This window comes from Urtica dioica, chromosome 3 (genome assembly GCF_054948205.1).
Source record: "Urtica dioica subsp. dioica isolate 48M chromosome 3, U.dioica_male_clone48M_v1_H2, whole genome shotgun sequence".
In the NCBI taxonomy this organism is placed as follows: Eukaryota; Viridiplantae; Streptophyta; class Magnoliopsida; order Rosales; family Urticaceae; genus Urtica; species Urtica dioica.
This window is the reverse complement of record NC_142758.1, coordinates 11,833,057-11,905,145: the sequence shown is the minus strand read 5'-3', so window position 1 is coordinate 11,905,145 and position 72,089 is coordinate 11,833,057. Positions and strand designations below refer to the sequence as shown.

The 72,089-nt window shown below is 40.5% G+C and overlaps 2 protein-coding genes across 2 annotated transcripts; both read left to right on the top strand.

The window, feature by feature from the left end:
* Positions 1-41,221: 41,221 nt before the first annotated feature.
* LOC149402385 (uncharacterized) lies at positions 41,222-42,728 on the top strand. Its single transcript, XM_089608350.1, has 3 exons — positions 41,222-41,516; positions 41,636-42,111; positions 42,528-42,728. Exons 1-3 carry the CDS (start codon positions 41,222-41,224, stop codon positions 42,726-42,728), a joined length of 972 nt encoding a protein of 323 aa, XP_089464476.1.
* A 13,561-nt stretch (positions 42,729-56,289) lies between these two features.
* Positions 56,290-61,191, top strand: LOC149402384 (kelch repeat-containing protein At3g27220-like). The gene is made up of 7 exons (XM_089609575.1): positions 56,290-56,698; positions 57,303-57,491; positions 58,468-58,700; positions 59,595-59,765; positions 59,986-60,091; positions 60,157-60,363; positions 60,715-61,191. Exons 1-7 carry the CDS (start codon positions 56,510-56,512, stop codon positions 60,883-60,885), a joined length of 1,266 nt encoding a protein of 421 aa, XP_089465701.1. The 5' UTR covers positions 56,290-56,509; the 3' UTR covers positions 60,886-61,191.
* Positions 61,192-72,089: the final 10,898 nt, after the last annotated feature.

Sequence of the window (72,089 nt, the reverse complement as noted above, 5' to 3'; positions counted from 1 at the left end):
TGTTTACTCTTGTTTCGGTTGCTTGGCTTATATGCTCTATTATAATTTTTTAATTAACGTAAATCTAGATCTTGTCATATAATCATTGAATTAATTAGCTCATGATTAGCGTAATTAATTACTTTTCCGCATTTATATGGTTATATGGGGGAATGATCCCCGACAAGTGGTATCAGAGCTAGTCGATTTACTTAATTATTTGATTCGTTCATGGGATTAAATTTAATATGGTTTGAATGAATTTATATTTTGATATGAAGTTCATGCAATTCAATATATGATTATGTGAATTGTGATTTGTGGTTGATCATAGAATTTTTTATTCTCGCTTTTTTAGATTTTTTGTACACCCGAAATTCAAAGGGTATAGGATTTTTTGTAAATCTATTATTATTATTATTATTGTTGTAATCCGATGAGCGACGTTCTTGATCACGACGATCAGCGAGAGATGAGACGGACACACAACGAAGAAGCATGACGGACGAAGAAAGCCTCAACGACCACTACCAGAAATTTGGCCTCTAACTACTGCCGAAAGCTGTAGTCATTTTAAATCCACTACAGTTTACTGACTGTCATCTATTGCACTGGAGTCTTATCTCTTTGATTATGACTCCAGTGTTTGGCCGTAGTGTATCTGTTTTATAAGACTGTAGTTAAAATATATAACTACATTGTTTAGATGTAGTCTTACTAGTGGCATCTATAATTACTACAACGTTATGCTGTAGTTATATAGAACTCAATTACATAAGATAAAAAAACTACAGTTTTAACAAGTAGTCTTAATTGAGTCAATTAGACAGACTACGGCGTTTTTGTGGCATCTATTGCATTGGAGTCTTATCTTTTTGCCTATGACTCCAGTGTTTTCTGTTAAAGACTACATTTTTATAATGTAGTTGTTCAAATTTTGAGTCAATAAACACTACAGCTTTAAAGAGTAGTTATAATTAATTGAGTTGGACAGACTACGGCGTTTTTGTGGCATCTATTGCACTGGAGTCTTATCTCTTTGCCTATAACTCCATTCTTTTCTGTTGAAGACTACATTGTTTAGCTGTAGTTTATATTTATGAAATTATATTTTTACAATATAGACTACATCTTATTTTTGTAGAGAATTTTTTTAATAAAAATATATATTTAAATACATTTATAATATATAAATATCCAATAAAACACATAATAATAATATCCAAAAATCTCATATTTCATTCCATCAATAATAAATATCATTTACATAAATATGGCATTACAAGTTTTTGGAATATAAGAAATACACCCAAAATTAGTACTGGAAAGTGAACTCCATAATAAGCATGACCAATCATAACAGTTATACTCTTATATTTTCAAGTAGGACTTGCAGAGCTATCATTCAAACAAAGACCAAGTCATTTACCGGCAGAGGGGCGACAAAGCATAACTTGTACCGATCCGGGGCCCGAACCTTCCAAGCCAATGCCACCACGTTGCTCAGAGCCTCCGACGTTTCTCACAGCGCCTCCGCTTTCCAGAATCGTTGTGAGCTCTGTGGAGCCCACCTATGCCGCGCAACAACCTCATTGCGGAGCCTAGACCCTCACACAAACACAAGACCCAAAACAAAGAAACCAAAACAAGCCTTCACAAAATCCAGTACCAAATGACATTGATTTAACAGACTTGCAATACAAGATTAGTAGATTACTTCTTTTGGGTCTTTAATTAGTGTATCACTATTGGAATTTCGCAAAACACAATCAGCCATATTTAGATTTCCCATCCCATTGAACATCACCAAAATTAGCAGCTCTTATTGATTAAGGACTGATCTTTATTGTAAAACTCTCAAATGTATGACCAAGAGATATTTTAAAACAGACATACCGTTGTTCCAGTTTCAGAACTTAGGTGTGGAGAGTTCAAGTTGTCGCTTGTACGCTGAAGAAAAAAAAAATCTCCTTATTAGTAGGCAGTTGATAAATTAAGACAACAGAAGTGAGACTTTACAAAATATCTTGCCTTGACAGATAAGGAAAGCGCTAATGCAACAGCCCCTCTCAAACCTGACCATATGAGAACAAGAGCCTCTTTCCAGTCCAACCCATAGCCAAAGTATTTCAGAAATGGGAATGAAACTCCAACAACAATTACTCGAGTCACTTGCACATACACGTAGAGAAGGACTAAGTAGGTCCATGAAGCTCCTGAAACAATAAAAATACGAGTGTTTTTATCATTGTATCTATACAGATGGATACTATTTGAAAGATACTTGAATAATTTTAAAGACAGACAAAAAATGGATGTTACACTTTTCTTTTTCTTTTTTTGAAACAATAACTTTATTATATTAAGAGGCAACAGCCTGATTTACACAAAAAGATGAGTTGATAGATGCCTATCCTTAGGATCCAACGTCAATCCATCACTTGAACCCCAGAAAACAAACCACAAACGAAACATCAGCCACTACTATTGGCATAGACCTATTTACACAGGGAACCCAAAAAATGACCCAACATTATGGACAAGATCATATCCCCTTAAAGGTACAGGGATATGATAAACAACAAAAATAGGGTGTTCTTCAAACCCGAATCCCTAATTACATTGATGTTTCACTTGACATCATAGATTTATTCTTCTAAAAATAAACCCAATTTCAAGTGCATAACGATCAGACAAAATTCTTTGGGAAGAAAAAATAATTATATCATTCTTCTTTCTTTTTAATAAGTTACATAAAGTATTAAACACCTGAGTTGTTGACAGATGATACATTCTACAATGTCCTTTTCAACAAACAAGATTAACAAAAGAAACTGCATGACCTCATTTACAAAGGATAGAATATTTATAATAAATAAAAATACAGTTTAGTCTTCTTAACAATAACATAATATATAGAGTACAGAGTCAAAATAAATCATTCATTATTAAAAATACATTTGACAATGTCCAGTTTCAACATAACAGTACCACATCACTAAAAAAACGTGCATTAATTCATCCACACATGATAAAATTGTAAAAGTTTCAAGACATACCATTATGAAAGACATGGTTATCAGTCAGAATTCTTTCAGCTATGACCACTCCACTGCAGAAGAAATACAGAGAAGAAAGTAAATAGACCAACTTTGAAACACAAAACATGAGATATACCATGCGCACAGCATAGTTGCTCTCATCGGTTGAGAACTAGCTACGAGAATAATTTTTTTTTTAGGAGGGGTGCGCCAAGGCCCGAGTGGTACTGCAAAATCTGGGCGACCTGATCCACGTATCAGATATACTAGCTACGAGAATTATATCATCAAGTTATACCAACAACTTTTCCAAAGAAACAACTGAATTGTATAGCAAGCGCATTTAAATTGGAGAACAAGTAAAGTTTAACTACGAATAATTGAATTATTTTTCCGACATCAGACAGATGAAAATGTGCAATGAACTAAGTAAAAATAATAACCTTGGAATAAGTACCTGCTGCTCAAAACCAGGTTGAATTCTTGTGAGTCAGATCTGTCACCTCGCAAAAGAACATTATGAGGCCAAATAGCCACTTTACCCCGCTGCTTATTCTCGGACATATTAGGGTCTAAGATGCTCATCCCTGTTTTACTACAACTGATCTGTCCTATTTTACCACAACAGATTGCCACCACCAATAATAAAAAGTAATAACCATGTTGAAAATTACCAAATAAAAAATGCAAAACAAAATCCACAGTTGAACAAGCAATGACGACTTGAAATCACAATCTCAATATCTATTTATAAATATAATTATAAAATTCGAGGAATCAAAATTCATCAACAAAGTTTTGACTTAAACCTCAGAGATCAAAGCACAGCATTAAGTCATGCTAGCTGATTAAATCTTTACTTATTATTAACTATCAATAAATCAGTTAACATTCAAACATGGAATTGAAGTATTTTTTTCATTCAAGCATTTCATCAAACACGTAGAACACGCACTTTCAGTTCGAAGATACAAGTACCAGAATCGAAGACAAAACTCAACAAAACAGCAATGAGAACTCAACGTCGAACACGTTTTCGTTTCAATTTCTAAAACCCTAAGTCGAGAATACGAAGAGAACTCAACAAAACAACATAATCCTCATAAATCGAGCTACTTCATCCCTTACATTCAATTTTCAATAATATGATGATGACGAACCTGGGGATGGTAAGAGAATCGAGAGGACGGAAGAAGCGTGGTGGTGGTCGAGCAAAAGAAGCGGAGGCACGTGAGAGAGAAGGCCGACAGTTATCGGAGGCACTGAGCGAAATAGATCTACACAAAATCGCTCATTTGGGAAGTCTCTCTACAGGACATTTTGGGAAAAAAAAGCCTCTGGTCTGAGCAAGAAGCTAGTGATATGGAGGCGAAAATCTAAGTCATACTATGGGATTTAGAGATCTGTATATTTCTAGGTTAATATTTGGAGGTGAGGGATACAAATAGAGAAGGAGAGAGGCGCAAACCTGGAAATTCGAGGTCGAAGGTCTTGGTCGGCGGTGGTAGAGAGGTCGCGCACGGATAACGAAGAAGAAAAAGAAGCATCGAGGTCGAAGGTGAAGAAGGTAGAAGCCGTGGTGAAAGTCGTCGTGGATCGGCGGTGGTGGAGGAAGAGCTAAGCGACGGCGAGAGAGAGGCATCGAACTTTTTTTGAAGTCTGTCTCCGAGTAATATTTGAATTTGAGGGGATAGTAAAAGAGTTGTGTACGTGTGAATATTAGTGTATTTCCAATACTTAAGTCTTTTTACTTTATTTTCATATTGGTGGGAATATGAAAATTTCCAATACTTAATCTAATTTGTTAGTGGGAAATTTCCCTCCAACACTCAAATAGTAAAATTTTGTTAATTTTTTATATTTGAAGTATTACAACTCCTTCTTTACCTTTGACTGTAGTGTAAATGTGTCAATATTTTGTGGGAAATTTTCCTCCATTTAAAAATGGTGAAATTTGGATCATTTTTATTTTTTTGAGTATTATCACTACTTTTTTATATAAAAAAATTGGCTACGTAAACCACTTAAACTATAAGAATTGTAAATTAGCCAACCTTTGGTAAATACTTTGTAAATAGCCAACTTGCATACGTGGCAGCCTATTAACTACCTAAAATATATGTTTGGTTGTGTTAAATAAGTCTTTTATTAATCTGTTAATAAGTTTACTTGGCTATTTACAAGAAATTAACCAAAGGTGGGCTATATCTCAATCCACTATATCCGTGTGGCTATATAACTTAATAACCCTTTTTATACTAGCTGTAGAGAAAAATAGACCACTATCTACAGCTTTATATTCGACTGGAGTCTAATATATGCCTGAAAAAAGGTGACTGTAGTCTGTATTCAAAGACTCCATTAAAAGGCTAAACTGGAGTTAAAAAAATAAAAAAAATAAAAACTGTAGTTGTATCCCATATTTCTGGTAGTGGACTACGCCACAAGAAAACTTGGCACAAAATTTTGTGACAAGTCTCGGCCGTCCTCTTCGTGCCGGGCCGCGCCCTCGTGGCGACGGCGGTCCGGTGCAGCCTCTAGTCTAAACTTGACCTAGGTCAAGATTAGAGGATTCGTCCGGGCCTCAGCCCGGAAACCCTAGTGGGCCCACGGGCCCACTCATTAAAAAAAAATTTACCGAAAAAAAAATTAAGTTTTTTAAATGTTTTATTTAATTAATTGTATGGGCTGAGCCCTAATGATTTTTATTTAAAACATTACAAAATAAATTATTATGATATCAATTTATTTTAAATGGGACATTGGAATGGGCCCTTACTTAATTAATTTTTTTTTTTTCGATAAAAAACTTAGAAAAATTAAATAATTTGATATTGATTTATTTTTCTAAATGACATAAGAACGGGCCTAATTGAATCCATGGGTCAATATGATTGGGCTCATCTTGATTTATTTTTAACGAGTCAATTAGGATACGATCAACACAAATCAAACCATGCTTGCTATGCTTGTTTATTTAATTGCTTTGCCATGCTTGTATGCTATAACTTAGATCGTGTATCGTATGTTTATGGTTGTCATGGGCTTTCATTCATTAAAATTGTCTAATTGGATTAGGATAGTTAATTAATGAATGGGTTGAACGGATCGGAGAGCTTTGTCACCAAGCCGATAAGAGGCTAAGCTGAGAGGTACTTAAGAAGACCTAGTGTCTCACCTTCTCTACAGGGGAGCTTTTCCGTGAAGGAATACTATTTGGATAATCAAGACTAGAATTTCACAATTTCCTAATGACTAAGCTATATCGAAACTTATTGTTTTTAAGGGTAGCTTAGAATCACTCGAGCTTTTAATATGATTTAGTAAACACGAGTGTATCACCTAGATTAAAGTTAAGGCTAGGAAATTAAAATACTAAAAGTATATTGAGTCTTAGGCCTCCAACATTGACACAACACCGTGAGGATGAAAGATCCCCTCGTGACCGGCGGTTTTCTAAACATGGTGGTCAGTTCCATTCGGAAGGGCTTTTCTGATTCCAATACCAAGGTTGTGTCTCTGATGATAGGTGGGAGGGTTGATCCCTGCGTGTACTAGTTACGCTAGTGCGTATGGGCTAGATTTCTTTCACTGAAATGCTGGGTCGACTCATGCATGAACCAACCGGTGGTTGCTCATGTGGCCAACGATTCCTATTAAAATGGTAGTTAGTGAGCATAGTTATGAAGGTACATGTACTGTGATTGTTCACTAATCTGAGATGGTTCTCATTTTCACTAGGTGCACTCCGTTACGTCACCAGAATGAAAGGGACTGTGACTATTAGTCGAATTACCTTGGAATATAAAAAAAACTGGGTCTTTTAATATCTTTAGTATTTTTCCCCGTGCTTATGCATTATGTTTTTTATTTCCTAAATTTATATGATGAATGTTTTTTCTTTTCATTAGTAATTTATGTACTTGTATATTATTAATTTCAGCATGACTTCGAATTATGATCTCTTGAAGTATATTATGGATAACAAAATGAAGTCTGGTGAATGCGCAGTTCTCTATATGAGAAACATGTCGGATTGGATGAATCTAGCTGCCTTTCGGGGCACAAAGATTGATGAGGAAACTCGGGTTGAAATCATTCTGAATTCACTCGCCGAGGAATACACCGATTTTGTCATTTACTTTCGTGGTTTTGGCCCGGATTATAAGATGACGAAGTTTCAAAGCGAACTTCTTTCTTGGCGTGATGGTTTGGTAGAGTATGCTTACCATCAGGTGCAACCGAGTTTGGCACCACAGCCTTGTCCACCTTCACCAGAAGATTTACCATTAGAGAATGTTCTTGTAATGGAAAGGCCATCACTTATAGTGATTCCTGATGATGATGACATCAGCCCTGAGTCGTGTGAAGGTAATGTACCGTTCACGCACTTACATGTATTAGAAGCATTATATGCTGGAGATTCTCTCTCGTCCTGGATAATTGATTCGGGGACAACTAATCATGTTTGTACAATCTTACAGGTGTTTGACTCGTGGGAGGAACTGAGGGGAGACGAACTACAGCTTAGAGTGGGGAACAGAGAGTCCGTCATGGCTAAAGCTTTAGGAATAGTTCGACTCCGATTTGGAAATAAATATTTGATATTAGATTCAGTTTATTTTATTCTTGGGTTCTGTAGAAACCTAATTTCAGTTTCTGAATTACTTAAAAAAAATTTATTTATCTGTGAATGAGAAAACTATGAGTGTTTCTTTGGATGGAAGATTAATATGTGATGTCTTATTATATAATGGTTTATATGTATTAACTCCTGAAAACAAATGTTCATTTAATGCTGAAATGTTTAAAGTAGCTAAACCCACATCTAATAAGAAAATTAAACTGTCTAGTGATGAACAAACCTATTTATGGCACTTAAGACTTGGTCATATAAATATAAAGAGGCTAGATAGGCTTTCAAGGCTTGGGCCGTTGAAACACCTTCAAGTGGGAACTCTGCCTATTTGTGAATCCTGTATTGAAGGAAAAATGACCAATTGATCTTTTGCTGGAAAAGGATTAAGAGCCACCGAACCTCTGCAACTTGTTCACTCTAACGTCTGTGGACCAATGAGTGAAGCTGCGAGAGGCGGTTATGAATACTTCGTCACATTTACTGACGACTATTCTAGATATGGTTTCATTTACCTAATGCAACGAAAATCTGAAACTTTTAGTAAGTTCAAAGAATTTCGTGCTTGTGTTGAAAACCAATTGGGTAAGATTATTGAGACCTTTCGATCGGATCGGGGAGGCGAGTTCTTAGACAATGAGTTCACCGATTACTTGCTTGAGCATGGGATTGAGTCGCAATTATCGGCTCCTGGTAACCCTCAACAAAATGGGGTTGCTGGAAGGAGAAATAGAACTTTATTAGACATGGTAAGATCCATGATTAGCTACTCTTCACTTTCAACATCTTTCTGGGGTTATGCATTGAAGACTGCCATGTATATCTTAAATCTAGTTCCTTCAAAATCTGTATCTGAAACACCCAAAGTACTATGGAATGGAGCACCTGAAGGTTTGCATCACTAACGTATTTGGGGTTGTCCCGCTCATGTCTTGAAAAAGAAATCGAGCAAGCTGGAACCAAGAACAAACGTTTGTTTCTTTGTTGGTTATCCAGAAGGGACAAAAGGAGGTATATTTTATGATCCTATTGATAGGAAAACATTCATTTCAACTCATGCTACTTTTCTTGAAGATGATTATGTTAAAAATCATAAGCCTCGAAGTAAAATTATACTCGAGGAAACTGTTAGACCAACCCCAAAGACTAACGTCCAAGGGAATCCATCTCCACCTACAATTTTTGTGAGAGTGGGAGATGAAGAAGAAAACACAAACGTTGGTCCAAGTGCTACACTGCCTCGTCGTAGTGGGAGGGTCTCTAGAGAGCCCGACCGATATCTTGGTTTTGAAGCAAACGTCGTTGCCTTGGATGCGAACGACGACGATCCCGTATCATTTAATGACGCCATGGTCGACTTGGACAAAGAAAAATGGCTAGAAGCCATGAATCTAGAGATAGAGTCTATGCACTCGAACTCAGTCTGGACTCTTGTAGATGCACCCGAACAAATTAGACCGATTGGGTGCAAGTGGATCTATAAGAGGAAGAAAGGAGCTGATGGACAAGTCGAAACCTTTAAGGCTAGATTTGTGGCTAAGGGTTTTACCCAAAGAGAAGGAATCGACTATGACGAAACCTTCTCTCCTGTAGCCATGTTTAAATCCATCAGAATTCTTCTGGCCATTGCTGCTCATTACGATTATGAGATTTGGCAAATGGACGTAAAGACGGCATTCTTGAATGGCTATCTAGAAGAAGAAATCTATATGGCTCAACCAGACGGATTCATAGAAAAGGGTCAAGAGCACAAGGTTTGCAAATTATTGAAGTCCATTTATGGACTCAAGCAAGCGTCTAGATCCTGGAACCAAAGGTTTGATGAGGTGATCAAGACCTATGGTTTCGAACAAAACCTTTTTGAGCCTTGTGTTTACAAGTACTCGAAGAAAGTAATTGTTTTCTTAATCCTTTATGTAGACGATATCCTCCTTATAGGAAGCGATATTAAAGTAATGTCTGACATAAAGGAGTGGCTGGCAAAGCAATTCCAAATGAAGGATTTGGGGAATGCTGCTTTTGTTCTAGGAATCCAAATCATTCGTGATAGGAAGAACAAACTACTAGCTCTGTCTCAAGGTACTTATATAGATAAGGTACTTTCTCGCTTCTCGATGCAAAATGCCCATGGGGTATTATTGCCAATTCGTTTAGGAAAGTTCCTGTCGAAAGAGCAGTGTCCTAAGACACCGCAAGAAGTGGAGGATATGAGTCGAGTTCCATATGCCTCAACAGTTGGGAGTCTGATGTATGCCATGTTGTGTACTAGACCCGACATATGCTATGTAGTGGGAGTTGTTAGTAGATACCAGTCAAACCCTGGTCAAGAACATTGGATAGTTGTTAAGCATATCCTAAAATATCTTAGGAGAACTAGAGACATGATGCTTGTATACACAAGTAATGACTTGGTGATATAAGGATACACTGACTCTGATTTTCAGGCAGACCGTGACATGTTGAAGTCTACGTCTGGATCAGTGTTCACTCTCAATGGAGGAGCGATTGTCTGGAGAAGCATTAAGCAATCTAGTATCGCAGACTCTACTATGGAAGCTGAATATATTGCAGCTTCCGAGGCAGCCAAAGAGGCTGTTTGGCTTAAGAATTTCATAGCCGAACTGGAGGTAGTTCCTAAAATAAACGAGCCTGTGCAACTCCACTGTGATAACACTGGAGCGATCGCAAACTCAAAGGAACCTCGCAGCCATAAGAGAGGAAAGCATATAGAACGAAAATACCACCTTATAAGAGAAATAGTTCGAAGAGGAGATGTGGTAGTCGTGAAGATCTCGACGTTGGACAACATCGCGGATCCAATGACAAAGGGACTATCTAAACATGTGTTCATGAAACACGTAGGAGGAATGGGCCTTAGATACATGCCATACCTTCTCTAGGTCAAAGTGGGAGATTGTTAGGAATTCTTGCCCACGAGAAGATACTTATGTAAATTCTCGTTGAAATTATTAATAAAATAAAGTTTGACATTTATTATCTATTTGAATTGAAAGCGTTATTTCTTATTTAATGAGATTTATTAAACATTCATTATTCCATAGCCTCCGTATTTAACTGAGTCACGTGCTGGGCACCTGAGTTCGGGCGGTGTGCTAAAACATGGTCGATGACTGATACACGCCTGGAAAACTATATCTAAAGTCATATATGTGGAACACATGGGTGAAGGCTGATCACTATGTGGGAGCATTCTACACTTGCGGTAAGTGTACGACCCGGACAGGTCTTGGTGTAGATGTGTCGTTTAAGGACCATTACGATACACTAACCGAGGCCACTATGATGGTCACAGTGAGACTTGATCTAAATCCTGAAGTGATCATGGACACTGGGTTATGTTACTGAGCTCTTTGACTCATTCGCTAAAAGGCTATTCATGCTAATCACAGCTTATGTCTTGGGAGTTTTCTCATAGCATAATTCGAGTGGGAAATGATTTACAGATACGGAATCCAGCCTTCCTGAAAGAAGGTTAATGTTATGTCACCTAAGGGTTGATTCCAGAACCGATAGATTGCGCGCACTTTCGAAGTAAGTAACGTTCGAAAGAATCTTTCGCTGGGGAAGCAACAATGCTTAGGGCTGATATGTATCAAGAGAAGTATAACGGAAAAATTGACTTCTCTTGACACGGGTTGAACCTGGAGGATCTTGATCACGAACTGACTATATCAGTGGACACTCGTCACGATGAGTAAATATAATTCTAGTATAAAGGAGAGTTCAGTCTTGGCTTACAAGGTGGAGTATTTGACCAAGATTAGACGAATCGATGGACAAAAGATAAATGACTATTTCGTCTTTTTCATCGGATTTGTTAAGCTCCTATTACTAGGTCCATAGTCCCCGATTCGGCTCTGATAAAGGCGGATAAGAACTTTCGTATAATAATGTTTATAATTATTAATCTCACTTGTTGTAATTGTGATTGACAGCATTAATTCTGGAAAACGGGTATTCGCAGAATTAAATAAATATTTATGGTAGAATTGTTTATTTATTGTTTGATCAAGTAAATAAACAATTATTAATTATTTGTTTATTGTTGGACCAAGTAAATAAATAATTAATGGGGTTTTAAGCAATTGGGCCTTGCACAAAATATGAAAACCAGATTTGGGAATTTTTGGCACTAGGGTTTGCGCAAATCCCCCCCTTGGCCGTGTGCCTAAAATTCGAAATTTATAATATTGGTATTTACCAATATTTTCTCTTTAGTTGTTTAAATAAAGGAGAGAGAAAAATATAAGATATTGTCGTATATTTTCTCTTTATTTAAAGGAAAGTATTTAGGAGAATATTTAGGAGAATAATATATTCTCCTTTATTATCTCACTAAATAAATTATTCTCTATTTAAATAAAAGAATAATATCCCATAGATATTGATCTGATGGATGAGAGAAAAAGTAGGATTCACTTGTTGAGATCCAAGGGCCTAGATTAAATCCTCTAGTGTGAACACAATAAAAGGAAATAAAATATTCTGGAAGATTCCATGAATATCTCCTTTTACTACTATAAATAGGGGTTCATGAGAAGGCAAAAATAAGCAATTATTTTAAGCAATTTTTGAGAGAAATTTCGTGCAACCTAGCCCTCCCTTGGCCGTGCACTTCTGCTTCTCTTCCACTCGGAAATTCGTTTCCATTCTTAGTAAAATAAGAGAGAGATCTCGAAACACCTAGTTTCGTGATCTAGTGAGAAAAAGACTGTGCCCACTCATCTTTCTTATTCGTCTCGGAGATTACGTTTCGGAAGACTTGAGTAGGATTCATCACATCGAGTCCTTGAAGTAGAGTCCCTTATTTGATCGTGTGGAGGCTTGTACGTTCAACACGAATACGGATTGTGAAAGCTTTCAGTTCGTGAACCGAAAATCAATGTAAGTACTTGTTTACTCTTGTTTCGGTTGCTTGACTTATATGCTCTCTTATAATTTTTTAATTAACGTAAATCTAGATCTTGTCATATAATCATTGAATTAATTAGCTCATGATTAGCGTAATTAATTACTTTTCCACATTTATATGGTTATATGGGGGAATCATCCCCGACAATCGCCACGTCCCGCGCCCGGCCGGGCCCCCTGCCCGTGCGTGCACCCTGTGCCCGGCCGGGCCTCATGTCTGTGCGCGCCCCGCGCCCGACCGGGCATCTAGCCCATGCGCGGCCCGCCCCCTGGCCGAGGATGCCGCTCGTGCGCACGCCGCGCCCGGCCATCAGAAGGCCCCCAAGGGGCCGGCCCATGGCCTCCTCCAACTTTTATAAATACCACCCCCTCTTCACTTTGTGGGGGACCTTGAGGCCTTTTGGGAAAAATCTCTTTTATGGAAAATTCACTCTTCTCTCACCACTCTCTTGTGACATTCCAAGACTTCTCTCCTTATCTCCCAGCTCGGCTCAGAAATCCAAGAATCCCCCTCGACGACAGGGAGCACGTTCCAATTCTGAGACTCGAGTCTTCAGAACGCACAACTTGTTGTCGGTCATTTTCGGAAAACCCGAGACGCCGAGAAGGCACGTCGTTCAGAGGGCCGATGGTCAGGCCGGAGGTCCTGAAGAGCGGCGAGCCTAACATCACAAGTCAATCGGCGAGCCCTCGCGCCAAATCCTCAACTCCTTGAGTCAAGCCTAGACCCTCGAGTTGAGACTTGAGTCAGCTCCTTGAGTCGAGCCTCGCCCCTCGAGTCGAGACTTGATTCAGTCTCCTCGAGTCAAGCCTCGTTCCTCGAGTCGAGCCTTGAGTCAGTCTCCTCGAGTCGAGCATCGAGTCGAGCCTTGAGTCAGCCTCCTCGAGTCGAGCCTTAAGTTAGTCTCCTCAAAATCGAGTCTCGTCCCTCGAGTCGGGGCCGGAGTCGGTCCCCTCGAGACGAGCCTTGAGTCGGATCCCACCCGTCGAATAGGTACATTGGTGTCACAAACCCGGGATGCGAAGCCATAGATGGCTTCATGAGCCCGGTAGAATGACGGTCGCGAAAAGCCCACGAAGACGCAGCCCAGCGCGCGCCGCGCGCCGCACGTGGTGCGTCGCTACTCCTTGTGCGCCTCCACCTGAAGCACTCCCACAAGTCTCTATCCTTCTCAGAGGTTCTGAAGCACTCTCGGGGACTCCCAGACGTCGCTCCCTCTGATCGAACGCCCTCCAGTGCCCAGGCACGCTCCTAGGGTTCTCAACTAGAGTCGTTTAACGCGTCTAACACGCTAGACACGTACGCGATCTCCGAAGTTCTAAGACGTCGCCGAGGACTCCTCCGCGCACCGTTTCCTTCGTCGAGCAGGCTTCACCAGCAAGGCTCCACGCCTCACGCTGCGTCACACACGCCCTGAACTACGTTCTGACCTGATCCCATACACGGGTACGTAGGCAGCCTACACCACAAAGGCACGGTCACTCCTTCTCCTCACCCCTTCCCTCTTCCGAGAGGTGGGCTGATCGGAGAGAACCTAGCTCGAGACTTTCGAGTTCACACTTTTGGCCCGGGTGGGATCACTTGGTCCGGCCTTGGATTGAACCGCCCGAGGTATTCAATCGTTGTTCATTTTCGTACGACAATATTTTGGCGCTAGAAGGAAGGGACTTCCCGACCTATTCAGCCCGAAATCCCTTCTATACATCTTCTTCTTTTTCTCTTGAAAACTCGACTTTCTCGGACTTGAGAAAAGATGAGTAATCAGCCACCCGTACGTTCTGAGGGCGTGAATGACCCCGATAACGTCACTGGGACCAAAAAATACTTCTTGCGCTCCCGAGAGCATGGTGACGAAGAGTCGCTACATTAAGAGAGCTCGACCCGCTCATCATCTCCATCTCCAGATTGCAGGGACAACCGCATCATGGAGTTGGAGGAGAATATCTGCCAACTAAAGGCGAAGAACGCGAGGTACCACAGTCGACTGGCTGCAAAGCGACCTATGCGTGATACAGTGACCCCTAACGGGGATCCTGAGAACCTCAACGAGGAAAGTCGCGACCGCGATCCTGATTACGCGGGTACCGGTGATTCGGAGGATATCGAGACTTCTCTCACGAAGGACGGGGGACTCCCCACCGTGTTTGAAGCCGGTCCTTCGAATCCCCTACCCCGGACAGGCAACGCGCCGGTAGCTTCTCAAGAGGGGAGTTCCCGACGTTCAGCCCTCGACCGACTAGGTCAAAGGGAGAATGTTGCGGAAAGTCAGGTCATGCGGAGAGGGCGCCGTCGCAGACGAAGTCTGCGCCTCCGTACGACCAGCCCTGGTCTTAGGGACCACCTCACTGCTCAACGCAATTGGCGTGGTAATGACCTGAGAGAGCGACTAAGCTCTAGACCCAACATCCCGCTGGCAGCCCCAACTAACGGGAATCGCCGCACAGGTCAAGGGTCTAACGAAAGGCGACAGGTAACTCCTCTCGAACAGGGGGGTTACTCCAACGACCGGTCTCGATGTGGTTACTATGATCCACAATCTTCGGAATGAGGTACGAGATCTCTGAGAATACGGAATAGGCGGAAGCACCTATAGAGTCGTTGAGGAGAATTCCTCGCTTTTCACGACTCAGATATTGGCCGAGGTTTGTACGGAGAATTTCAAACTCCCGAGCCTCGCTCCCTATGATGGAAAAGCAGATCCTGCTTACCACATCCAACACTATGAAACCTGGATGACGATGCAGGGTGTCTCTCCCGGCGCTATGTGCCAAGCTTTTAGTCTTACCCTCGCCGGACCCGGTTTCGAGTGGTTTAAGAACTTAAGGCCGGGAAGCATCCACTCGTTCAAAGACCGGAAGAACATGTTCCTAGCACGGTTCGCCACGTCTATGGTCCAAAAGAAGACCAAGATGTACCTGTGGTCAATCAGGCAAAAGAGTGGCGAGTCTCTTAGGCGATACCTGGCCCGATTCACTGAAGAGTCGAACAAGGTCGACCGCTTTGACGACAGTGACGCAATTACCGCTATCATTGAAGGCTTGCGCACAAGCGACTTCCTCAAGTTGGTCGTCGGCCGTGTCCCTTCTACTATGGCTGAGTTGATGATTCGAGCTAAGACCTTCATAGGAGTCGAAGATTACCTCGACGGCCGCGAGAGCAACAATAAAAGCTCTCGTCTTCGAGAAGAACCTAGCCACAAGCAAGGCGAATCTCATAAAAGAAGAAACAAGGGGAATCAGGTTTCCAATAACCAGCCCCCTGTACCCCAGAAGCCGCGACTTGCGGAAAACTTCAAAGGGTATTCGTCATTCACGCCATTGAACACGGCGCCATAACAGATCCTGGCTCTGGCACATGACAAGTTCACATCCCCGGCTCTAATGAAAAAAGATCCCGCAACTTGCGATCGATCTAGATATTGTGAGTTCCATCAGGAATACGGTCATTTGACCTTGGAATGCTACAACCTTAAAAGGCGAATCGAGGCTTTGATCCAACGGGGTGAGCTGAAAGAGTTCGTGTTACGCATGATTAGCGCTGCGGGCCCCACCACAAACAGACCACAGTTTGGTAAAGGAGGAGGAACAGCCTCTTCTGCCGACCGAACCGCGGCTATTGCCAACGCCAATCCGCAACTCCATGTGGTGACCACCATATTGGGAGGTCCACAAGATGGAGATTCAGCCCGACAACGGAAGAAATTCCTTAGGGCCGTGGCTCAGGAAGACGCTGCTATGCACGTCAACTTAACGTATGAAGAACCTCCGTCCGTGCCTCACGAGACGATGTATTTCACCAATGAAGAGGCCAAGCGAGTTGTGCATCCACACAATGACGCGATTGTGCTCAAAGCTCAAGTGGCCAATAACTTGATGAAAAGGGTTCCCATCGACAACGGTAGTGCTGCCGACATAATTTTCAAGTCCACCCTAGAGCGCATGAAGCTCGGGGGGCTGCGCCCGACTCCGACCCAAACGCCCTTGTTTGGGTTCACTGGAGAAAAGGTTATGACCGAAGGCATCATCGATCTGCCGGTCACCTTCGGGACCCCTGGAGGCATTGAGGCCGTTCACATGGTCCCATTTCTAGTGGTTGATCAGGAGTCGCCCTATAACTTGATCATCGGGCGACCCACGTTGAACCGGCTAAGGGCAATCACTTCCACGTATCACCTACTGGTGAAATTCCCAACCGAAGAGGGAATTGGCATCATGGCCGGAGACCAATCCCAAGCCAGAATATGCTACGTGCAAGGAGTTGATGGTAAATCCGCGGGAAAAATGGTCAACACAATCTTCCAACTGGAAGACGATTACCCATGCGACCTAAGGGACGCAAGGAAGTTCGGAGAACTTGACCCTCGGGATGAAGTCGAAAGACTTAAGGTGGAAACCTATGATGATCTTGTGCCGATCGTCCTGGACGAATCTAAACCTGATCAGGTTGTAAAGGTCGGCATCCGGCCTCCAGTCGCCATCAAAACCCAGCTCACTGCCTTCCTCCGGGAATTCAAGGATGTCTTTGCATGGACTCACGCGGACATGCCCGGAATTGATCCTGAGATAATAGTACACCGATTAAACGACGACCCAAGGGTTACCGAAAAGGTGCAGGCTAGACAGACGTTCAATCCAGAACGATACCTGGCCATAAATGAAGAGGTCGAGAAACTTCTCGCCGCAAACTTCATCCGAGAGGCTAAGTACCCCAAGTGGGTCGCCGACGTCGTAATGGTGAAGAAACCTAATGGGAAGTGGCAAATTTGTATAGATTACAAAGATCTTAACAAAGCCTGCCCTAAGGACTGCTTTCTACTCCCGCGTATCGAACAACTGGTAGACGCCACGGCTGGCCATGAATTTCTCAGCTTCATGGATGCCTATTCGGGCTACAACCAAATTAGAATGCACGAGCCCGATCAAATTAAGACAACCTTTGTCACCGATCGAGGTCTCTACTGTTATAAGGTCATGCCTTTCGGCCTTAAGAACGCGGGAGCAACGTACCAGCGCTTGGTAAATCGGATCTTCGTCGATCAAATCGGCAAGACCATGGAAGTGTACATGGACGACATGCTCTTTAAAAGCCTACTAGCAACTAATCACGTACACGACCTTAGGGAGATGTTTACAATCCTCCGCCGATATAAAATGAAACGCAATCCCAACAAATGCGTGTTCTGGGTTGAGTCCGGGAAATTCCTCGGATACATCATCAACCAACGAGGGATAGAGGCGACTGAAAAAATCGAGGCACTCCTTGAAATGAAGTCTCCAAGACGAGTCAAAGAGGTACAGAGCCTGACCGGTCGGGTTGCTGCTCTGACACGCTTCGTGTCTAAAGCCACCGACAAGTGTCAACCGTTCTTCAAAGCTCTAAAGAAGACGGACGGCTTTGAGTGGACGGACGAATGTGAAAAAGCCTTCCAGGAACTGAAGGCCTACTTTGGGTCCCCACCATTCCTCTCTAAACCAAGAGAGGGCGAGATACTGTACGTGTATCTAGCCGTCTCTGAAAGAGCTGTAAGTGATGTTCTTGTCCGTGAAGAAGACAAGGTCCAATGTCCGGTCTACTACGTGAGTAAAGCCTTACTCGACGCGGAAACGCGCTACACCGAGATAGAGAAACTTTCTCTGGCTCTCGTAACGGCAGCTAAGAAGCTACGTCCGTATTTCCAAGCTCACCCAATCGCGGTGCGAACCGAGCATCCAATCGGTAAAGCTCTTCAAAAGGGAACATCGACTCGCATGGCGATCTGGTCCCAAGAATTGAGCAAGTACGGGATTGAGTTCCACCCAAGAACGGCTATAAAGGGTCAGGCCTTAGCCAACTTCATGGCAGAATTCTCCTATACTCCTAACATAGGAAGAGCGGAAAATGACTTAAATGATGACGCATTAACTCGGAAAAGAAAGGTTGACCCGACGAGTCCCATCTGGGAGTTGTACGTAGACGGAGCATCTAATGCTCGGGGGGCTGGCGCCGGAATAGTCTTGATTAACCCCGACGGGGAAAAGTTACGTTACACCTTCCACTACGGCTTCCAGGCCTCCAACAATGAAGCCAAATATGAGGCGCTCATTGTGGGATAGAGCTACCGCAAAAGCTCGGCTCACAAAACCTGCGAATACACTGCGACTCGTAGCTGATCGTGAACCAGGTTAAAGGAGATTATACTGCCAAGGAACCTAATATGGTTGCGTATCTAGCTCTGACAAACTCCAAACTCGATGCCTTCTCTTGGTTCGAGATTCACCAAATCCCGAGAGAACAAAATTCAGAGGCTGATACACTTGCTCGCCTTGGATCTGGCATCGACGAAGATGGGTTGGGAACCGTACCCATCGAATTTCTCCCCCGGCCATCCGTCTCCCGAGACGAGGTCGGGACCATAGAAGTAGCATCTCAGCCTACTTGGATGGACCCGATTATCGAGTTTCTGCGAAGAGGGGAACTTCCCAAAGACCGCAAAGAAGCCGATAAGTTGGGAGTCTTAGCATCCAAGTACACGCTTCGAGATGATGTACTCTATAAGCGCGGTTACTCAACGCCGTTGCTCTGATGCCTCAATAGCGTCAAGTCGACCAAGGTCCTCCGTGAAATACACGAGGGCATCTGTGAGAACCACGCCGCTGGAACTTCCCTCGCTCTCAAAGCGCTTAAGCAAGGCTATTTCTGGCCTACAATGAAGAGAGATGCTTATGACAGGGCAAGGCACTGCGACAAGTGCCAACGCTTCTCGGAAATCCCGCGACAGCCGCCAACCCCATTAAGCAGCATCGTCGTACCGCGTCCCTTTGCTAAATGGGGCGTGGACATCATTGGCAAGCTCCCTAGAGCACCGAGGCAATACAAGTATGCCATAATCGCCATAGACTACTTCACTAAGTGGGTAGAGGCTGAGCCACTCGCCAGAATAACTGAAGCAAACACGACAAACTTCATCTGGAAAAGCATCATATGCAGGCACGGTATCCCCGCCTTGATTGTGACCGACAATGGCGCACAATTCAATAATGCACGAGTAAGAGATATCTGCGATCAACTAAAGATCAGCAAGACCTTCTCCTCGCCACATCATCCTCAAGCCAATGGCCTGGTCTAAGCGGTCAACAAGACTATCAAGAGCAATATTAAAAAGAAGCTCGAAGACAGAAAAGGCACCTGGGCCGAGGAATTACCATTCGTCCCATGGGCTTACAGGACGACCGCGCGAAACGCCTTCTGCCTCGCATATGGGATCGAGGCCGTGGTTCCGATCGAAATCGAGATCCCCACATTCCGAGTCGATACATTCGACGAAGCAAACAATGACGGAGCCATACGCCTGGAGTTGGATTTGATCGACGAAAACAGGTCAGAAGCATTCAGCCGCCTCGCTGCACAGAAGCGCAAGGTTGAAAGATACTACAACTCCAGGATCAAAAGGCGAACCTTTGTCGTCAGAAGCCTTGTACTCAGACGGGTGTTTCAGAATACACAAGTTCAAGGCGCCGGCGTCCTAGGCCCGAACTGGTAAGGCCCCTATAGAGTCCGCAAAGTCATTCACGACGGGACATACTACATCGAGCACACGGACGGAACCCCGATCCGCCACCCGTGGAATGCGGAACACTTGAGGCAGTACTACCAGTAGCTAGCATTCCCCACGTTTTATCGCTTTTATTTCCCATTTTCCATAAGGCATGCGAGCCAATGTTTTAGGATTTTAATTTTTTCGCAAACGTAATAAAATTCGAGCTTTCCCTTCCAAAATTCGTTTTGTGCAAGTTTTTCGGTTATCAAAAATTAAACTTATAACCCTAAAACTTGGGGGGGCTAGCAACGGTAAGGAAACCCTCAAAAGAACACACTCCACCAAAAAAATTTAAGACGCCTACATGGCGCACGTAAGATGCCTACATGGCGCAACCAAGACGCCTACATGGCGCACCTAATACGCTTACATGGCGCACGGAAGACGCCTACATGGCGCAACCAAGTCGTCCCTCGAGACGCATGTAAGACGCCTACATGGCGCAACCAAGACGCCTACATGGCGCACCTAAGACGCCTACATGGCGCACCTAAGACGCCTACATGGCGCACGTAAGATGCCTACATGGCGCAACCAAGTCGTCCCTCGAGACGCACGTAAGACGCCTACATCGCACAACCTAGACGCCTACATGGCGCACCTAAGACGCCTATATGGCGCACGTAAGACGCCTACATGGCGCAACCAAGTCGTCCCTCGAGACGCACGTAAGACGTCTACATGGCGCAACCAAGACACCTACATGGCGCACCTAAGACGCCTACATGGCGCACGTAAGATGCCTACATGGCGCAACCAAGTCGTCTCTCGAGACGCACCTAAGACGCCTACATGGCGCACCTAAGATGCCTACATGGCGCACCTAAGACGCCTACATGGCGCATTTAAGACGCCTACATGGAGCATCTAAGACACCTACATGGCGCACTTAAGACGCCTACATGGCGCAACCTAAGACGTCTACATGGCGCAATCAAGACACCTACCCGGCACACATAAGGTGCCTACGTAGCATGGCTGACTCGCAGTTGAAAAAACTTACAGAACGCAAACCATCCAAGCGGCTGGCGCGTTTGAAGTGAGATCTTACTGAGATAAAAGAACTGGCAAGACCATTGACGCAAACACTCGCCTATCAAAGCATGCCATGACAAAAAATGAATGAGCAAACACGTTCATAAAGAGATATAATGTTTCATCAAAGAAAGGGCAACCGCCCCGAAAATCCTAGAAAGCAAGCGCTAAAACAAGTGCGTTGAAAGGAAAAACCTAAAAGAAAGCATGCGCTAAACACTTGCGCAAAAAAATAATAATAAAGAAAATATATCACTCGGCGAGATCATCGCCAATAGGAACGGCCCCGTCGAGTGGCGGGAACAGCGAGTCGAAGAAGTGGAAAGTGACCCCCCGAGAAGCATTCTCGGTAGCTGTGGCGTCCCGACACTCCACCGTCGCCGCATGTCTCGCCTCTTCGACCCCGATGTCAAAATCGTCTTGAAGGTCGGATGCAAGCTGTTCCACTGCAGCTTTCTCCGCGGTGACCCGAGCCACTTCCTCCGCCAAGGAGTCGCGCTCACGCTCCGCTCGAACACGGGCAGCCTCGCTCGATGAAAGTTGGCCCTGAACAATACCCATTTCTTCTGTACGCGACTCCAACTGGCGTCGAAGGTCTCGCACCTCACTCCGGAAGACCTCCGTTGATCGAGTCGACACTTCGAGGGCTTGACGTTCCGTCGTTAGCTCCTCAGCCATTTTTGCCACGGCCGACTGAGCACGGTCACACTTGCCGCCGGTAATCCCTAACTCCACTCGGGCCTCTTGAAGCTACTCGCGGAGACTCGCAAACTCTGCCTTTGAGTGAGAGCCTCGCTCGGCACAGGCCAGCTGAGACTTCGCTTGAGCAAGCTCCACTTGTGCAAGGCCAATCCGTCGAATAAGGTCATGAAGGATCTTCTCACCCCGGGTCGCTCGAGCAAGCACCTGAGAAGGCGGAAAGACAAGTCAGCAAAAAACAAGGCCCCAGCAGAGCAAAGTAAGAGGGTAAAAGCGACAAAAACTTACTCTCTGTGCGTCAGAGACGCCATAACGAAAGAACTCCACGTCGCTGCTGGCCACGACGCTCTTCCACATCTTCATCGAAGATTGAGCGAGGCCCAGGGAACATTCCCCTCTAACCTCCACGGCCTCCACTTCGACCATCGAATTTACACGCTTCGAGTCCGAAGACGTGTCTGGAAGAGCCGAGGAAGAGGGTTGCTTCAAAGAAGCACGAGGGTCGCTCTCCATCGGATAGCCGGTATCGGGCTTCTCCCGACCGTTCCGTGCCGAGATCTGAGAACGGATTTCCGCCAACGAATTCGGGTCTCGAGAGGCCTTCGCTACGCGCGCCCGAGCCCTCGCCCTAGCCGAGGAGGCTACAAAAGCAACAAAGTCAAAACCCTAGACTAAAAGCAAAAAACAGAAAGAGCAAAAGTTGAAATACGTGGAAGACCGCTGCTCGAGGGAGATGACACAACGCTGGGGGCGCTCTCCGCTCGCTGACTGTCGTCACAGCCGGGAGGAAAAGGCGGGAACCACCCGGTAGAAACCATCAGCTCAGGTGAACGCAATCACTCAACAGCCTTCCGAGCCTCCGACATTCCCCGGATCTCCTTCACGAAGTCGAGATCATCGGCCCCCACGTCGGTAGAAAACTCGGTCAAGGGACCGAACCAAAGTGGCGTGTCGCGAAAGGCCTCCGCCGAAACCCACACCCACGGCCTTCGATTGTACTTCTCCGAGTCCGTGATCAGCTTAGTATTCCGGCGATCGCGGGCCATGAAGAAATTGGGTTGCCCGGGCGCAGGGAAGACCGCGATGAGATTGCGAAAGTCGCTCACGGTCATCACCCGCTCGGTCTAGCAATGCCACTCCATGTGACACATTGCCACGATGAGGTAAAATGCCGGACTCATCTGATAAGCATGCATCCCTAATCGTGCGAGGAGCGGCTGGATGATGGGTTGGAACGGCAACCGCAACCCGCAGTTGAGGCTCGCGACCGAAACTGCGGCAAATCCACGATGAGGACGGAAAGGACGGTCACCCTGTAAGGGACGGAGAAGCGCCACGGACGACGGAATGGCAAATGCCTCCCTGAGACCGATGAATGTCCGGTAGGTGAGCGAGCTCGAAGCATCGACCCCCGAACAATCGAAGCCCTCGGGAGCAGCAAAGCCTTCCTCGGGATACCACTCCATCCTAGCAAGCGACCTCCCCGACACTATCGCCTCCACATCAGGGGTCTCGGGCTTAGCACCCCCTGGCTCCACGGAAGGGCCTCTGCCCTCCAGCACGGCCGCGGCAGTCGCTGGCGATCCCTCGGGACGCTCCGATGTGAGGCCCTCAGCCCCCGGACATGTCTCTGAATCACCTTCGGGATCTTCAGACTCGGGACCAAATTCCTCCACGCAGTCAATCTCGTCGAGGACCGACTGTAGCGGAGTCATTGCATCCGCGCCCGCGACGTCTCCCGGTGTGCCATGAGAATCCAAGTTGGACTTTGGCGCGTCGGGATGGGACTTGTCGCGTACCCCCTCGCCAACCAAGTTGATAACAAGGCGAGGAGCAGGTTCCCCGGACACGGGGTGATCGACGCCTCCATCTGTGCCACGCCCAGTCGGCACACACTCCTCCTGAGGCTGAGGAACGGGCACGGTCGCGCCCGGCTCGCCTCCTTTGAGCCACTGTTCCACTCCACATGGTCAACCTCTACATGTTCAGAGTCCTGAAACAAGAGAGAGAAATCAATCTCGGGATCCTCGGTTGAGAAAAGGGAAGGAATATCCATAATGCAAGCGGTAGAAAAGAAAAAAGTGTAGAGAAAGAGAGAAAAAATAAAGTGGAAGAATGAGAGAGAGGGGGGTCTTATTTATAGACTCCTAGGGGGGTAGGAGTCCAAATCCTACTCCCACAAGGAGAGAAAACGGAGGAAAACCTCCAAAAAAGTAGGATTCACCCGCGCGAGCGCACCAGCCCCGCGCCGCGCGGGTCGCGTCGCGCGGTTATACACAAAAAAAGGAAAGGGAGAACTTTCCTTGGGTGACGGGATTTTGAAGGATATTTTCCTCAAACACCCAATCGAAAAGACAAAAAGTTCATCGCCATGGACCTCCCGAGCGACGAACTTGGGGGGCTAATGTTGTCGGTCATTCTCGGAAAACCCGAGACGCTGAGAAGGCACGTCGTTCAGAGGGCCGATGGTCAGGCCGGAGGTCCTGAAGAGCGGCGAGCCTACCATCACGAGTCAATCGGCGAGCCCTCGCACAAAATCCTCAACTACTTGAGTCGAGCCTAGCCCCTCGAGGTTAGAATTGAGTCAGCTCCTTGAGTCGAGCCTCGCCCCTCGAGTCGAGACTTGATTCATGTTGGAATTGATCTAGGGTTTAAGAAAATAATTAACGCTTCGGGAAGCAACGAAATTTTAAAAATTTTCTTTTACAAGTAAAAACGGTTTTTACTAACCTAGACAAGTGCAAGTACATGTAATTAAAAACTAATATGAGCTAAGAAGTTTACTAACCTTTCTTGAAGCTTGAACTTTGAAGAAGCTTTTGGAAAGTTTGCAACGCTCGTCTCCCCTCGCAGCACGTCTCTCTTCCATTCCTCGGCACCTCGAGCAACCACGAAAGTTTCTATCACTAAATCACTCGAAATAAAGGAATTAGTGAGTGGGCACTTTTAAACACTACGACTTAAGAACGAGTCTTGGGAGACATATTGCCTATAAAAGTTGAAAAAAGTTTATGATTAGTCTTTGGTTTAGGATTTAAGTTTGTTTAAGACTTTATAAAATCCAAAGGTGTTATAAACCAAACGATAATTTACTCCTTCGAGGGAAGGCCGCAAAAAATCTCCATTTATAAGTAAATGACACATCATTAATGCTTAGCCAAGATGTCAATCCTAGATCATCATGTTCAGAGCAGTGTTAGTGCATAAAGGCACAAGGTACATACTCGATCTTTTCCTATTTTCTATTTCGGGAAAGTGCATGAGGGAAGTGTGAACTTCAACTCACTCGAACACTTGAAAGTTTGAGATTACACATCTTTTTATTTTCCGGCTTGTCTACAAGGAGACCTCCCACTCAAATTTTTCAAGAGCATATAGATTTTGAACATATGTGATATAGATATAGTTTTGAAAATATTTTGAAAATTTATTTGATTTGGATGACAAAATATTTTCAAGTTTGAAAGTGAAAACGGTTTTTCATAATTCAAACTAGTTTTGTAAAAATTCAATTTCAATTAAACTTTCAAAAATCAAAACATTTTAATCTTACACATCATGTTTATAATCTTATTAAAAACATTTTTGATCAAGAAAATTTTCTCATTAGAGTTCTATAACTCATGGTAGTGGGGCTGAAAATCCGGAATTCTAAAAAACTGGAGTTTCGGAACAGCCGCGCGCCTCGGAGTAAAATCGCCATAACTGGCGGCTCCGATGTACTTTTGACCTGAAACCGGTGGCATTGGATGGAGGACAGACAGAGCTTTAATTTGATTCAAGAATCGTCAAATTTCGATTTCTGAACAGAGAGTAATGCCACCTTTAATGTGGGTTTACTCCAGCTCAAAGAAAAAGAAATAATTAAAGCTGGGTCCTTTTTAGGTGCGAAAAAGAATCGAGTGTAACGGAACGTTTTATGAAGGTTGTTAAAGCTTTTATTTGTGTTTTATTAGCAAGGTACTAACAAGGCATAAAAGAAATAACAACAAGCATAAAACGATTCAAGTAAAAATAAGAAACTAGTAAAACAAGAAATCTAGTCATAAAATTTTACTCGAAATTTCTCAAACCTTTAAAACACGTTTTTCAATATAAAAAATTAAAAACTTTTAGAACTGATTCTAATGTGTTTTAAAAACATCCCAAACTTATAGAAAATCAACATGGTTTTTAATTTAAAGGCAAGAGCAATAAATTAAAAAAAAATCTAAGATAACAATTCTAACTTGTCACAAAATTAGTAAACTTTTGAAAACGATTTTCAAGCTCATAATTTTAAAAACATGTACATGCTAATCTTTGACCATGGCTCTGATACCATTTGTTGGAATTGATCTAGGGTTTAAGAAAATAATTAACGCTTCGGGAAGCGGCGGAATTTTAAAAATTTTCTTTTACAAGTAAAAACGGTTTTTACTAACCTAGACAAGTGCAAGTACATGTAATTAAAAACTAATATGAGCTAAGAAGTTTACTAACCTTTCTTGAAGCTTGAACTTTGAAGAAGCTTTTGGAAAGTTTGCAACGCTCGTCTCCCCTCGCAGCACGTCTCTCTTCCTTTCCTCGGCACCTCGAGCAACCACGAAATTTTCTATCACTAAATCACTCGAAATAAAGGAATTAGTGAGTGGGCACTTTTAAACACTACGACTTAAGAACGAGTCTTGAAGTCGCAGAGCTAAACACTAGGTCGAGTGAGGACCTAGGTGCCAAAACAAGAAAAATCGAAAATAAACTAGAAAGAGAGAGAGAGAGAGGAGTTCGGCCAAGTTCTAGAGAGAGAGTCTCTCAAATCTCTTAAACTTGGATGAATGAAATGTGAGGAAATGAGGCTCCTATTTATAGGAGAGGTCTCACCTTCAATAAGGTAGTTTCCTCTTCTATAGAATTTCACATATTCATGAGCCAATTTACTCTTTTCCCTCTTGAGACACTCGGCCAAACAAGGGCTTCTAGAAGCCTTGATTTGTTTCCAATTTTGTTCATGGCTTGCCTTTTTCTCAACTTGGCCGATTCCCTTATGCATCCTTATGCAAATTTGTTTCCTCTTTTTCTTTTGGCAAGTATCTAAATACATTTATGCACAAAATAAACTCTCCTATTTCTCTATAGGGTAGGCGCCCAACATGTATCTAGAAGGAGCTTCTAGAAGCTTCTTCATTTATTCATGAGAACATGAAAAAGGCCCATTAAGAATTTTCAATAAAACTCTTATGAAATGAAATTAATTCACGAGGCCCAATGATCAAGTCATGGCCGAGTGATATTAAGTCATCAAATGAACTTGTCAAAAAATTTATTGACATTCATTTCATCCTTTGTTTCAAAAGACAAAAATACCCTTTTGACTATTTTCGTTCTCGTTTTGACTTAGCTTCCAGTTTAACTATTCCTATCGATGTGATTCGTGACAGTGACCTCATGGACCCAAATGAACAAAGCTTGAGCTAAACACTTGGACTCAAAAGTTCACAAACCTTTTCCAAGTTTAGCTTAATGCCAACTGACTCCACTAAAGAGTTGACACTGAAAATCTCTCGGTTCAAATGAATTTATTTTCTACTCAAGAATTCGACCTAATTATGATGAGCGGATCCACTGAATATTATCTATGTTTACCCTTCATGAATGTCATCAGCTAGTCGGGATTTACTAAATTACCATTTTACCCTTCTAGCTGTTATTTCCTCAACTCCTTTGTCGCTTGTGAATAAGTTAGAAACAATGTATTAACGAGGAGCTAACAAGTCACATTGTTTCATCCAAAAGAGTCAGGACTCAATTTGGACACTGGCCAGTTCATTGATTCACACTCCAAGGAACAAAGCATGAGGTGACATACATTGCATTTCAGCAATCTTGTACATGAATTCCATATCTATGAGAACTTCACAAAGTTACTCATGACATTCTCACAACTTAGTACTTCACCAATAGGCCTTGTTCGGAATCACATAGTGAGTCCGAACTCTGACTTTCTCAAATGAGAATACTAAGCTGTGAAATGGCATGTCTCATTTCAGGATTAAGGTAAGCATGATGCAATTCATACATAGTGACTTCGAGACATAAGAGGTTAAATGGTTTGTTCTTATCTTGTCTCTAAAAGTGCACTGGTCAATTCAGTACCTTCGAAAGATACCTAGAAGAAGTATAGAGTCTCCAACTCTCAATGCCTCATAACCAGACATCATAGATTCTTCTAACAATCGTACTGAGGTCAATAGTCCTTTGACCCTAAGATTGCAAATATATCGTTTTAAGCAAACTACGAAGAGTTTGTTCATGCAAATCTACATTTGTCTCTTCGTAAGTTGTTAAGTTTGTTTATGGACTAAAAGACTAAGGTTTTATCATAAAGCTTCAAACAAAGAAAGAATGAATGAACGTTTCAACTTTATTAATGAATGAATAGGCAATTACAAGCAAGAGTCTTCATGAGACTTTATTACATCAAATGTACAAAATAAAGATTACAACTCTTCTTGTGGGCACCATTGACAACAAACCCCCACTTGACTCAAAGAAGATGTGTGTAGTCTTTCATGCCTAATCCCTCACGATGTTGGTCGAAGACCTTGTTTGCTAGGGCCTTGGTGAACGGATCTGCGAGGTTGTCCACCGTTGAGATCTTCTTCACTTCCACGTCTTCGCGCTGCACGATCTCTCGAATCAAATGGTATTTCCTCTCAATATGCTTAGAGCGCTTATGGCTTCTAGGTTCCATTGAGTTAGCGACAGCTCCACTATTATCACAATAAAGGGTCATGGGCTCGTCGACGTTTGGAACAACTTCCAAATACTTAAGGAATTTTCTAAGCCATACAGCCTCTTTGGATGCTTCACAAGCAGCCACATATTCTGCTTCCATTGTGGAGTCGGCAATGCAAGATTGCTTAATACTTCTCCACACAACAGCTCCACCATTAAGGATGAACACAGATCCCGAAGTGGATTTCCTGGAATCCTTATCCGCTTGAAAATCGGAGTCGGTATATCATGTCATAGTCAGGTCAGTACCTGAGTATGTAAGCATCAAGTTCCTAGTTCTTCGAAGATACTTAAGAACATGCTTAACAGCAATCCAGTGCTTGGGTCCAGGGTTCGATTGGAAACGGCTAACTACGCCAACGGCGAAACATATATCAGGTCTAGTGCAAAGCATAGCATACATGAGGCTTCCTACGGCAGAGGCGTAAGGAATTTTTCTCATGTCTTCAATCTCTTGTGCAGTCTTGGGAGACTGGTCCTTAGAGAGTGAAACTCCATGCCTAAAGGGTGTTTGGCCCTTCTTGGAGTCTTGCATCGAGAAGCGATCCATTATCTTATCAATATAAGATGCTTGAGAAAGCGACAGGGTCCGGTTTTTCCTATCTCGAAAGATTTGGATCCCCAAAATGTACGCGGCTTCTCCTAGATCCTTCATATCGAATTGCTTTGCCAACCAGATCTTAACCTCAGATAACTTACCCACGTCATTACCAATGAGTAGTATATCATCGACATATAGTACCAGAAACACAACTTTACCTTCGTGTATTAACTTGTAAACACAAGGCTCATCTATTGACTGTTAAAAGCCAAAGCTCTTTACAGTTTCATCGAATCTAATATTGCATGACCTAGATGCTTGCTTTAATCCATAAATGGACTTAAGCAACTCAAAAACCTTGGTATCTTCACCTTCTTCCATGAAACCGTCTGGTTGAGCCATGTAAATGCGCTCGTCAAGATTGCCATTCAGGAAGGCTGTCTTGACATCCATTTGCCAGATCTCATAGTCGAGAGCTGCAACTATGGATAGGTGTATGCGGATGGATTTAAGCATCGCGACTGGCGAGAAGGTTTCTTCATAGTCAATCCCTTCTTGTTGGGTATAACCCTTCGCCACAAGTCGTGCTTTGAACGTCTCGACGTTCCCATCAGGACCCATTTTCTTCTTGTATATCCATTCACACCCTACGGGTTTAATCCCTTCGGGAAGGTCTACAAGTTTCCAGACTTTGTTGACATACATCGAGTGCATTTCAACTTTCATGGCGTCAAGCCAAAGGTTTGATTCAGAACAAGCCATCGCTTGGCTATAGGAAACAGGATCATCCATGTCAGAGACGGCTACAAGAGAGTCTCCATAAGACATGTACCTGTCAGGCTTTTGAGTAGCCCTCCCACTACATCTAAGTACTACTTGACGAGATTCTGATGAGTTAGGTTGTGTTTCAGTTGGGGTAAGAACAGTTCTTACAGATGAGGTAGAAGCTTCCTCACCCAACTTTTCTTCAAGCACAATTTTGCTTCTAGGTTTTGCATCCTTCATAAAGTCCTCCTCAAGGAAACTAGCATTCATGCTAACGAAAGTCTTATCGTCCTCGGGACTATAGAAGATGAAACCCTTGGTTTCCATTGGATATCCCACAAACAAGCACAATTCTGACCAACTAGCCAACTTGCTAGTCTTTTGCCTCAGCACGTGTGCAGGGCAACCCCAAATTCGGATGCGGCCAAGATTCACTTTACGGCCAGTCCATCGTTCATAAGGAGTACCAGGAACCGTTTTGGACGGAACTTGGTTCAGAATATAGGCGGCTGTTTCAAGGGCATGTCCCCAAAAGGAAAGAGGGAGTGATGAGTAACTCATCATTGATCTAACCATCTCCATAAGAGTTCGGTTTCTTCTCTCTGACACTCCGTTTTGTTGAGGTGTGCCAGGTGCGGTAAGCTGAGAAGCGATTCCTTCTTCTTTAAGAAAGTCATCGAACTCTCCGGACATATACTCACCACCTCGATTAGATCGAAGTGTTTTGATCATTTTGCCAGTTTGCTTTTCCACTAAAGCCCTAAAGACCTTAAATACGTTAAAGGTCTCGGATTTGTGTTTGAGCAAATAGACAAAACCATATCGCGAGTAATCATCGGTGAAGGTAACGAAGTATTCGTATCCCCTACGTGCATGTTGGCTGAGCGGACCACATACATCAGAATGTATCAGTTCCAGCAACTCAGTGGCTCTTCGACCCTTATCGGAGAAAGGTCGCTTAGTCATTTTTCCTTCTATGCAGGATTCACAAGTAGGTAGTGAACCTATTGCAGAGGCTTGGAGTGGACCATCCCTCACAAGACTCTTAATCCTATCTAGACTGATATGACCAAGTCTTAAGTGCCATAGATGTGTTGATTTTGTTAGATCGGAGGATTCAGAAAGTTTGATCCTCTTTGGCTCCCTAATTAGATCATTATCTATTTCGGTGTCTAAAAGAGAAGGTTGAGTGGGATAGATGTAGAAAAGAGAAGTCTTCATACATGCATCAGTGACAAAAGAATTATCAGGAAACGAAATACGAATTCCATTCTTAATGAACTTTAAACAATAATCTTGCTCAAGAAGACGAGCAACGGATATTAAGTTCTTCCCAAGGTTGGAACAAAATAAAAATTATTCAAGTTTAAAGTGCGGTCTTCAAAAGACAGCGTCACAGATCCCACAGCCTTCGCAGACACCAAGCTCCCATCACCCCATTTGAAACAGAACTCGCCTTCCTCTAAGCTTTTGTTTTCTTGAAACCATTCAAGGAACAACAAATATGGTTAGTAGCAGCGGAGTCAAGAATCCACGTTGATACATTATCAGCTACTAAGCATGCTTTGGTAACTAGTACAATACTATGTTCCTTTGCTTTGAGATAGGCGGGACAGTTCCTTTTATCGGCCTTGTAAGGTCCCTTCTCAGTTCTAGAGGCGGAGGCTTTGTGCTCAGTAGCATGTGCCTCTCCTTGATTCCTCTTTCTCTTAGTGAGACCTACAGCAGTGTGAAGTTCCTTCATAAGCTTGGTAACAGTGTACTCTAGCTTGTTTATGGAGTAGTTCATCTTGGAGGAATCAAGAGATGCGGGGAGAGTTTCTAAGATCATATCTATGACACTCTTCTCATCAATCTCAGATGCTAGGATTTCCATTTTATTTAGAAAACTAATGATCAATATCATAAAGTCTCCAACAGGAGTCCTAGCCTTCATGTGACAGTTCATAAACTGTCGGACTGCTTGTTCCCTTGTTTGACGCCCTTGCCCTCCAAACATCTCAAGGAGATTGTAGAGCATTTCAGCGGCAGTCTCGATGTTACGATGTTGCTCTTTCAGCATATTGTTCATAGATGCCAAGATATAGCACCTCACAATCTCATCGGATCGAAGCCAGGCCGCTAAGGCGTCATTGTCCTCTTGAGTCGAATCATCATTCGTCAGAGGAGGACACGGGGTGGTGAGTACCCATTTGTGCTTGTTAATGGCAAGGATGATGTCGAGGTTAAGTTTCGAGTCTATGTAGTTTTTGTTTTCGAGTTTGTTCGGGGAAAGGATGAAAGAGAGAGAGTTGGGAGACATATTGCCTATAAAAGTTGAAACAAGTTTATGATTAGTCTTTGTTTTAGGATTTAAGTTTGTTTAAGACTTTATAAAATCCAAAGGTGTTATAAACCAAACGATAATTTACTCCTTCGAGGGAAGGCCGCAAAAAATCTCCATTTATAAGTAAATGACACATCATTAATGCTTAGCCAAGATGTCAATCCTAGATCATCATGTTCAGAGCAGTGGTAGTGCATAAAGGCACAAGGTACATACTCGATCTTTTCCTATTTTCTATTTCGGGAAAGTGCATGAGGGAAGTGTGAACTTCAACTCACTCGAACACTTGAAAGTTTGAGATTACACATCTTTTTATTTTCCGGCTTGTCTACAAGGAGACCTCTCACTCAAATTTTTCAAGAGCATATAGATTTTGAACATATGTGATATAGATATAGTTTTGAAAACATTTTGAAAATTTATTTGATTTGGATGACAAAATATTTTCAAGTTTGAAAGTGAAAACGGTTTTTCAGAATTCAAACTAGTTTTGTAAAAATTCAATTTCAATTAAACTTTCAAAAATCAAAACATTTTAATCTTACACATCATGTTTATAATCTTATTAAAAACATTTTTGATCAAGAAAATTTTCTCATTAGAGTTCTATAACTCATGGTAGTGGGGCTGAAAATCCGGAATTCTAAAAAACTGGAGTTTCGGAACAGCCGCGCGCCTTGGAGTAAAATCGCCATAACTGGCGGCTCCGATGTATTTTTGACCTGAAACCGGTGGCATTGGACAGAGGACAGACAGAGCTTTAATTTGATTCAAGAATTGTCAACTTTCGATTTCTGAGCAGAGAGTGATGCCACTTTTAATGTGGGTTTACTCCAGCTCGAAGAAAAAGAAATAATTAAAGCTTGGTCCTTTTTAGGTGCGAAAAAGAATCGAGTGTAACGGAACGTTTTATGAAGGTTGTTAAAGCTTTTATTTGTGTTTTATTAGCAAGGTAATAACAAGGCATAAAAGAAATAACAACAAGCATAAAATGATTCAAGTAAAAATAAGAAACTAGTAAAACAAGAAATCTAGTAACAAAATTTTACTCGAAATTTCTCAAACCTTTAAAACACGTTTTTCAATATAAAAAATTAAAACCTTTTAAAACTGATTCTAATGTGTTTTAAAAACATCCCAAACTTATAGAAAATCAACATGGTTTTTAATTTAAAGGCAAGAGCAATAAATTAAAAAAAAATCTAAGATAACAATTCTAACTTGTCACAAAATTAGTAAACTTTTGAAAACGATTTTCAAGCTCATAATTTTAAAAACATGTACATGCTAATCTTTGACCATGGCTCTGATACCATTTGTTGGAATTGATCTAGGGTTTAAGAAAATAATTAACGCTTCGGGAAGCGGCGGAATTTTAAAAATTTTCTTTTACAAGTAAAAACGGTTTTTACTAACCTAGACAAGTGCAAGTACATGTAATTAAAAACTAATATGGGCTAAGAAGTTTACTAACCTTTCTTGAAGCTTGAACTTTGAAGAAGCTTTTGGAAAGTTTGCAACGCTCGTCTCCCCTCGCAGCACGTCTCTCTTCCTTTCCTCGGCACCTCGAGCAACCACGAAAGTTTCTATCACTAAATCACTCGAAATAAAGGAATTAGTGAGTGGGCACTTTTAAACACTACGACTTAAGAACGAGTCTTGAAGTCGCAGAGCTAAACACTAGGTCGAGTGAGGACCTAGGTGCCAAAACAAGAAAAATCGAAAATAAACTAGAAAGAGAGAGAGAGAGAGGAGTTCGGCCAAGTTCTAGAGAGAGAGTCTCTCAAATCTCTTAAACTTGGATGAATGAAATGTGAGGAAATGAGGCTCCTATTTATAGGAGAGGTCTCACCTTCAATAAGGTAGTTTCCTCTTCTATAGAATTTCACATATTCATGAGCCAATTTCCTCTTTTCCCTCTTGAGACACTCGGCCAAACAAGGGCTTCTAGAAGCCTTGATTTGTTTCCAATTTTGTTCATGGCTTGCCTTTTTCTCAACTTGGCCGATTCCCTTATGCATCCTTATGCAAATTTGTTTCCTCTTTTTCTTTTGGCAAGTATCTAAATACATTTATGCCCAAAATAAACTCTCCTATTTCTCTATAGGGTAGGCGCCCAACATGTCTCTAGAAGGAGCTTCTAGAAGCTTCTTCATTTATTCATGAGAACATGAAAAAGGCCCATTAAGAATTTTCAATAAAACTCTTATGAAATGAAATTAATTCACGAGGCCCAATGATCAAGTCATGGCCGAGTGATATTAAGTCATCAAATGAACTTGTCAAAAAATTTATTGACATTCATTTCATCCTTTGTCTCAAAAGACAAAAATACCCTTTTGACTATTTTCGTTCTCGTTTTGACTTAGCTTCCAGTTTAACTATTCCTATCGATGTGATTCGTGACAGTGACCTCATGGACCCAAATGAACAAAGCTTGAGCTAAACACTTGGACTCAAAAGTTCACAAACTTTTTCCAAGTTTAGCTTAATGCCAACTGACTCCACTAAAGAGTTGACACTGAAAATCTCTCGGTTCAAATGAATTTATTTTCTACTCAAGAATTCGACCTAATTATGATGAGCGGATCCACTGAATATTATCTATGTTTACCCTTCATGAATGTCATCAGCTATTCGGGATTTACTAAATTACCATTTTACCCTTCTAGCTGTTATTTCCTCAACTCCTTTGTCGCTTGTGAATAACTTAGAAACAATGTATTGACGAGGAGCTAACAAGTCACATTGTTTCATCCAAAAGAGTCAGGACTCAATTTGGACACTGGCCAGTTCATTTATTCACACTCCAAGGAACAAAGCATGAGGTGACATACATTGCATTTCAGCAATCTTGTACATGAATTCCATATCTATGAGAACTTCACAAAGTTACTCATGACATTCTCACAACTTAGTACTTCACCAATAGGCCCTGTTCGGAATCACATAGTGAGTCCGAACTCTGACTTTCTCAAATGAGAATACTAAGCTGTGAAATGGCATGTCTCATTTCAGGATTAAGGTAAGCATGATGCAATTCATACATAGTGACTTCGAGACATAAGAGGTTAAATGGTTTGTTCTTATCTTGTCTCTAGAAGTGCACTGGTCAATTCAGTACCTTCGAAAGATACCTAGAAGAAGTATAGAGTCTCCAACTCTCAATGCCTCATAACCAGACATCATAGATTCTTCTAACAATCGTACTGAGGTCAATAGTCCTTTGACCCTAAGATTGCGAATATATCGTTTTAAGCAAACTACGAAGACTTTGTTCATGCAAATCTACATTTGTCTCTTCGTGTTGTTAAGTTTGTTTATGGACTAAAAGACTAAGGTTTTATCATAAAGCTTCAAACAAAGAAAGAATGAATGAATGTTTCAACTTTATTAATGAATGAATAGGCAATTACAAGCAAGAGTCTTCATGAGACTTTATTACATCAAATGTACAAAATAAAGATTACAACTCTTCTTGTGGGCACCATTGACAACAATTCAGTCTCCTCGTGTCGAGCCTCGCTCCTCGAGTCGATCCTTGAGACAGTCTCCTCGAGTCGAGCCTCGCTCCTCGAGTCGAGCCTTGAGTCAGTCTCCTCGAGTCGAGCGTCGAGTCGAGCCTTGAGTCAGCCTCCTCGAGTCGAGCCTTAAGTCTGTCTCCTCAAAATCGAGTCTCATCCCTCGAGTCGGAGCCGGAGTCGGTCCCCTCGAGACGAGCCTCGAGTCGGATTCCACCCGTCGAATAGGTACATTCGTGTCACAAACCCGGGATGCGAAGCCAGAGATGGCTTGACGAGGTCGTTAGAATGACAGTCGCAAAAAGCCCACGAAGACACAGCCCAGCGCGCGCCGCGCCCAAGCAGGGTCACGCCGCGCGCAGTGGTCGCTACTCCTTGTGCGCCTCCACTTTAAGAGATGCGCGCCCCTAGTCCCACATGGACGATGAAGGACCTTCTCAAGGCCCTCAAACACCTATAAAAACCCCCTCTCAGTGAGGGGGAAGCCATCCCATCTTCTCCGATCGATACGCTCGAATTCTCGCTCTCCTCTGCTTCTTTTGATGCCAACTTTGGCCTGAAGCAGTCCCACAAGTCTATATTGTTCTCAGAGGTTCTGAAGCACTCTCGGGGACTCTTGGACGTCGCTCCCTCTGATCGAACGCCCTCCAGTGCCCAGGCACGCTCCTAGGGTTCTCAACTAGAGTCCCTTAACGCGTCTAACACGCTAGACGCTTAAGCGATCTCCGAAGTTCTGAGACGTCGCCGAGGACTCCTCCATGCACCGTTTCCTTCGTCGAGCACGCTTCACCAGCAAGGCTCCACGGCTCACGCTGCGTCACACACGCCCTGAACTATGTTATGACCTGATCCCATATACGGGTACGTAGGTAGCCTACACCACAAAGGCACAGTCACTCCTCGTCCTCACCCCTTCCCTCTTCCGAGAGGTGGGCTGATCAGAGAGAACCTAGCTCGAGACTTTTGAGTTCACACTTTTGTTATCAATGGTGCCCACAAGAAGAGTTGTAATCCTTATATTGTACATTTGATGTAATAAAGTCTCATGAAGACTCTTGCTTGTAATTGCTTATTCATTAATAAAAAGTTGAAACGTTCATTCATTCTTCCTTGTCTGTTTGAAGCTTTATGATAAAACCTTAGTCTTTAGTCCATAAACAAACTAAACAACTTACAAAGAGACAAATGTAGATTTGCATGAACAAACTCTTCGTAGTTTGCTTAAAACGATATATTCGCAATCTAAGGGTCAAAGGACTATTGATCTCAGTATGATTGTTAGAAGATTCTATGATGTCTGGTTATGAGGCATTGAGAGTTGGGGACTCTATAGTTCTTCTAGGTATCTTCCGAAGGTACTGAATTGACCAGTGCACTGCTAGAGACAAAATAAGAACAAACCATTTAACCTCTTATGCCTCGAAGTCACTACGTATGAATTGCATCGTGCTTACCTTAATCTTGAAATGAGACATGCCATTTCACAACTTACGTATTCTCATTTGAGAAAGTCAGAGTTTGGACTCACTATGTGATTCCGAACAGGGCCTATTGGTGAAGTACTAAGTTGTGAGAATGTCATGAGTAACTTTGTGAAGTTCTCATAGATATGGAATTCATGTACAAGATTGCTGAAATGAAATGTATATCACCTCATGCTTTGTTCCTCGGAGTGTGAATAAATCAACTGGCCAGTGTCCAAATTGAGTTTTGACTCTTTTGGATGAAACAATGTGACTTGTTAGCTCCTCGTCAATACATTGTTTCTAACTTATTCACAAGCGACAAAGGAGTTGAGGAAATAACAGCTAGAAGGGTAAAATGGTAATTTTGTAAATCTCGACTAGCTGATGATATTCATGAAGGGTAAACACTGATAATATTCTGTGGATCCACTCATTACAATTAGGTTGAATTCGTGAGTAGAAAATAAATTCATTTTTTCAGTGGCAACTCTTTAGTGGAGTCAGTTGACATTAAGCTAAACTTGGAAAAGGTTTATGAACTTTTGAGTCCAAGTGTTTAGCTCAAGCTTTGTTCATTTGTATCCATGAGGTCACTGTCACGAATCACATCGAGTAGGAATATTTAAACTGGAAGCTAAGTCAAAACAGGAACGAAAATAGGCAAAAGGGTATTTTTGTGTTTTGAGACATAGGATGAAATGAATGTCAATAATTTTTTGACAAGGTTATTTGATGACTCAATAACACTCGGCCATGACTTGATCATTGGGCCTTGTGGATTAATTTCATTTCATAAGAATTTTATTGAAAATTCTTAATGGGCCTTTTTCATGATGTCATGAACAAATGGAAAAGCTTCTAGAAGGCCTTTCTAGAATTGTTTTAGGCGCCCAACATACCCAAAGAAAGAGAGAATATTTTGTGCATAAATGTATCAAGATACTTGCCAAACGAAAAAGAGGAAACAAATTTCCCCTAAGAGGAATCAAGGTGGGCGCCCAAGTAGAGTTAAGGCAAGGAAATGAACAAAAAAGAAAACAAATCCAAGCCTTCTAGAAGGCAGCCTTGGCCGAGTGAATCAAAGGGGAAATGGGAAATATTTGCTCATGAATATGTGATATTCTATAGAAGAGAAAACTACCTTATTGAAGGTGAGACCTCACCTATAAATAGGAGCCCCATTCTTCACATTTAATTCATCCAAGTTTTAGAGATTTGAGAGCTTCTCTCTCTAGCTTGGCCGCCCCTCTCCTCTCTCTCTCTCTCTAGTCAATTTCGTTTTATTGTTTTGGCACCTAGGTCCTCATTTGACCTACTGTTTAGCTCTGCGACTTCAAGACTCGTTCTTAAGTCGTAGTGTTTAAAAGTGCCCACTCACTAATTCCTTTTCTCTCGAGTGATTTAGTGATAGAAACTTTTGTGGTTGCTCGAGTTGCCGAGGAAGGAAGAGAGACGTGCTGCGAGGGGAGACGAACGTTGCAACCTTTTTCCAAAAGCTTCTCAACGTTCAAGCGTCTACAAAGGTTAGTAAACTTCTACGCTCATATTAGTTTTTATTTACATGTGCTTGCTCTTTGTCTAGGTTAGTAAAAACTGTTTTACTTGAAAAAGAAAATTTTTAAAATTCCGCCGCTTAACAAAGCGTTAAACTTTTTCTTAAACCCTAGATCAATTCCAACAACTTTTGGCCCGGGTGCGATCACTTGGTCCGGCCTTGGATCGAACCGCCCGAGGTATTCAATCGTTGTTCATTCTCGTGCGACAACATAAGCTGCGCCCAAGCTTATTGAACCTTGAATTAGAACTCTGAGCCACGAGTCAAGCGACCTCTCTAAAGTCTTCACTAGAAGCTACGAGCCAAGTCTTTCTCTAAAGCCTTAGGTTCCCAACCTTCGAGTCCAAGATAGCCATAACCCCTACATTGAACTACGTTCTGACCTGATCCCAGACCACGGGTACGAAGGAAGACAACATTTGGCACAGTCACACCCTCTAATACACACCTCAGGGTCTGTATGGTGCAAATCGGGCTTCGAGTTCACATTTTGGCTCGGGCGCGATCAAAATTGGTCCGGCCATGGATCGAACCGCCCGTAGTTTTAAATCATTATTCATTTTGGTACGACAACATCTATGATGTCTGGTTATGGGACATTGAGAGTTTGAGTCTCTATAGTTCTTCTAGGTATCTTCTGAAGGTACTGAATTGACCAGTGCACTTCTAGATTCACTATGAGATATAGACAGGACCTATTGGTGAATTACTAAATTATGAAGATGTCATGAGTAACTTTGTGAAGATCTCATAGATATGGAATTCATGTACAAGATTGCTGAAATGCAATGTATATCACCTCATGTTTTGTTCCTTGGAATATGAATAAATGAACTGGCTAGTGTCCAAATTGAGTCATGACTTTTGGATGAATCAATGTGACTTGTTAGCTCCTCGTCAATACATTGTTTATAACTTATTCACAAGCGACAAAGAAATTGAGGAAATAATAGCTAGAAGAGTAAAATGGTAATTTTGTAAATCCCATCTAGTTGATGATATTCATGAAGGGTAAACGTAGATAATATTCAGTGGATCCACTCATCACAATTAAGTTGAATTCTTGAGTAGAAAATAAATTCATTTGAACCGAGAGATTCTCAGTGTCAACTCTTTAGTGGAGTCAGTTGACATTACGCGAAACTTGGAAAAGGTTTGTGAAATTTTGAGTCCAAGGATGTTAGCTCAAGCTATTTTCATTTGGATCCATGAGGTCACTGTCACAAGTCATTTCAAGTAGGATTAGTTAAACAAGAAGATAAGTCAAAACAAGAACTAGACAAGTTTTACGAAAATTGTCGAAAGGGTATTTTTGTCCTTTTGGACATAGGATGGTATGAATGTCAATAAATAAGTTTTTTGACATTGTCATATGATGACAAATAAAAAATGTCACACGGCCATGTTGAGAATATTGAGCCTTGAGGATTGAATTTCATTTCGTGGAATTTTACTTGAAAATTCTTAATGGGCTTTTCTTATGTTGTCATGAACAAATGAAGAAACATCTAGAAGGTCCTTCTAGAAGTCCAAAACCATCGAATCTAAGCAAGGGAAGAGAGTTTATTTTGTGCATTGGTGTATACTTGCCAAAAGAAAAAGAGGAAACAAATTTCCTCTACATGGAAAGCGAGTGGGCGGCCAACTAAGGAGCAAACAAATGAGGAAACAAATCCAAGGGCTTCTAGAAGCCATCTTGGATGTGTGACATAAGGCAAGGGGAAGAAAATATCTGCTCATGAATATGTAATATTCTATAGAAAAGAGGAAACTACCTTTTGAAGGTAATCCTCCTCCTATAAATACCCCACCTCATTCATAACTCACAACACACAAGTTTGATATTGAGAGCCTCTCTCTCTTCCTTGTGGCCGCCCCCTCTCTCTCACTAGAATTCCTTTTTCGTTTTTGTTTTGGCCCCTAGGTCCACATTTGACCTAGCGTTTTGTTTTAGCTCTTCGAATCTAAGACTTGTTCTTGAGTCGTCGTGTTTAAAAGTGCCCACACACTAAATCCTTCTTCTCTCGAGTTATTCATGTGATAGAAACTTTCGTGGTTACTCGAATTCCCGAAGAATGAAGAAAGGCGAGCTATGTGGGAAGACGAGTGATTCAACCTCCACAAGCTTCTCAACGATCTAGGTACGTAAAGGTTAGTAAACGAGTAATTGCTCTACAATAGTTTTACTTTAAAATAACATGTGCCTTCTCTTTGTCTAGGTTTGTAAAAAATCGTTTTACTTGTTTAAAGAAATTTTTAAATTACGCCGTTTGAAAATGCTTTAAACTTTTCTTAATCCTAGATCTATTCCAACACATTCATGAAAATATTTCAGCAAACAAAGTGAAGTCGCCTCACTTCCGACACATAATAAATGAAGTCGTGGTTGTTGATAAGCCTTTTGAATTTGAAGTGGCTATTGGATTTGAGAAGTATTGGAGTATCAAACTATACTTGTGTTTTCAAACTTTACACGTCTAGGTATCTCGCTTTCGACACCGTACATAATTATAATACGTACTTGAAAGACGAGGTCGCGTCTATGAAGACGTACATCGACCAGCAAAGGGAAACATGGAAGCAATATGGATGCACCATAATATCGGACGGTTGGATGGGACCAACGTGTTTAAGCATCATAAATGTTATGGTGTATTTGGCTAGTAAGAGTGTGTTTTTGAAGTCGATTGATGCGTCAGACGAGATAAAGAATTATAGTACATTTATAAGATTCTGTCTGCGGTGGTTAAAGAAGTCGGAGAACATAATGTTGTTCAAATTGTCACAGATAATGGTCCGACTTACAAGAAAGATGGACTGAGACTCACTAGGCACTGCCATCTTTATTGGACTTCGTGCCATGCGCATTGTATTGACTCGATGCTCGAGGATGTAGGTAAACGAGCAACTGTCGCCGAAGTTGTTAAGAATCATGGAGAAGTGGCAAAATTCATCTACGACCTCGGGATAGTCCTCTCGAAGATGAGAGAAAAGGGTCAAGGGGAGCTAATATGTCCATGTCTAACAAGATTCGCCACAAACTACTTACCCTTAACAAGTCTGCAAAGCAATCGATCTGGGTTGAAGAAGATGTTCACTTTGGATTGGTGGGACCGATCTTCCTTTCGTCAAAATGCAGCTTGGCAATTTGTGGAATCTAAAGTGTTTGAGCCTATGTACTCAGCTTTACGTCTCGTTGATACAGATGTACTTTCGACTATGGGCTTGCTTTATCATGTCTTCGAGTTGATGAAAAAGAAGTTGGTAAGCATTCCGAACAAGCAGTGGGTGGTGAATATTGCGGTTAAGGGATGGACGAGACAACTTTCCCATCCGTTACACCATGCAGTAAAAGTCATTTCACTTATTCGTTGCGAACGTCTAATTTCTAATCGGTGTCTTTGATTGTTTTACTTGTAGCTTACTACATAAATCCAAAGTTTCAATATAATTCAGAGATCGTCATACAACCCGAGCATCTTACGGGGGTTACATAAGTGTTTGAGATTTTGTTTCCGAATGATGAATGCGACATCACTGGAAACGAACTTCTGGCATTCCGTAATGCGAAAGGCGTGTTCGACAGCAAAACCGCAGTAGCAGAAAGAACAAAGATGGCTTTCAATAACAACTACATATTTGAATCAAAGTAGTAATATTTCATAACTTAATATTTACAGAGTTCGATCATTTTTGTAAGAGAATGGTGGGCTACCTTCGGAATCAAAACCCCCACTTTGAGAAAGTTGGCAATGAGAATCTTGTTTCAAACCGCATCCTTATCAGCGTGCGAGAGAAATTGGAGCATGTTCGCACTTGTCCACACTAAACAACAAAACCGACCGACGCACAAGAGATTGGAGGAACTTGCTTTTTTGTAGCTACAACATGAAGCTGCAACTACAAGACAACGAAAGCGACGTCCCTACAAGAAAAATCCTTTGGATATGATCCAAAGATCAATGGAGGTAATGGGCGACAACGTGGACGATGATGAACTCCTTCTATGGATCCGACAAGTTCACCTCGACGATCAAGACCAAAACCCTGACCCACGCGTCGCCTCACAGGCTCGGAAGGAAGGTATTGATGTGGACACTATATTGAGTGAAGACATTAGTCAGACTTTGCATGGATCATCAGACGATGGAGTGGTCCTAATTGACGATGATGGAGGTGATGGTGACTTTGGCAGGTATCCTGCTAGTCAAGATGTTGGTGGTGGTAGTGGTGGAGGTCAATCTTACGATCCGTGGAGTATGGAGCAAGGTTATCAAGCTACACAAGATTCAGATCACAGGGCACGATGTCAAAGATATGATAGGTTAGTGTATTCAAATTTAATTATTTCGGAGTTCTCAAACAATGTACGTATGCTTAATATGGAAAGTTTTATATTATGTGTTTCATAGATTGGGAGACTACTTTGACTTTGAGATCGGATCGTTTTACGGCAGTGGAACACAGAGAGCGCTAACGCACTACATGTTTTCTGGTAGTGATTACGGCGGTGACTTTCAGCAAAGATATCGAACGTACATGTCCTCTGGTAGTGACTACGATTTTGATCACTTGATGTCTCAGTTCGACACTACGTCATTCACTACGTCAGACATCCAGAGTGACGGTTCATATAGTTGTCTTTCTTACCGTTACCCTAATCCAATAGGAGTACCACAACCACAACTTAAGCCGCAAGGAAGTGGGTGTCATACCTTTGTTGGAATCGATCTAGGGTTTAAGAAAATAATTAACGCTTCGGGAAGCGGCGGAATTTTAAAAAATTTTCTTTTACAAGTAAAATCGGTTTTTACTAACCTAGACAAGTGCAAGTACATGTAATTAAAAAACTATTATGAGCTAAGAAGCTAACTAACCTTTCTTGAAGCTTGATCTTTGAGAAGCTCTTAGAAAGTTGCAACGCTCGTCTCCCCTCGCAGCACGTCCCTCTTTCTTTCCTCGGCACCTCGAGCAACCACGAAAGTTTCTATCACTAAATCACTCGAGAGAAAAGGAATTAGTGAGTGGGCACTTTTAAACACGACGACTCGAGAACAAGTCTCAAAGTCGAAGAGCTAAAACCACTAGGTCAAATGAGGACCTAGGTGCCAAAACAAAAGCAAAAATAACTAGAGAGAGAGAGAGAGAGGATTTCGGCCAAGTTCTAGAGAGAGAGTCTATCAATCTCTTAAACCTGGGATGAATGAAATGCGAGGAATGAGGCTCCTATTTATAGGAGGAGGATTACCTTCAAAAGGTAGTTTCCTCTTTTCCTATTGCCTTGCACGTCCAACATGCCTCATGAAGGCTTAGGATTTGTTTCCTCATTTGATTTCCTCTTAGTTGGCCGAAAATGCACTTTCCTTCTTAAGGAAATCTGTTTCCTCTTTTTCTTTTGGCAAGTATCTTCATACATCAATGCACAAAATAAACTCTCTTTCCCACTATGGCATGAACGAAATTCAACCTTATTTTCCTTGGGTTGGACGAAATTTGAGCTTCTAGAAGGAGCTTCTAGATGTTTCTTCATTTGTTCATGACAACATAAGAAAAGCCCATTAAGAATTTTCAAGTAAAATTCTAAGAAATGAAATTAATCCTCAAGGCCCAATAAACTATTAATGGCTGAGTGTTTTAAGTTTCATTTGTCATCAAATGACCTTGTCAAAAAAAAATTTATTGACATTCATTTCGTCCTATGTCCAAAAGGACAAAAATACCCTTTTGACAATTTTCGAAAAAAACTCGTCTCGTTTTTTTTTTTGCTTAGCTTCTAGTTTAACTATTCCTACTCGATGTGATTCGTGACAGTGACCACATGGACCCAAATGAACAAAGCTTGAGCTAAACACTTGGACTCAAAAGTTCACAAACCTTTTCCAAGTTTAGTTTAATGCCAACTGACTCCACTAAAGAGTTGACACTGAAAATCTCTCGGTTCAAATGAATTTATTTTCTACTCAAGAATTCGACCAAATTATGATGAGCGGATCCACTGAATATTATCTATGCTACCCTTCATGAATGTCATCAGCTAGTCGGGATTTACTAAATTACCATTTTACCCTTCTAGCTGTTATTTCCTCAACTCCTTTGTCGCTTGTGAATAAGTTAGAAACAATGTATATGACGAGGAGCTAACAAGTCACATTGTTTCATCCAAAAGAGTCAGGACTCAATTTGGACACTGGCCAGTTCATTTATTCACACTCCAAGGAACAAAGCATGAGGTGACATACATTGCATTTCAGCAATCTTGTACATGAATTCCATATCTATGAGAACTTCACAAAGTTACTCATGACATTCTCACAACTTAGTACTTCACCAATAGGCCCTGTTCGGAATCACATAGTGAGTCCGAACTTTGACTTTCTCAAATGAGAATACTAAGGTGTGAAATGGCATGTCTCATTTCAGGATTAAGGTAAGCATGATGCAATTCATACATAGTGACTTCGAGACATAAGAGGTTAAATGGTTTGTTCTTATCTTGTCTCTAGAAGTGCACTGGTCAATTCAGTACCTTCGGAAGATACCTAGAAGAACTATAGAGTCTCCAACTCTCAATGCCTCATAACCAGACATCATAGATTCTTCTAACAATCGTACTGAGGTCAATAGTCCTTTGACCCTAAGATTGCGAATATATCGTTTTAAGCAAACTACGAAGAGTTTGTTCATGCAAATCTACATTTGTCTCTTCATAAGTTGTTAAGTTTGTTTATGGACTAAAAGACTAAGGTTTTATCATAAAGCTTCAAACAAAGAAAGAATGATTGAACGTTTCAACTTTATATTAATGAATAAGCAATTACAAGCAAGAGTCTTCGTAAGACTATATGACATCAAATGTACATAAATAGACACTACTACTCTTCTTGTGGGCACCATTGACAACAAACTCCCACTTGACTCAAAGAAGATGTGAGTAGTCCTTCATGCCTAATCCCTCACGATGTTGGTCGAAGACCTTGTTCGCTAGGGCCTTGGTGAATGGATCTGCGAGGTTGTCCACCGTTGAGATCTTCTTCACTTCCACGTCTCCGCGCTGCACGATCTCTCGAATCAAATGGTATTTCCTCTCAATATGCTTAGAGCGCTTATGGCTTCTAGGTTCCTTTGAGTTAGCGACAGCCCCATTATTATCACAATAAAGGGTCATGGGCTCGTCGACGTTTGGAACAACTTACAAATACTTAAGGAACTTTCTAAGCCATACAGCCTCTTTGGATGCTTCACAAGCAGCCACATATTCTGCTTCCATTGTGGAGTCAGCAATGCAAGATTGCTTAATACTTCTCCACACAACAGCTCCACCATTAAGGATGAACACAGATCCCGAAGTGGATTTCCTGGAATCCTTATCCGCTTGAAAATCGGAGTCGGTATATCCCGTCATAGTCAGGTCAGTACCTGAGTATGTAAGCATCAAGTTCCTAGTTCTTCAAAGATACTTAAGAACATGCTTAACAGCAATCCAGTGCTCGGGTCCAGGGTTGGATTGGAAACGGCTAACTACGCCAACGGCGAAACATATATCAGGTCTAGTGCAAAGCATAGCATACATGAGGCTTCCTACGGCAGAGGCGTAAGGAATCTTCCTCATGTCTTCAATCTCTTGTGCAGTCTTGGGAGTCTGGTCCTTAGAGAGTGAAACTCCATGCCTAAAGGATGTTTGACCCCTCTTGCAGTCTTGCATCGAGAAGCGATCCATCACCTTATCAATATAAGATGCTTGAGAGAGCGACAAGGTCCGGTTTTTCCTATCTCGAAAGATTTGGATTCCCAGAATGTATTCGGCTTTTCCTAGATCCTTCATATCGAATTGCTTTGCCAGCCAGACCTTAACCTCAGATAACTTACCCACGTCATTACCAATGAGTAGTATATCATCGACATATAGTACTAGAAACACAACTTTGCCTTCGTGTATTAACTTGTAAACACAAGGCTCATCTATTGACTGTTCAAAGCCGAAGCTCTTTACAGTTTTATCGAATCTAATATTCCATGACCTAGATGCTTGCTTTAGTCCATAAATGGATTTAAGCAACTCACAAACCTTGGTCTCTTGACCTTTATCCACGAAACCGTCTGGTTGAGCCATGTAAATGCGCTCGTCAAGATTGCCATTCAGAAAGGCTGTCTTGACATCCATTTGCCAGATCTCATAGTCGAGAACTGCAGCTATGGATAGGAGTATGCGGATGGATTTAAGCATCGAGACTGGTGAGAAGGTTTCTTCATAGTCAATCCCTTCTTGTTGGGTATAACCCTTCGCCACAAGTCGTGCTTTGAACGTCTCGACGTTCCCATCAGGACCCCTTTTCTTCTTGTATATCCACTTACACCCTACGAGTTTAATCCCTTCAGGAAGGTCTACAAGTTTCCAGACTTTGTTGACATACATCGAGTGCATTTCAACTTTCATGGCGTCAAGCCAAAGGTTTGATTCAGAACAAGCCATCGCTTGGCTATAGGAAACAGGGTCATCAATGTCGGAGACGGCTACAAGAGAGTCTCCATAAGACATGTACCTGTCAGGCTTTTGAGTAGCCCTCCCACTACGTCTAAGTACTACTTGACGAGATTCTGATGAGTTAGGTTGTGTTTCAGTTGGGGTAAGAACAGTTCTTACAGATGAGGTAGAAGCTTCCTCACCCAACTTTTCTTCAAGCACAATTTTGCTTCTAGATTTTGCATCTTTCATAAAGTCCTCCTCGAGGAAACGAGCATTCGTGCTAACGAAAGTCTTATCGTCCTCGGGACTATAGAAAGTAAAACCTTTGGTTTCCTTCGGATATCCTACAAACAGGCACAATTCTGACCTACTAGCCAACTTGCTAGTCTTTTGCTTCAGCACGTGTGCAGGGCAACCCCAAATTCGGATGCGGCCAACATTCACTTCACGGCCAGTCCATCGTTCATAAGGAGTACCAGGAACCGTTTTAGACGGAACTTGGTTCAGAATGTAAGCGGCTGTTTTGAGGGCATATCCCCAAAAGGAAGGAGGGAGTGATGAGTAACTCATCATTGATCTAACCATCTCCATTAGAGCTCGGTTCCTTCTCTCTGACACTCCGTTTTTTTGAGGTGTGCCAGGTGCGGTAAGCTGAGAAGCGATACCTTCTTCTTTAAGAAAGTCATCGAACTCTCCAGACATATACTCACCACCTCGATCGGATCGAAGGGTTTTGATCACTTTGCCAGTTTGCTTTTCCACTAAAGCCCTAAAGACCTTAAATACGTTTAAGGTCTCGGATTTGTGTTTAAGCAAATAGACAAACCCATATCGCGAGTAATCATCGGTGAAGGTAACGAAGTATTCGTATCCTCCACGTGCCTGTTGGCTGAGCGGACCACATACATCAGAATGTATTAGTTCCAGCAACTCAGTGGCTCTTCGACCCTTATCGGAGAAAGGTCGCTTAGTCATTTTTCCTTCTATGCAGGATTCACAAGTAGGTAGTGAACCTATTGCAGAGTCTTGGAGTGGACCGTCCCTCACAAGTCTCTTAATCCTATCTAGACTGATATGACCAAGTCTTAAGTGCCATAGGTATGTTGATTTTGTTAGATCGGAGGATTCAGAAAGTTTGATCCTCTTTGGCTCCCTAATTAGATCATTATCTATTTCGGTGTCTAAAAGGGAAGGTTGAGTGGGATAGATGTAGAAAAGAGCATTCTTCATACATGCATCAGTGACAAAAGAATTATCAGGAAACGAAATACGAATTCCATTCTTAATGAACTTTAAACAATAATCTTGCTCAAGAAGACGAGCAACGGATATTAAGTTCTTCCCAAAGGTAGGAACAAAATAAACATTATTCAAGTTTAAAGTGCGGTCTTCAAAAGACATCGTCACGGATCCCACAGCCTTTGCAGACACCAGGCTCCCATCACCCCATTTGAAACAGAACTCGCCTTCCTCTAAGCTTTTGGTTTTCTTGAAACCATTCAAGGAACAACAAATATGGTTAGTAGCAGCGGAGTCAAGAATCCACGTTGATACATTATCAGCTACTAAGCATGCTTCGGTAACTAGTACAATACTATGTTCCTTTGCTTTGAGATTGGCAGGACAGTTCTTTTTATCGGCCTTGTAAGGTCTCTTCACAGTTCCAGAGGCGGAGGCTTTTTGCTCAGTAGCATGTGCCTCTCCTTGATTCCTCTTTCTCTTAGTGAAACCTACAGCAGTGTGAAGTTCCTCCATAAGCTTGGTAACAGTGTACTCTAGCTTGTTAATGGAGTAGTTTATCTTGAAGGTATCAAGAGATGCGGGGAGAGTTTCTAAGATCACATCTATGACATTCTTCCCATCAATCTCAGATCCTAGGATTTCCATTTTACTCAGATGACTAATGATCAATATCATAAAGTCTCCAACAGGAGTCCTAGCCTTCATGCGACAGTTCATAAATTGTCGGACTGCTTTTTTTGCCTTGCTTGACGCCCTTGCCCTCTCAATCATCTCAAGGAGATTGTAGAGCATTTCGGCGGCAGTCTCGATGTCACGATGTTGCTCTTTCAGCATATTGTTCATAGATGCCAAGATATAGCACCTCACAATCTCATCGGATCGAAGCCAGGCCGCTAAGGCGTCATTGTCCTCTTGAGTTGAATCATCATTCGTCAGAGGAGGACACGGGGTGGTGAGTACCCATTTGTGCTTGTTAACGGTAGGTATTATGTCGAGGTTACGTTTCGAGTCTATGTAGTTTTCGTTTTCGAGTTTGTTCGAGGAAAGAAAGATTGAGAGATGGTTGAGAGACATATTGCCTATAAAAGTTGAAACAAGTTTATGATTAGTCTTTGGTTTAGGATTTAAGTTTGTTTAAGACTTTATAAAATCCAAAGGTGTTATAAACCAAACGATAATTTACTCCTTCGAGGGAAGGCCGCAAAAAATCTCCATTTATAAGTAAATGACACATCATTAATGCTTAGCCAAGATGTCAATACATCAACATTGACTAGCCACCTTGTAAACTGGTTTGATCACTCACATCCTTTCGCAGGGCCTCGAGGGAGGATTACTAGGGGTTGAGTCTAAGTGTGTAACCAACCACTTAGTCCAAGAGATCGACTTTGAAAAACAATCCACCGAGGGGAGGCCTTGCCATCATCGTCTCACTCTCGGACGTAGCTCATTGAGCAATGATCAGAGCAAAGCGCCCTTGAGTACTCTCATTTAAGAGAGGGCCACGAGGGTGACTCTTAGTCCGGCGACACTTGCACTTTTCATTAGTGTTGGGGATCGTGGGTTACAAACAACGAATATAACCCTCCCACTTAGTTTTTGGAGTTGGTTCATCGACTCTTATAAGTTCGGAAACAGATTTCCTAGTTAGAGAGCGACAGAGCGGACAACTAGAAGAGAATCCTAGATCGACATGTTCAGAGTAGTATTAGTGCATAAAGGCACAACGTACATACTTGATCTTTTCCTATTTTCTATTTCGGGAAAGTGCATGAGGGAAGTGTGAACTTCAACTCACTCGAACACTTGAAAGTTTGAGATTACACATCTTTTTATTTTTCGGCTTGTCTACAAGGAGACCTCCCACTCAAATTTTCAAGAGCATATAGATTTTGAACATATGTGATATAGATATAGTTTTGAAAACATTTTGAAAATTTATTTGATTTGGATGACAAAATATTTTCAAGTTTGAAAGTGAAAACGGTTTTTCAAAATTCAAACTAGTTTTGTAAAAATTCAATTTCAATTAAACTTTCAAAAATCAAAAACATTTTAATCTTACACATCATGTTTATAATCATATGAAAAACATTTTTGCTCAAGAAAATTTTCTCATTAGAGTTCTATAACTCATGGTAGTGGGGTTTGAAAATCCGGATTTCTAAAAAAACTGGAGTTTCAGACAGCCGCGCACCTCGGAGTAAAATCGCCATATCTGGCGGCTCCGATGTCCTTTTGAGCCGAAACCGGTGGCATTGGACAGAGGACATGCAGAGCTTTAATTTGAGTCAAGAATAATTAAATTTAGATTTCTGAGCAGAGAGTTATGCCACTTTTAATGCGGGTTTAATCCAGCTCGAAGAAAAAGAAATAAATTAAAGCTTGGTCCTTTTTAGGTGCGAAAAAGAATCAAGTGTAACGGAACGTTTTAAGATGTTGTTTAAAGCTTTTATTTGTGTTTTATTAGCAGGGTAATAACATAGAATAAAAGAAATAACAACATGCATAAAATGATTCAAGTAAAAATAAGAAACTAGCAAGACAATATAACTAGTCACAAAATTTTACTCGAAATTTCTCAAACCTTTAAAACACGTTTTTCAATATAAAAAATTAAAAACTTTTAGAACTGATTCTAATGTGTTTTAAAAACATCCCAAACTCATAGAAAATCAACATGCTTTTTAATTTAAAGACAAGAGCATTAAATTTAAAAAAAATCTAAGATTACAATTCTAACTTGTCATAAAATTAGTAAACTTTCGAAAACGATTTTCAAGCTCATAATTTTAAATACATGTACTTGCTAATCTTTGACCATAGCTCTGATACCATTTGTTGGAATCAATATAGGGTTTAAGAAAATAATTAACGCTTCGGGAAGCGGCGGAATTTTAAAAAATTTTCTTTTACAAGTAAAAACGGTTTTTACTAACCTAGACAAGTGCAAGTACATGTAATTAAAAAACTATTATGAGCTAAGAAGCTTACTAACCTTTCTTGAAGCTTGATCTTTGAGAAGCTCTTAGAAAGTTGCAACGCTCGTCTCCCCTCGCAGCACGTCCCTCTTTCTTTCCTCGGCACCTCGAGCAACCACGAAAGTTTCTATCACTAAATCACTCGAGAGAAAAGGAATTAGTGAGTGGGCACTTTTAAACACGACGACTCGAGAACAAGTCTCAAAGTCGAAGAGCTAAAACCACTAGGTCAAATGAGTACCTAGGTGCCAAAACAAAAGCAAAAATAACTAGAGAGAGAGAGAGAGAGGATTTCGGCCAAGTTCTAGAGAGAGAGTCTATCAATCTCTTAAAGTTGGGATGAATGAAATGCGAGGAATGAGGCTCCTATTTATAGGAGGAGGATTACCTTCAAAAGGTAGTTTCCTCTTTTCCTATTGCCTTGCACGTCCAACATGCCTCATGAAGGCTTAGGATTTGTTTCCTCATTTGATTTCCTCTTAGTTGGCCGAAAATGCACTTTCCTTCTTAAGGAAATCTGTTTCCTCTTTTTCTTTTGGCAAGTATCTTCATACATCAATGCACAAAATAAACTCTCTTTCCCACTATGGCATGAACGAAATTCAGCCTTATTTTCCTTGGGTTGGACGAAATTTGAGCTTCTAGAAGGAGCTTCTAGATGTTTCTTCATTTGTTCATGACAACATAAGAAAAGCCCATTAAGAATTTTCAAGTAAAATTCTATGAAATGAAATTAATCCTCAAGGCCCAATAAACTATTAATGGCTGAGTGTTTTAAGTTTCATTTGTCATCAAATGACTTTGTCAAAAAAAAATTTATTGACATTCATTTCGTCCTATGTCCAAAAGGACAAAAATACCCTTTTGACAATTTTCGAAAAAACTCGTCTCGTTTTTGTTTTGGCTTAGCTTCTAGTTTAACTATTCCTACTCGATGTGATTCGTGACAGTGACCTCATGGACCCAAATGAACAAAGGTTGAGCTAAACACTTGGACTCAAAAGTTCACAAACCTTTTCCAAGTTTAGCTTAATGCCAACTGACTCCACTAAAGAGTTGACACTGAAAATCTCTCGGTTCAAATGAATTTATTTTCTACTCAAGAATTCGACCAAATTATGATGAGCGGATCCACTGAATATTATCTATGCTACCCTTCATGAATGTCATCAGATAGTCGGGATTTACTAAATTACCATTTTACCCTTCTAGCTGTTATTTCCTCAACTCCTTTGTCGCTTGTGAATAAGTTAGAAACAATGTATATGACGAGGAGCTAACAAGTCACATTGTTTCATCCAAAAGAGTCAGGACTCAATTTGGACACTGGCCAGTTCATTTATTCACACTCTAAGGAACAAAGCATGAGGTGACATACATTGCATTTCAGCAATCTTGTACATGAATTCCATATCTATGAGAACTTCACAAAGTTACTCATGACATTCTCACAACTTAGTACTTCACCAATAGGCCCTGTTCGGAATCACATAGTGAGTCCGAACTTTGACTTTCTCAAATGAGAATACTAAGGTGTGAAATGGCATGTCTCATTTCAGGATTAAGGTAAGCATGATGCAATTCATACATAGTGACTTCGAGACATAAGAGGTTAAATGGTTTGTTCTTATCTTGTCTCTAGAAGTGCACTGGTCAATTCAGTACCTTCGGAAGATACCTAGAAGAACTATAGAGTCTCCAACTCTCAATGCCTCATAACCAGACATCATAGATTCTTCTAACAATCGTACTGAGGTCAATAGTCCTTTGACCCTAAGATTGCGAATATATCGTTTTAAGCAAACTACGAAGAGTTTGTTCATGCAAATCTACATTTGTCTCTTCATAAGTTGTTAAGTTTGTTTATGGACTAAAAGACTAAGGTTTTATCATAAAGCTTCAAACAAAGAAAGAATGATTGAACGTTTCAACTTTATATTAATGAATAAGCAATTACAAGCAAGAGTCTTTGTAAGACTATATGACATCAAATGTACATAAATAGACACTACTACTCTTCTTGTGGGCACCATTGACAACAACCTTCAGTGTACGCGTAGATCGGTTCGGTGTCGAGCGCATTATAGCATGTGTACCACGATGTGCACTAATAAGTGATGTCGTGGGGTAAGATCAAGCCGACTACGACATGCATGTTCAAAACTTCCAACAATCGTACAGGGGGGCATTTAATGTGGTGCTAATATTACGACTTTCAAGAAAATCAACCGAGTTTCATCCAACCGGACGTCCGTCTAGATTTTATTGATATATTTCATTTTATATTGTAACTATATGTTTGTAGAGCCTATTTGTTTCATGAACGATTTGGTGGTATGTCATTTAGTATGGAACATTTATGCTAGATATGTTTGATTTCAAGTGTTTTAAATTTAGACTATATTTACAAATTTATATGTATTCGTTTATTTTGCAACATTATTTCTGTTCGGTTTTCCTTAAAAAACGGCATTTCATTTGCCCTTTTTCACATTTTTTCCATTCGATTTTCCGTCGGCATGTCGGTTTTCCGTAAATTAGAATGCTCGAAAAGGCAACGAAAACGGCATTTAAATCCTTGCTCTTATCTTCTCTCTCTCTCTCTCTCTCTCTCTCTCTCTCTCTCTCTCTATCTCTCTCTCTCTCTTTGAGAATCACCGTCAATACCTCGACGTAGGTCCGGGATAATCCTTTGTTCCTCACATATACTAGCAAGTGCATCAAAGATGCAGTTGTCGTTTCGTCCGAGAGAACACAATTACCGCGAGCAAACATAGTAATGATGAGGAACGCATTTTTGCTATGCTACTAATACTTGCTTCGGCATTCCTCTCTCTCTCTCTCTCCCCCCGCGAATTCCTTTCATGATCGCTTCATGCGATTTTCCTTTTCTTTCTCTGTGCGTTTTTTTTCTTCTCATGCTTGGTTCGTTGTTTCACGCGGCTAAGTGATAAGGAGAAGAAAGACTTTGTTCTCCAAAGGATAAGGGTGAATACATGTTTCAAAATTTGTAATTTAATCCTTCTTAATTTGCAAATTAATCCTTCCTTGTTTCTATCTCTACAGATTTCCTCCACAAACAACTTTTATTTTCTCAAACTTTTTCAAATGAGTGCTTATTTTATTCCTTTCCCAAGATATGGAAAACATGACCAAAAAATTGATTAAATAATTTTCCCTTAATATTTATTTTATGTATAATTTATTTAAGTTCGTTGGAATATATTTTCACATTCGCCGTCCTTCGCAAATTCTCGAAAATAGTCCAAAACCGGATCGACCTTAAATGTCCTTAAATTCCATTATCGGTTTATTTTCATCCCTTTGAGAAACTTCTTTTACAACATTTGACTTAAAAATTCGAGATATTACAGAAATTCACTATACCAATAAGTAGTTAATAGCACAACAATGGACTTATATGAACAAACCATGTCTCAATGTCATTTTTCTATTACTACTCATGAATTCTAATTCAGGATCCCTTGAATCTAAGATCCCCTCAATTTCACTCGCAAACACTCTCTAATGTTTGATATTTTTCGATGTCAACGCTCGTGAAACCTTCAATCACAAAATCACAAAATCCAATAACTCTCTAACACTAAGATGTCTGGAAAAGTGCTTAAAGAATTACACCACACACATCAAACAATTAGTTTTTCAATCCGCCGATTGTGCACGTCTAAGAACCCTAAAAGTATTTTAGTAGTCAACACCTATAAAAATCGATACAAGATTTTCGTATCCATACATGCGAAGAGAACCAATGTAGGAAGTCTTCCGCGAATCATTCTGGCAATACAAGAAACTTACCGAAAATACAGATTTGTACACAATGATCAAGATATCTCAATATATCCTGGAGAATGTTATCCGACATCTTACCAAACTAACTTTCGGTAAAAAATAAGCCAACAAAACAATTAACAACAAAGTTCATTAAGGGTATTATAGTCTTTCCACAAGTAATTTAGTAATAGATTTGTCAAAATTTTAAATTTTGGTTTTTTTTTAGTAATTGTCAAATAAATTGTATTATTATTGCCAAAATCCATAAACTTAAATGTAAGAAAATTAGCCAAAATTATTTAAAATCGTTATTTTGGTTATCTTTTTTAAGCGTTCACGTAAACTAATAAATAAAGGGTCAAGCGGCTATATAGCCAAATAGAACTTAAGCTTTTGCAAAATAGCCATAGTTTGTCAACTATATGCAAACTAGCCAAAGTAAGATTAATCTATGCTGGATTAAATTTAATCCCAATGAACTATAAAGACAGAATATAAGTTTTATGAAGGCTGGATTATAATTAATCAAGGCAGGATTTAAAGTCGTAGTACTTTCAATTGGCTATTTTGCTATACCTAATGAAACTATGGCTATTTTGCAAAAGTCATAATTTGAATTGGCTATTTCATACCATTTTTCATTGCCAAATAGAACTTAAGTTTTTGCAAAATAGCCATAGTTTGTCAACTATATGCAAACTAGCTAAAGTAAGATTAATCTAAGCTGTATTAAATTTAATCCCAACGAACTATAAAGACAGAATATAAGTTTTATGAAGGCTGAATTAAAATTAATCGATGTAAGATTAAAAGTTGTAGTATTTTTAATTGACTATTTTGCTATAACTAATGAAACTATGACTATTTTGCAAAAGTTACCGTTTGAATTGACTATTTCAATGGTTTCTTAGAATCCTCCTAAATTTTCCAACTCATTTCGCGCGACAGTCTAAAAAGGAAAGTCGGTGACAGCCTTGTCCTCCACAATTTCACATCTCTAATCATTTCATCTCCACACTCCTATTCCATAAAAAAAAAAAAAAAAAAAAAAAAAAAAAAAAGAAGAAGAAGAAGAACACAGTGCGATCGTGTGAACGTCAAAACAATATTTACTCTCGTGCGTTTGCATATATATACACACAGGGAATAAATAGCTCTTGAAAAACAAACAAATAGATGAGAGATGGTCAGGGCGGTCTCAGTAAGGCACAGAGTAGCGAGTCTCTTGGCGACTCTGTGCTTTAGCCTCCTGGGTATCGCCATCGTCGCCGATTTCTTCTGGGCTTCGTCCCCGAACTTCGTGTCTCCGTACCTTTCCACGTGGGATCAACCAGAGGATACACCCCACACCACCTTGGTTTTGCCCACATATGTGAGAAATTTTTTTATTTGGATCGATTTCGGTTGTTTGATGTGGATTCTTAACTGAGGTTTCTTTGCTTGCTATGGAAGTGCTTTGATTCGTTTCAATTTCTGAATTTGGTAGGACATTGGTGGGACATGGCTTGGGGATTTTGTTATAGCTGAAAACGATTAGGGATTTTTTTTTTATTTTTTTTATTTTTTTTTATTTTTTATTTTTTCCGGATCTTGAGTTTATTTGGGCAATTTTTTCATTTGATTTCCCAAGAGTATCTATGCACCATTTCCATATTTTTTTTTTCTATTTTATTTAGAATAGCAAATCATGAATTGATTGGGATCTACTGGTTTTGAGTCCAGGTTTCGTCTGGCTATTGTGACGGTTTTTACTCATTAGAATGTAGCTCACATAGTTTTGGTTCAAGAAAAGTATAGGAATTAAGATTCCACCTACTTAGATGATTGAATTAATTTTCAGAAACCAATAGACCATCCTTATGCTTAATGTAGCTGTGTTGCTAGGATCTTTTGGAGTGGAAAATCGATTGTTGAGCTCTTATTTCATCCCTATGATACTTAAACGGCGACTAATGCCCAATTGATGTTGGCAATAGGAGAGACCTCCGAGCGTGAAGAACGGGAGTGTTTCTGGGAGAATTCTGTCGGCAACATTTGCCGATCTTCCAGCACATGAGTTGGAATGGGAGCAGATGGCTTCTGCTCCAGTTCCTCGTCTCGACGGGGCTGCCATTCAAATAAAAGATCTTCTCTTTGTGTTCGCTGGATACGGCACCATCGACCTTGTAAGAACCTTGCTCCCGTACTTTTATCATCAGGTGTCTATGATATGCAATCCAAGCATACGCATGATTGTCTAAAAAAAAATATTCACAAAGTGATTCAAGGGTCATTGTAATCGTTGATTTGCTTTTATTCTCCACAAAATCATGATTGCAAAAAGGCGAAGTACATCGTCATTCGATTCCAATGGATTCAAGAACGAGAAAAAGAACGACTGCCTAGTTTTAGCATTTCTATTTTAGTACCGATAAATGTTTTTTTTTTAGTTGAGAAATGTTTTTAAAATTATACGACTTCTAGCTAGAACATCAACGTAGACCTAAATGGTCATATTGAATTGGATCCAGAGTCTTAATAATGCGTAAAACCTGCATTTTTTTTTACGATCTTCGATATAGAAGAAAGAGTTCAGGAAATACTAAATGGGGAGATAATATATGCGTACTTTATGGAAATGCAACTGAAGTAAATGAGGCTGCAATTCGGTACATTGAATGTTTCCCCACTTCCAGAATATTACATGTGGCTATTTAGATCCATGAGAATATTATATGGGTCCAGTAGATATATAGCCATATTTACCTGTATGGTTTGCTATTTAACCAACTTTTAGTAATTATTTGGTAAATAGTCAACCTTTGTGTAATCATTTGTAAATAGTTGTAAGTAACAGTTGTAAGTATAGTGTAAATAGTTTTAACTAGTGGTAACTGCAATAAATGTTGACTATTTACCAGAGGTTGGCTAAATAGCAATTTAAAAGTGTAAATATGGCTAGTTTGCTAATTATTTGATATTAATATCCGCACAAAGCAATTGAAACTATGGTGGTTTAAGTGACAAAACAATTGATTTTGGGTTAAATCCCCCTACTATTAACTAGGGCAAGCATGTTTTCCATAATATATGTTATTATTATTTGGTGTGTGAAATTTGTAAACTACTCTTCTCCATTTTCTTTTGGTTCGTAATGAATAGGTTCATTCTCACGTGGACGTCTACAATTTTAGCGACAAGACATGGGGAGGAAGATTTGATATGCCTAAAGAAATGGCACATTCACATCTGGGGATGGTCACAGACGGAGCAAGATATATTTACGTTGTGACTGGACAATATGGGCCTCAGTGCAGAGGGCCCACTGTCCATACGTTTGTGCTCGACACCAAGACTAGGACGTGGCAGGACATGCCTCCCTTACCTGTTCCAAGGTATCTGTTTTCTTTTTTTCCTAGCATTCACAAATTTGATTTCTGCGAAGATAGCGCCACAAATTCTATATATTGTTCTTTATGTCGTTCAATTCTAGAAATTCAACATTCAGTATGTTCTATGATAAACTATTGTATTGCTAAAATTACGTACTAAATTATGAAGTGTTTTATTTATCTTAATAGAACCATACCCTGATGATTATTCTTAGCTCCATCCAGTTTTGATTGGGAAGGATGATGGGCAGTAATTTGAAACTTACGATCCGTGTTTCTGTTAGACCCGGATGTGTAAACTAGTGTTTTATTCATTCAATTACTTTTGTATTTATTTATTTAATGCTGTTGTAGTATAAATGTCATTAGGGCTGCTCGTTAGAGTTAGTAGAACGGTAGAGATTTGTTTCAATAGTATCAGTTTTGTTTATTATTTTATTTGCGAAGTTTGGGATTGAACGGAAATAAACCCAAATTAGAAATCTATTTTTTCAATTGCTTGGTAAGTGTCCTCATGAGTATTCCTTCTATTTTTTTTTTTTTTTTTTTTTTTCTTTTTTGTCAGAATGGAGACTACTATGTGAATTAGACATGCTATTTTTTTTTTACTTTGGAATGCACAATAGAATGTGTGTATTAGTCAGCACTCTGAGTGAGACTGAATAAGTAAATCAGTCGGACTTCTTGAATTCCTTGCCCCTGTCAGAATAATGGATGCATTTTGTTAAGAGATTAGTATATCTTTAATGGTTCGTTATTTGAGTTTCAAAGAAGGATTTAGCAATGGTATTTACATACATATCTTATAATCATTCGGTTCTCGTCACGAGAACGCATAACACATTTCTGGTTTTTATTTTTATTTTAAAATTAACGTAAATGGTCTACGGTTTTCAGGTACGCACCTGCAACACAGCTATGGAGGGGTAGACTCCATGTGATGGGAGGTAGCAAGGAGAACCGACACACTCCCGCATTAGATCATTGGAGTCTTTCTGTCAAGGACGGTAAAGCCTTGGAAACCGAATGGCGTACGGAAATCCCGATCCCCCGTGGAGGACCTCATAGGTAGGTTTGCGCTCCATGTTGAAACACAAGCTATGCTCCTACTTAGTACTTAAATCAAGAGATTTTGTTGTCGTATTTATGTGTATTGAGTTCTATTTCTTTATAATACACTTTATCTTGAGTTGGTAATTCAGTTAAAGCCTTCGAAAGTAGATTTGTCAAGTAAATCTCACTCTTTTACTTTTTTACTTTTTTCCTTTTTTTATTGATTTCTTAATAGGGCTTGTATTGTGTTCGAGGACCGACTCTATGTAATTGGTGGTCAGGAAGGTGACTTTATGGCAAAACCCGGCTCGCCCATCTTCAAATGTTCACGGAGGAATGAGGTAATGCAGCTATGAATTTTATGCGTCAATATTGTTAGTGTTTTTGACGTTTTTGGGTGTTTCAGGTTGTATATGGCGACGTGTACATGCTGGATGATGAGATGAAGTGGAAAGTTCTACCTCCAATGCCGAAACCAGATTCCCATATTGAGTTTGCTTGGGTCATCGTTAACAATTCTTTTCTCATCATCGGAGGCACAACCGACAAGCACCCCAATACCAAAAGAATGATTTTGAACCGAGAAATATTCCAGTTCAACTTGAATAAAATGGTTAGTTCCAACTCTCCCTATTATTGTCATCCAAAAGTTTCATCCCAGAGGTTTATCGTAATCTATTTAATTTAATTTAATTTAAAAAGTGGTACACATGAGACTCTTGAATTCAAGTTCGAAATCCATTTCTGTACATGCTCATTTCATCCATATAGCCTCTACAGCTCGTTAAAATCTAATGTGATGTAGTTAATGACGGCGTTTGAAAAGCCTACGATCAAATTATTTTGCCATTTATAAGAAAGTGATATCGAGTTTACTTATTTACGGAATTTGATTATTTGTTTCTCCTCATTCATTTTTGTTGTAGCGATTCGTTTTATTAATCATTATTATTATTTTTTGCAGGAGTGGTCTGTGATTGGAAAATTACCGTTCCGGGTGAAAACAACGCTAGTTAGCTATTGGGAAGGATGGTTATATTTTACATCTGGGCAACGAGACAGGGGACTGGACGATCCAACGCCGAAGAAAGTCATCGGAGAATTGTGGAGAACCAAGCTAAAATTGAACCATTGATTTACCCACTTGTCTTCTAAACCGCGGCCAAAGTAGAACATGTATTGTATTGTATCATTCTTTTTCTTTACAGATAGTTCAAGTAATCGGTGTTAGAAAGAAGCACATAATCGCAGTGGAATTCGTTGCATGTAATCATCTAGCAACGCTGTCATTTTTTCCATAAGCGCTGTCATCGTCGCCATTCTATTTTGCAGAATATTAGGTAACAACATATTAGAGGGTTACAGTCTGTTCTCACAAGTTGTCAATATTTGTTCGAAAATGACATGTTTAAGTTGCAATATACTTGGAGTTTATTGTTTTCTTCTTCTATTTAGTATAGAGTTGATATGAAACTTCTATGTTTGAGATCTCTCATTGATACAAAATAGTAAGAAAGTGCCAAGGAAAATGAACATCGTACCTTTTTGTTTTCTGTTTTACCAGATGTGAAAATGGTTATTTTATGGATTCAGTAATTATTATTTGTCGTGGTTGATGATACGTCAAAGCACTTGTCTCTATAAGACGTAAAGAAAAACGAAAGGTTCAGAAAACATAAATTAATAAATGAAGTGCTGATTCATTTCTCAGTCACTTTTTTTTTTCCCCAACCCCGTGCCCAGTGGTGTAAAGTGTAAATAAACACAGCTGCTTGAGCTACTCAAAGGCTCCACTCGTTAAATTTCGTTCCCGCTCGGCTCGTCATATAAAAAAAGTTTATATGGTTACTAGGGCTTGACATGCCATGAATTCTCTTGAAAGAGAGGGTGCCTTGGGGAACGCGGATAGAGGTGGTACATTTCTTTTGATAAAATAGGCCAACCTAGCTTGAGCTATGACCGCATGCATTGAAGAATGTGCGATAAAGCTTGTTAAATAACATGATATTAACTTTTGATTGCATTTAGTGTCACTAAAGAATAAGATTGAGCTTTTCTCAAGATCAAGTTATAAACTTCTCTCTCTCTCTCTCTCTCTCTCTCTCTTTTCCTTCCAATTATAAACTAATTCTGTATGAGTTTTAGACGGAACACCGAGACTCAACTATAAAAAGGTTCGACAGGGCTGTAAATGAACACTAAAAAAATCCCTGAATACTCGAGTTTGAAGACTTATACAAGTTTAACCGTACTTATTAAAAGTGTCAAGCTCTTCAATTTTAAACGAAGAATGGTAAAGTTTGGGCTCAGCTTTTCAGTTTCTAACCAAAGCTTAAGGTCAACTTTTCATTTTCTACCAAAGATTGAGCTCAACTTTTTAGTTTCTACTTGGTGTTTTAATAATGAGCTGAGCCTAGAGTATTCTAATAATGAGCTAAGGCCGAAATAAATTAATTAACTATTTAAATTAATTTAATTTACGACGACTTGATGAGTTATTTTCTGAAGTAAATTAAACTAACTTAACCAGTTAATTAATTAACTTTGGTCTGATTGACTATTTTCTTAATAAAATGAAATTTTGGCTATTTTTTAAGTGCAAGGTGGGCTATCGGGCTACTGACCTAATTTCCTCATGTTTAAAATTATGGCAAGAGTTGATAAACAAGGCATGGTACGTTATTTGGCATCGGAATGCACGTTTCTTATTTTGCAGTAGTTTCTTATAGTTTGCAATTATTTTTTACGCATCTTGTCATTTTTAGTCCTTAAAATTCATACCATATATGATATATCAATACATTATGTTGATATAAAAAAAATAGATACAACAATTGTCTTGACAATTATACAACAAATGCCGAAAAGGCTATCGACTATGTTAAGTATAAAGATCAGACTATTCTTTTACTAGACGAATCTCAATACAAGAAGCAATTGTTAAGGGATTCAATACAAGTGAAAATACAATGAAGAGCTCTTTTTATTTTTTATTTTTTATTTTTATTTTTTATCAAATCTGTGTGTAAAAGTGTCCATCCCTTTCTTATCCGGGTCTTCTGTTTTTTATAGAGGGGGTTCAATTTGAACGTGGGTTGACAGACCTACGTTTGTGATAACCATTCGGTATGTTATAAGTAACTACTATCGTAACCGCTTGACGGTTACTTAGCTGGTTATTGAATCTTACGTGGCCAACATAAGTTTGATTTTAGTATTCTTTTATTACTGAGGACCTCTTAGTGTTTTATGATTATGCTGGTCGGTATTCGAAACTCCACTTATGTTCTTGTTCGTTTCTCAGTATATGACACCTCGAACTATATCCTATTCGGTGTTTCGTGGCTGTTCGGTGTTATGAAATTCCGATCATAACACTGCCCTCCAGTTTCTTAGTATTTGTAAATGGTGAGATACTTTATGTGCTCGGTATCTTCATACAATGCCAAACGTTCGAGGTTATGTCACGAGTATTATAACAAAGAAACCATTTGATATTAACCTCATGGTTAGACTTCACGTGTGACGCGTGTCATTCTTTGTTCCATGTGTCGATTCGATGAGATTTGTTATTATTGCGAAGTGACTTTGTCAGTGTCTCATCGTATTTGTGTTGACGATTCGTTTTCAGACCGTTGGATTAAGAAGTATTTTCTAAATCGTTGTGTTAAGTCAATCTCGACTGTTGTTGGTACGTCTCGGACCGACACGGGCAAAACCGTTGTAGCAACCCGCACGACCATCATTCGGCCGACCATGGACTCACTCAGCCAGGGGCTCACCTGGCCATCCATTCCAGCTGGCCGTGGGGTTCACTCGGCCGTCCATTCCAGCCGGCCATGGGGGTTCACTCGGCCGTCCATTCCAGTCGGTCATGGAGCTCACTGTTGGAATTGATCTAGGGTTAAGAAAAAATTTAACGCTTCTAGCAAGTGGCGGAATTTTTTTTTTCTTTAAATGAGTAAAAACGATTTTTACTAACCTAGACAAAGAACAAGCACATAAATCACTCGAGGTAAGATGGAATTAAGTGTGTGGGCACTTTTAAACACAATGACTCAAGAACGAGTCTTAGAGTCGAAGAGCTAAAATAAACACTATGTCAAATGTGGACCTAGGTGACAAAACAAAAACGAAAAGAGTTAGAGAGAGAGAGAGAGAGAGAGAGAGAGAGAGAGAGAGAGAGAGAGAGAGAGAGAGAGAGAAGTGGGCGGCCAAAAATTTATAGAGAGTGAAGCTCTCAATCTCTAAAATTTTGGGATGAGAAACAATGAGAATGAGGGCTCTATTTATAGGAGAAGGATTACCTTCAAAAATGTAGTTTCCTCTTCTATTGTATATCACATATTCATGAGCAAATATTTTTCCCTCCCTTCCTTATGTTACACGGACATGATGCCCTTTAGAAGGCCATGGATTTGTTTCCTTATTTGTCTTGCTTCTCTCTTTAGTCGAAATCCCCTTGCTTCTAGAAGCAAATTTGTCTCCTCATTTTTCTTTTGGCAAGTATCTTCATACATTAATGTATAATAAGCTCTCTTTCTCTATATGATGGTACAAGAAATAGGCCTTCTAGAACATGCTTCTAGATGTTTCTTTATTTGTTCATGACAACATAAGAAAAGCCCATTAAGAATTTTCAAGTAAAATTCCATGAAATGAAATTAATCCTCAAAGCCCAAAATCATCATTATGGCCGAGTGACTCAACTTCATTATCATCATATGACAATAACCAAAAACTTATTTATTGACATTCATACCATCCCATGTCCAAAAAGACAAAATTCCCCTATAGACAATTTTCGTAAAACTTGTCTAGTTCTTGTTTTGACTTAGCTTCTAGTTTAACTAATCCTACGCGAAATAACTTGTGACAGTGACCTCATGGATCCAAATGAACAGAGCTTGAGCTAACATACTTGGACTCAAAAGTTCACAAACCTTTTCCAAGTTTAGCTTAATGTCAACTAACTCCACTAAAGAGTAGACACTGAGAATCTCTCGGTTCAAATGAATTTATTTTCTACTAAAGAATTCAACTTAATTGTGATGAGTGGATCCACTGAATATTATCTATGTTTACCCTTCATGAATATCATCAGCTAGATGGGATTTACAAAATTACCATTTTACCCTTCTAGCTGTTATTTCCTCAACTCCTTTGACGCTTGTGAATAAGTTAGAAACAATGAATTGAGGAGGAGCTAACAAGTCACATTGATTCATCCAAAAGAGTCACGACTCAATTTGGACACTGGCCAGTTCATTTATTCACATTCCAAGGAACAAAGCATGAGGTGATATACATTGTATTTCAGCAATCTTGTACATAAATTCCATATCTATGTGATCTTCACAAAGTTGCTCATGACATCTTCATAATTTAGTACTTCACCAATAGGTCCTGTTCAATTCAGTCTCTAGAAGTGCACTGGTCAATTCAGTATCTTCAAAAGATACCTAGAAGAACTATAGAGTCTACAACTCTCTATGCCCCATAACAAGACATCATAGATTCTCCTAACAATCGTACTGAGATCAATAGTCCTTTGATCCTTAGATTTCAAATATATTTTTTAAGTAAACCATGAAGAGTTTGTTAATGCAAATCTAGATTTGTCTCTTCATATGTTGTTAGGTTTGTTTAAGGACTAAAGACTATAGATTATCATAACGCTTCAAACAGACAAGGAAGAATGAATGAATGTTTCAACTTTTATTAATAATTCAGCAGTTACAAGCAAGAGTCTTCGTGAGACTATATTACATCAAATGTACATAAGTAAAGACTACTACTCTTCTTGTGGGCACCATTGTCAACACTCACTCGGTCGTCCAGTTTCACTCAGCCATCCGGCTCACTCGGTCGTCCATCTCACTCGGCCAATGGCCGAGCGGTCTCTTCAACGGCCGGCCCAAATGCTCTTCACTCCCTATAAATAGGGACCTTGAGTCCTGAAACACTGTCGAACTCCCGAGTCACTCGTTTCACTCATTTTTGGCCTCTTATCCTCTAAAACCTCTATATGTTGGAATTGATCTAGGATTAAGGAAAATTAACGCTTCTAACAAGCGGCGGAAAATAAAAAATTTCTTTAAACAAGTAAAAACGATTTTTACTAACCTAGACAAAGAGCAAGTACATGTTACTTTTAAATTAAAACTATCTAAGAGCAATTATACGTTTACTAACCTTTTTGTAGCTTGATCGTTGAGAAGCTTGTGGAGGTTGAATTGCTCGTGTCCCCACGCAGCTCGTCTTTCTTCGTTCTTCGGGAACTCGAGTAACCACGAAAGTTTCTATCGCATAAATCACTCGAGATAAGAAGGAATTAGTGTGTGGGCACTTTTAAACACGACAACTCAAGAACAAGTCTTAGAGTCGAAGAGCTAAAATGAAACACTAGGTCAAATGTGGACCTAGGTGCCAAAACAAAAACGAATGGAATTAGAGAGATAGAGAGAGAGGCGGCCACAATTCTAGAGAGAGAAGCTCTCAATCTCTAAATTTTTTGGAATGAGAAACAATGAGAATGAGAGCTCTATTTATAGGAGAAGGATTACCTTCAAAAGGTAGTTTCCTCTTCTCTATAGAATATCACATATTCATGAGCAAATATTTGCCTCTCTTTCTCTCCATGTGGATGTCCAAGACTTACCATGCAAGTCCTTGGATTTGTTTCCTCTTTTGCTTTCTCCCTAGTTGGCCGTGTGACTCATTTCCTCTTAGAGGAAATTTGTTTTCTCTTTTTCTTTTGGCAAGTATCTTCATACATTAATGCATAAAATTAATCTCTTTCCCTCTCTTGTTTTGGACGGCCAAGGGTTTCTAGAAGGAGCTTCTAGATGTTTCTTCATTTGTTCATGACAACATAAGAAAAACCCATTACGAATTTTCAAGTAAAATTCCATGAAATGAAATTAATCCTCAAGGCCCAATTTTCTCAATATGGCCGAGTGGTCTAAGTGAATTGTCATCATATGACAATGTCAAAAAACTTATTTATTGACATTCATTTCATCACATGTCCGAAAAGACAAAAATACCCTTTAGATAATTTTCTTAAAACTTGTCTAGTTCTTGTTTTGACTTAGCTTCTTGTTTAACTAATCCTACTCGAAATGACTTGTGATAGTGATCTCATGGATCCAAATGAACAGAGCTTGAGCTAACATACTTGGACTCAAAAATTCACAAACCTTTTTCCAAGTTTAGCTCAATGTAAACTGACCCCACTAAAGAGTTGACACTGAGAATCTCTCGGTTCAAATGAAGTTATTTTCTACACAAGAATTCAACTTAATTGTAATGAGTGGATCCACTGAATATTATCTTCGTTTACCTTCATGAATATCATCAGCTAGATGGGATTTACAAAATTACTATTTTATCCTTCTACCTGTTATTTCCTCAACTCCTTTGTCGCTTGTGAATAAGTTAGAAACAGTGTATTGAGGAGGAGCTAACAAGTCACATTGATTCTTAGATTCTCCTAAAAGAACTATAGAGTCTCCAATCTCTATGCCCCATCACCAGCTGACATAATAGATTCTCCTAACAATCGTACTGAGATCAATAGTCCTTTGATTATTAGACTCCGAATATATTGTTTTAAGAAAGTCATGAATAGTTTAATCATCCAAATCTACATTTGTCTTTTCATATGTTGTTAGGTTTGTTTAAGGACTAAAGACTATAGTTTATCATAAAGCTTCAAACAGACAATTAAGAATGAATGAACGTTTCAACTTTTATTAATAATTCAGCAATTACAAGCAAGAGTCTTCGTGAGACTTTATTACATCAAATGTACATAAGTAAAGACTACTACTCTTCTTGTGGGCACCATTTACAACAAACTCCCACTTGAATCAAAGAAGATGTGAGTAGTCCTTCATGCCTAATCCCTCCCGATGCTGGTCGAAGACCTTGTTTACTAGGGCCTTCGTGAATGGACCTTCCAGGTTGTCCACCATTGAGATCTTCTTCACCTCCACGTCTCCGCGCTGCACGATCTCTCGAATCAAATGGTATTTCCTCTCAATATGTTTAGAGTGCTTATGGCTTCGAGGTTCCTTTGAGTAAGCGACAGCCGCACTGTTATCACAATAAAGGGTCATGGGCTCGTCGACGTTTGGAATGACTTCCAAATACTTAGGGAATTTTCTAAGCCATACAGCCTCCTTGGATGCTTCACAAGCAGCCACATATTCTGCTTCCATTGTGGAGTCAGCAATGCAAGATTGCTTAATACTCCTCCACACAATATCTCCACCATTAAGGATGAACACATATCCCGAAGTGGATTTTTTGGAATCCTTATCTGCTTGAAAATCGTAGTCGGTATATCCTGTCATAGTCAGGTCAGTACCTGAATATGTAAGCATCAGGTTCCTAGTTCTTTGAAGATACTTAAGAACATGCTTAACAGCAATCCAGTGCTCAGCTCTAGGGTTGGATTGAAAACAGCTAACTACGCCAACTGCGAAGCAAATATCTGGCCTATTGCAAAGCATAGCATACATGAGACTTCCTACGGCTGGGAAACTGGTCTTAGAGAGTGAGACTCCATGCCTAAAGGGTGTTTTTCCCTTCTTGGAGTCTTGCATCGAGAAGCGATCCATCACCTTATCAATATAAGATGCTTGAGATTGCGACAAAGTCCGGTTCTTCCGATCTCAAAAGATTTGGATCCCCAGAATGTATGCGGCTTCTCCTAGATCCTTCATACCAAATTGCTTTTCTAGTCAGATCTTAACCTTAGATAACTTACCAGATCATTATCTATGAGTAATATATCATCGACATATAGTACCAGAAACACAACTTTACCTTCGTGCATTAACTTGTAAATGCATGGCTCATCTATTGACTGCTCATAACCGAAGCTCTTCACAGTTTCATCGAATCTAATATTTGATGACCTAGACGCTTGCTTTAATCCATAAATGGACTTAAGCAACTCACAAACCTTGGTCTCTTGACCTTCTTCCATGAAACCGTCTGGTTGAGCCATTAAAAGTGCTCGTCAAGATTGCCATTCTGGAACGCAGTCTTGACATCCATTTGCCAGATCTCATAAGCAAGAGATGCAGCTATGGATATAAGTATGCGGATGTATTTAAGCATCGCGTCTAGCGCGAAGGTTTCTTCATAGTCAATCCCTTCTTTTTGGGTATAACCCTTAGTCACTAGTCGTGCTTTGAACGTCTCGACGTTCCCATCCGGACCCCTTTTCTTCTTGTATATCCACTTACACCCTACGGGTTTAATCCCTTCAGGAAGGTCTACAAGTTAGCAGACTTTGTTGACATACATCGAGTGCATTTCAACTTTCATGGCGTCAAGCCGAAGGTTTGATTCAGAACAAGCCATCGCTTGGCTATAGGAAACAGGGTCATCCATGTCGGAGATGGCTACGAGAGAGTCTCCATAGGACATGTACCTGTCAGGCTTTTGAGTAGCCCTCCCACTACGTCGAAGTACTACTTGACGAGATTCTGAAGAGTTAGGTTGTGTTTTCAGTTGGGGTAAGAACTGTTCTTACAGATGATGTAGAAGCATTCTCACCCAACTTTTCTACAAGCACAATTTTGCTTCTAGGTATTACATCTTTCATGAAGTCCTCCTCAAGAAAACGAGCGTTCGTGCTAACAAAAGTCTCATCGTCCTCGGGACTGTAGAATGTGAAACCTTTGGTTTCCTTTGGATATCCCACAAACAGACACAATTCTGACCTACTAGCCAACTTGCTATTCTTTTGCCTTAGCTCATGTGCTGGGTAACCCCAAATTCGGATGTGGCCTAGATTTACTTTGCGGCCAGTCCATCGTTCATAAGGAGTATTAGGAACCATTTTATATGGAACTTGTTTCAGAATGTAAGCTGCTATTTCGAGGGCATATCCCAATAGGAAAGAGGGAGTGATGAGTAACTCATCATTGATCTAACCAACTCCATTAGAATTCGGTTCCTTCACTCTGACACTCCGTTTTGTTGAGGTGTGCTAGGTGCTATAAGCTGAGAAGCGATACCTTCTTCTTTAAGAAATTCATCAAACTCTCCAGGCATGTACTCACTACCTCGATCAGGTCGAAGGGTTTTGATATGTTTGCTAGTTTGCTTTTCCACTAAAGCCCGGAAGAGCATAAATACGTTAAAGGTCATATCAGTGTAGAGAGGATTAAGAGACTTGTGAGGGACGGTCCACTCCAAGACTCTGCAATAGGTTCACTACCTACTTGTGAATCTTGCATAGAAGGAAAAATGTCTAAGCGACCTTTCTCCGATAAGGGTCGAAGAGCCACTAAGCTGCTGGAACTAGAACATTCTGATGTATGTGATCCGCTCAGTCAACAGGCACGTGGTGATACAAATACTTCGTTACATTCACTGACGATTACTCAAGATACATTTTTGTCTATTTGCTCAAACAAAAATCCGAGACCTTTAACGTATTTAAGGTCTTTAGGGCTTTAGTGGAAAAGCAAACTGGCAAAGTGATCAAAATCCTACGATTCGATAGAGGTGGTGAGTATATGTCTGGAACTTCACACTGCTGTAGGTTTCACTAAGAGAAAGAGGAATCAAGGAGAGGCACATGCTACTGAGCAAAAAGCCTCCGCCTCTGGAACTGTGAAGAGACCTTACAAGGCCGATAAAAAGAACTGTCCTGCCAATCTCAAAGCAAAGGAACATAGTATTGTACTAGTTACCGAAGCATGCTTAGTAGCTGATAATGTATCAACGTGGATTCTTGACTCCGCTGCTACTAACCATATTTGTTGTTCCTTGAATGGTTTCAAGAAAACCAAAAGCTTAGAGGAAGGCGAGTTCTGTTTCAAATGGGGTGATGGGAGCCTGGTGTCTGCAAAGGCTGTGGGATCCGTGACGATGTCTTTTGAAGACCGCACTTTAAACTTGAATAATGTTTATTTTGTTCCTACCTTTGGGAAGAACTTAATATCCGTTGCTCGTCTTCGTGAGCAAGATATTGTTTAAAGTTCATTAAGAATGGAATTCGTATTTCGTTTCCTGATAATTCTTTTGTCACTGATGCATGTATGAAGAATGCTCTTTTCTACATCTATCCCACTCAACCTTCCCTTTTAGACACCGAAATAGATAAAGTTCATTAAAGCAACGCTCGTCTCCCCTCGCAGCACGTCTCTCTTTCTTTCCTCGGCACCTCGAGCAACCACGAAAGTTTCTATCACTAAATCACTCGAAAAGAAGGAATCAGTGAGTGGGCACTTTTAAACACTACGACTTAAGAACGAGTCTCGAAGTCGCAGAGCTAAACACTAGGTCGAGTGAGGACCTAGGTGCCAAGACAAGAAAAATCGAAAATATAAACTAGAGAGAGAGAGAGGAAGGGGCGGCCAAGTCTAGAGAGAGAAGCTCTCAATCTCTAAAACTTTGCATGAATGAAAAGTGAGGAATGAGGCTCCTATTTATAGGAGAGGTCTCACCTTCAATAAGGTAGTTTCCTCTTCTATAGAATATCACATATTCATGAGCAAAATAACCCTTATTTCTCATTCCTTTTGGGCGCCCAAGGCAGCCTTCTAGAAGGCTAGGATTTGTTTCCTTTTTTGTTCCTTGGCTTGCCTATTACTCTCTTGGCCGATTCCCTTGTGCATCTAATATGCAAATTTGTTTCCTCTTTTTCTTTTGGCAAGTATCTAAATACATTTATGCACAAAATAATTTCCCTTTCTCTTTGGGTAGTGTTGGGCGCCTATGGCTTCTAGAAAAGGCTTCTAGAATTTTCTTCACTTGTTCATGACAACATAAGAAAAAGCCCATTTAGAATTTTCAATAAAATTCTTATGAAATGAAATTAATTCACAAGGCCCAATTAATCATATTATGGCCGAGTGACATTAAGTCATCAAATGAACTTGTCAAAATTTATTGACATCCATTTCATCCATATGTCTCAAAAGACAAAAATACCCTTTCGACAATTTTCGTTCTTGTTTTGACTTAGCTTCCAGTTTAACTATTCCTATCGATGTGATTCGTGACAGTGACCTCATGGACCCAAATGAACAAAGCTTTAGCTAAACACTTGGACTCAAAAGTTCACAAACCTTTTCCAAGTTTAGCTTAATGCCAACTGACTCCACTAAAGAGCTGACACTGAAAATCTCTCGGTTCAAATGAATTTATTTTCTACTCAAGAATTCACCTAATTATAATGAGCGGATCCACTGAATATTATCTATGTTTACCCTTCATGAATGTCATCAGCTAGTCGGGATTTACTAAATTACCATTTTACCCTTCTAGCTGTTATTTCCTCAACTCCTTTGTCGCTTGTGAATAAGTTAG

Excerpts from the sequence above, each read along its gene's own strand:
- LOC149402385 (XM_089608350.1), top strand. The coding sequence starts at position 41,222 with ATGAAGTCGTGGTTGTTGATAAGCCTTTTGAATTTGAAGTGGCTATTG. Across the intron at positions 41,517-41,635 it reads GGTGTATTTGGCTAGTAAGA|ATAATGGTCCGACTTACAAG; the intron begins GTGTGTTTTTGA and ends AAATTGTCACAG. Across the intron at positions 42,112-42,527 it reads AGTTGATGAAAAAGAAGTTG|AGTTCGATCATTTTTGTAAG; the intron begins GTAAGCATTCCG and ends TAATATTTACAG.
- LOC149402384 (XM_089609575.1), top strand. The coding sequence starts at position 56,510 with ATGGTCAGGGCGGTCTCAGTAAGGCACAGAGTAGCGAGTCTCTTGGCG. Across the intron at positions 57,492-58,467 it reads GATACGGCACCATCGACCTT|GTTCATTCTCACGTGGACGT; the intron begins GTAAGAACCTTG and ends CGTAATGAATAG. Across the intron at positions 60,092-60,156 it reads AATGTTCACGGAGGAATGAG|GTTGTATATGGCGACGTGTA; the intron begins GTAATGCAGCTA and ends TGGGTGTTTCAG.